Source organism: Pteronotus mesoamericanus, unplaced genomic scaffold (assembly GCF_021234165.1).
Source record: "Pteronotus mesoamericanus isolate MK-2021 breed Mesoamerican mustached bat unplaced genomic scaffold, CSHL_Meso_final contig_101, whole genome shotgun sequence".
Taxonomy (NCBI): domain Eukaryota; kingdom Metazoa; phylum Chordata; class Mammalia; order Chiroptera; family Mormoopidae; genus Pteronotus; species Pteronotus mesoamericanus.
This window is the reverse complement of record NW_026555001.1, coordinates 25008383-25079434: the sequence shown is the minus strand read 5'-3', so window position 1 is coordinate 25079434 and position 71052 is coordinate 25008383. Positions and strand designations below refer to the sequence as shown.

The following is a 71052-nucleotide window of genomic DNA, read 5'->3' as shown; positions in this document are numbered from 1 at the left end:
CAGAGGACGGTGTAACAAAGGGATTGAGAGATGGACGTCAGAGTCAGGCAGTCCCGCATGTTGACGTGCTCGGAATCATTACGGATTCCTGTTGTTTTCTATTTCCTCAACCGTCAAAAGAAGAGTCTGGAGCAGACTCGAAGGCCCTGGCGAGCCCAAAATTCTGTGGTCGATAATATGCAGGTTCTATGTTGTCCTGATGTCCCCCCTGCCCACCTTCAGGACCCCCTCTGTTCATCAGCAATCCATGTCACCGTCGATCCTGTCCCGAGTCCCATCCCTGGGCCCACTCACTCCTCTCAGCCCACTTCTCGGCTGACACTGTGCATCTCAGAGGCCTGGGCGCAGGGGAGCTGTGAGAGGCATCACAGTGAACATGCTACTCTCGGTAGAAAGAATTGCATCTTGGGAAGGTGTTTATTCCGTTGGTCAAGAGGAGAAAAACTATCTCCTTGGATGATACGAAGTAAAATACTGAACCGCGTTCTCAGGCATAAGGTGGGAGCCGACCGGGGGCCGTGGGCACAGCAGTGCCGCGCACCTCAGGAGTCGTCCGAGTTCCCTGGTGAACGAATTGGAAGATTCGGGGCAACAGAGATAACGAATGCACGCAGATGCCCCTGCAGTCCTGCGCATATGGCAGCTTTGCTCCAGACACTTTGTGTTCTTTTGCTCTAAAGTCTTCCTAATATTTCAGAGTCATGCTGTAATTTTTTTTCATCGAAAGAAATTACGGGTGCTCAAAATTATATCAATAATTATATGCTGCTCAGAAGAGAATGATCATGTGTTCCAAGTTGCTAGCAGGACCTCCAGGAACAGTCAGGAAAGCAATTCCTTTGTGCCAAATAATTGGAGCGTTTTAGCAGAAGAGCTAGGAGGACAGGCTGTGAGGTCTCCCCGACCTGAGGAATGGGGTGGGTCTCTGTCATCCGTTCGCCGAAGGTTAAGTCTGCAAAGCCTCATTTTTTTAATTTGTGAATTATAAATAATAGTATATTGTTAATATTATGTATAATTGTAATGACTGAATGAGAAATGCATTTTTACGTATCTTGTCAAGTATGCCACAAAAAGATGGTGCATAAGAAAATAGCCACAAAATGAAAGACAAAAGCCCTCAGTTGGGACTCCCTGAAGATTCCATCGGTGGGAAATCAGTTAGTGCTGAAAAACGGTAACTTTTGTCTCCCCACGTCCGAGGGCAGGCTGCCTCTCTCCCCCTGGGCTCTGGAACTGGCCGTGGGACTGGCTGTGGCCCTGACGTGTTTGCTGATGGCACATAAGGTTTGAGACGTGGTTGCCGAGTTGGTCTTGCCTCCTGCTGCTCCTGCCATTGCCGTGGGCAAACCGACCAGCCGGGCCTGCCGCCTCCAGGGTGTGGAGGAGGGAAACTCCTCAGAGTCCAGGCACCGTGAGGTGATCCTGGGCAACTCTTAGAAGTGTGTACGCTCAGCAGAAAACTCAGACCCTCAGGGACCGCAGAGCCACGTGAGTGTTTGTTTTGGGGCGCTGAGTTCTGAAGTGGCTTGTTAGGCAGTCCTTCTGCGACATGAACTAATCTGTCTGCTTTCCAGGTAGGACGGCCATCTTGCGCAGTGTACCTAGCACAGGTCTGGTTCACACCTGTTGTTCAGTGTCTTATCTGCTTTATGTTTTCCTAGACTTTCCTAATTTTTTAAAACAAAACAGTATAATTCTTGGTTGCACTGACAGGAGCTAAGACAGGCCTGGGAGCCCTTCACATTGCGCTTGAAGCTGCGGCCAGGATCTGTCGACCCGAGTTGAAACGCCCTCCCTCAGGGGACACTCCATTAAATCTGGAAGAGGACTAAAAACACTCCCCCTCGTCGCCTCTCTCACACAGGGTATAACGAAGACTTCTCTTTCCACAACAATTGCAGGGGACTTGCAAATAAAACAACGTGTCCAGGCACTGGCAGCCTGGGACAGCTAACCCCTCCCAGTATTGATGTCCTTTTTAAATGACCTTTAAAAATCACTACTCACATTTACTTATGAGAACCTCTCTATTAAGTAGGAAAAAAAAAATCATAAATCTGGTTAAAAATGAAATGCTCTCTTATTGTCACAAACCAAAGTTTCTAAAAACCTTACTTTATGGCTCTATCATTGCCTAGGTGCCAGCTGCCAGCTTACTAGAAAGCTTCAAAATATTACAAGTGGCAACTGTCATTGCAAAGGTCACAGATTCTCCCAAGTTGCAGCTAAAATGAAGATGATTCGAAGATCAAAACTCCATCGTGCGTCCAGTCCTCAGGGCCTGATCTCCTCGATGCAGCCTGAGCTCATGGGTGAAATGCCTCGCCGCTCTCACATGGCCCTGACCCTTTTCCTTTTAGATGACACTTCCATATACGTCACTTCTTTGGGTTTATAAAGTCACGGGTGAGGACCACCAGTCAAGGTTACAATTCTCCCTATGTTTTATAGGAAAAAAAAGAGACACATTGCCCCTTTCTCAAGTTTTAAGTTGCTTCTTTTAACCTGAAAACAATATAATGGGAAAGTTGGCATAAAAATTAAATCCCTTCTCTATCCAAGGCTGTGGGGGTTGCAGGGAATCATGCAGACTTATTCAACGAAAAGGAAATTTACAGTAAGGGTCACCTTTCCAACATAGGAGGACAAGCAGCGTCAAGCAGCCTTGTAGGAACTGAGATGGAAAGTAAGCCTGTCCCCACTCTCTGCAGCTGATCCCCGTGAATGGCTTATTTCTGCTTCACTCCATCTCTCGTCTGGCTCAACTGATTCCTCAGGGCCCACCCTGGCAGGCAACCCTCACTCCCCACACACAGCTTCCCGGCTCTGGGCACACCAACATCACCTATGAGGCTTCAGAGTCTCATAAAAAGACGGAAAACCTGAGCGATTCAAGCCTTCCCACAACTTGGTCTCCTTGGGTCTGAGTGTTGTCCCTCATCTCTTCAGCTGAGAAGGGGGCATGGGAAGTTCTAGAAAAATGCTGGAAAATTAAATATCTAATTAACCCCTTTTAAGATTTTCTATGTGCCAGTTGCTCAGCTAAATATGCCATACGAATTTTTTTTTATTTTTCTAGTTAACAACACTATGTATAGATAGTTTTTTCTTATTCTTATTATTTTCAAATGAAGAAACTGATTCTGAGTTGATATCACAGGTTAAGAAGCTGCACAACCATTCTTTTAGTTCTGGGCATTTGATTCCAAAACTGCTTTCATTTACTGTGCCATACTGCAACCTAGAATATCTAAGTAGAATATTTCAGCTTTAAGAAATTATTTTGAGATGTTTATGGAGTTCAACATTTGAGACTAAAGTTTTCTGTATCCTTAAATGCCTAAGAATTGTTGAAAAAAGGGAGGTGGAAATAAAAGGAAGATAACAATGTGATACACACACTAATTAAAACAGTATGGCATTGTGGCAAGATGCAAGGTAATAATATGAAGACTACAGAAATTGATCCATTCTAGATATAAGTATCTAGTATATGATAAAGCTAATAATCTAAATCCTCAGGGAAAGAATAAACTACTCACAAGATGAAATGAAGACAGTAGCTATCCAGATAGAGTCATACTCCACAACACGCAAAAATTTAAATTTTCAATTCCAGAAGCATTAAAGCTATACGTTATTTATTTAATACATATTTATGAAATACCACTACTACCTAATGTTACACAGGGTAGCATTGACTCATGTCCAAAATGGTTCTTATGTCAGTTTTGTCATTTCAACAAATGATTCTCCTTGACTCCAGTTTTCTCATTCAACAAACATTGACTACGCATTTTCTCTGGGTCATGTATTAAGATTGCAAGTAAAAAGCAGAGTCTCTGCCCTTAATTACCAGTTCTGTTATTCTTCACCATTTCCCATAGCTCCCCACCAATTCTGGTCTAAAAAGAGCTTTTGGTATTCATTGACGGCCAAAACTTGGCTATACTCTGAGCATACTGAAGAAGAAAAAGAAGAGAGAGAGAAGAAGAAGAAAGGAGAAAAGAGAGGAAAGAAGAAAGGAAGGAAATAAGAAAGAAAGAGAGGGAAGGGACCACTAATTAGTTCCAGGATTTAGAAAAAGTATATTCTAGTTGGAAAGCTACACAGGCAAACAAATTCTTCCAATATAATATGAGAGATTCCCCCCAAATGATGTAATGCCTGCCTGCTAGGGGTTCACAGAGGAAGGGCATTTAGCTGAGGGTGGGGATTCCAGGGAAATGTCTTCAAGGTCATGATGCTGGAGCTTGGCTCTGAAGGCCAGTAAAAGTCACGCTGTGCAATAGAGAATGTGTGCATATCAATAAGTAAATATTGGACTGCTTGAATACGTAATGAGTGACTGATTCAATGGCTGACTAAGTAAGAGGATGGAGGAATCAAAAACGTCTAACATGGTTTCTCACCTCTAGACTTTTAAGCACCTGTTGGAGAAAAGAGCCAGAAACACAGGAAGCTCAATCATTCCTCCCGAACAAACCTGAAAACTGTTCTGTCAGACCACTTCTGGCTGCAAGTAACAAAGTGCATAGCTAACACCCTGCCTGAGGAATGTGTTTGTAAGTGACTCTCTAAGCCGTGAATTCCTGAGACAGGAGCTCGGTTATTCCCCAGTTCCCCGCACCCGGCCCCTGGACAACTTCCCTCCAGGTCCCCGGTACGAAGGAAGGAATGGCCTTCCTGGCATGCGTTTCCTTTCCTCCCAGTACTCTGCTCCACCACTGCTTCACTTCTGACACCAGAGGGGTGGACGTCCCCACCCACGGGGCAGTTCTGAGACACCAGCCATGTCTCTCCCTGTTTAGCTCAGTTCTGACACTGTCCACCTGGAGACAGTCAAAGCCCACAGGTTAAGGGCTCCGTCCCCCAGGACTGCTCCCTGCCTCTGACAATAATCCAAGATGAGGTTGTTTCCAGTGCTTCTGACCAATGGCTATCAGCTAGAGGTTCCCCTGATGCATCCTCAGGCTCGATTCACTTGCCAGATTGACTCAGAGCTCAGGAAACCAGTTTACTCACTCCGTTACTGGTTTATTGCGAAGGATATTGAAGAATACTGATGAACAGCCAGATGAGGCGAGGCAGGGGGCGAGGTCCAAAAGACTCCGGAGGGTAGGAGTTTCTGTTCTGGTAGAGTTTGGGAGCCCAGCCTCAACACACACGGGGCTGCTTCCTGGTTCGCCACCTTGCAACCTCTCTTGAATCCCATCCTTTGGGTTTTTATGGAAGTTTGTCACATAGCCACGATTGATTGAATCGTTGGTCATTGGTGACTGAACTCCATCTCCAGCCCCTCTTCCCTGGCTGCAGGTTAGCAGAGGCCTGAAAGTTCCAACCTTGTGGTCCAGGTTGATTCCCTGGGAACCGGCTGCCATCCTTAGGGCATTTACCAAAAGTCACCTCGTTAACATATACTCAGATACAACAAAAAGGGGTTTATCACAAAAGACAAAAGACACCCATTTCACCTCCATTGTTCTGGAGCTATTTCAGGAACTAAGGATAAAATGAAATATTCTAATAAAAGATGCTCCTATGACCCTTATATGTAGGAAATTACAAGAGTTTTAGAAGCTCTGTTCTGGGGACAGTGGAGAAAGACTAAAGGTATATTTCTTATTAGAAATCACAATCCCACATCTTGGCTTTCCCTTTATGGTCTCAAGATGCTGTTAAAGCTCATGCATCACAGCCTCACACAACAATTTCAAAGCAAGATGAGGCTTCCTCCCATGAAGTTCTCTTTTGCATCAGAGGGAAAGGAAAGCCTTTCCCAAAGTTTCCCCAAGTTACTTTCTTCAGTTCCATGGGTCAGGATTGTGTCTCATGGCCTCACTTAGTTGCAAGGAAGGCTGGGAAAAAAGTGTACCTGGCATTTCAACCTCTGTAGAGGGGACTGGGTTTGAGTCTCACGGAAGGAGGGAAGGCAATGGCTGCTGGCTGTGACAACACCAGCATCTGCACATGAGCTCTGTGATCGCAGAAGAGACGGGCCAGCATGCCCCGGGACGATACTCTGTATGCTGAGGTGACACATGTCCACGTCAGTTCCTAAATAGGAACAGTGAGGAATGAATCATAACTTAGATGTGTGCTGTAACTTTTACTATTTCATATGCTTTTAAGCACAGGCTTGTCTCCAGTAAAAAAAGAAGTGACTTAGTGCCTTTCTTTTAAATGTTGTCTGTATACGATGCAGGAAGTGTCTTTTCCTTTCCTTGGTCTTGTCCCTACATCAACTCTAAGGCAACCAGTGACCCCATTAGAAAGGCGGGACTGAGAAGACGTGAACGTTTTGTGTGTGCAGGGCTCTGGACTAGGAGCTTGATACACATTCTCTCCTTCAGCTCACACACTGACTCTACAAAGCAACCATTATAGAAATGCCAGGCACACCGCGTCAAGGATTTGTCTCAAGTCAGCGAGGTGAGAGACGGCCTGGCTGGGTGGGTGCCTGTCCTTGGCCCGTCTGACTCCAAAGGACAGTTAGGTGTCAGGAGGCGATCTCACGAGTATGTGAATATGCCGAACATTCTACTTTTGTCAGCGCTCCTGCTGGTAAAACTCTGCCCTGACGACAGGCAGAAGATGTCTCTTTTAAGTCCTCTCTCGCTCATTAGTTCATTACATCATTGAGCCTCACACTGTAGGGCCCGTTTCCACAGTCCAGGAAATTTACGCGGATTGCGCAATGACAGCCATAAATCATATTCGAAACAACGACAAGAACAAAAATACCAAGGGTTTGCCTGAGGTTTGCAGAACCTTTCATCTGAAAGATTACGTAATTTGTTTTGAACCTACACATTCATTATTCACTCCGCAGTTATTAACAGAGCAGCCAGCATGCATCATGCCTTGTACTCTCGTAGATGTTTATAAACGTTGATTTGTGATCAGCCTTGAATTCACAAATATTTCCTGATTCACTTCTATGTGGCAGACATTGTGATAGATTCTGACGGGTTGAAGAACTCAGCAAAAACTGGCCCTGCCCTCAGGAACTCTGTTGCTCGAGACTCATTCTTCAATCACGCTAGAAAAAAATAATGTGTTCCACGCGTGACCCGAAGTAGCAGCAGAGGAGCACGTGGAAAGTCACAGGCTACAGGCTAGTGCGTAGAGAGTTTGCTTTCGCCCCCTCCAGGTGCATTCTCGGCCCCCTTTGCCCTGTTCCTGGACAGGAAGCCAGTCCCTGTGGCCTGCTTATCTGGGCTCCCTGGTGCATGGTGTCCATTTGGGTTTTACCCATGAGAGGCCCCAGTGGGGAAATGAAGGGCACAGAGGGTAAGATACAGGTGAAGTTATTTCTTCCTGCTGCCACCTAAGTCTGCACTGTGGGTCTGGGAGAGACTGTGTCGTGCCCCCTCTCCTGAACTGCGGCACCCACTGGGTGGTCCCTTCCGGTGTTCTGGGTGGGTCTCCTCCAGAGCTGCATGGTCTCCATGGGCTCCAGTACCCCCATAACGCTGTTTCCCTTCTGGCTACGTGAGTGGTAATAGCTTCCTGCTTTCACTAGTCTTTGGGTATCCTATTCTCTCTTACTTGTTCCCCTAACCTGGCACCCACGAGGATAAGAAATTCCTTTATTCAAATCTCTTTTTTTGAACCATCTGTGGCAAATTCTGTTTCATACTGGGACCCTGGACCCTGGCTAATAAGGATACCAAAACTGGTGCCAATTTAAAAATCGCCTCACCTTTTTTATTTCGCAGGGACAGGAACCAGGCCCAGAGAGGGCTTCCCTGGCCTGCGGTCACTCAGCCCCTGGGAGGAATGAGCACAAGCTGACCCGCCTCTGTGGCCCATGCTCCTGAGACGCGCACCCCAGGCCACCTCCTGGAGAGGCCAGTCTCCTCTGAGGGGTCTGATCTTCCCCATGTTGGACAATGGCCCCCCTGCCAGCATCGAAGCCTGCGAGCCAGGGCCATGAATGAACTGAGTCATCCCCGCAGAGCTTCATTAATTTTAAGGCAATTTAAGATTTCTGAGTCATAGGTTTCAGTCATTTAGACGTTCCCAGCTGGTACTGTACTTGCCCACACACATTTTTCTTTAAAGATTGCATCTGTGTCTAGATGTGTGGTTCTGCCCACTCTTCATCCGTTTCTGAGGGAAACCAGCCCCGTGGAGGGATACGTGCAGGGCTGTGCCTTTTCCCCTCGCCGTGTGCGTTTCCGTCTTCACATGAGGGCTTAATGGGATTAACAGTCTGCAGCTTGATCCAGACTCTATCCACCAGAGACATGCACATTTCCACATTCTATATCCGACACGATATATGACCCAGCCTCCCACGGAAACTCAGTTATACCATATGGTGACTCCACGGGCTGAATAATATTTAGCAACTCGATGAACAAGGGCTGAATCATATCTTAACCATCTTGGCCAAATATTGTTTTATATAGCAAGAGCATTAGTAATATATATGTTTTATTTTTTACACCAGTGCTTCCTGTTACACCCACTGAAAATTAAGAGCTAGACCTCACTGGAAGCAGCCTGCACAGTAAAAGAGTGCCTGCTCATTAGCGATCTTCAATTCAATATTGCAATGCACAGATAATACATTCAGAGTGTCTGCTTTTTCTTCTTCTCCAGAACAGCTGCTGGGGTTGAGCAATAGTCTCCCAGGGTAACGCAGCAGGGAATCCTGGGGCATTTCCCAGACACGGAAAACAAAGGATATGTATCCACGGGGAGGTCAGGGTTTGAGCTCTTTCCCTTCCACCAGGGAGAGACGTCCCAAACGCTCAGGATGTGGGGAAGGCTGTTAGCGAGCCTCCATGTGTGGGCCCCTGTGGCTGGGTGATCTTAAGGAAGTCACTTTCCTCTCTGAACCACACGGAGTTCAATTATTCAACATGGATAATAATGAATGACCTTTTTAACGGTGACACGGCGGGAGTTAGTTCAGTCCTTGATGATGAGCAGGCGCTGTTGAAGCCTTATGTGTGCCACCAGGAGTAAGACACCATCCATGCTTTCAACGAGCAAGTTGAAACTAGAAACATGCAGAGATCATTTCAATAAAATTTGGCTTGGCTAAGATAGAACTATGCACTGTGTATCAAGAGTTCCTGAAAAAGCGGGTGCCCAAGATGAATCTTGGCAAGAATTACGGAGGCGAGAGGGTATTCCAACAGTTAAGAGCTTGAGTATCAGTTATGAGAGAATATAATGCATTGCACAGGGTGGCAGGAAATGAGGCCATGTTTATAACTACTAAGAAATATTAGTTATCACTACAACATCAGTGTTTTTAGAAAATCAAGAAAGGGATTTCTAGGAGAGCCCTCTCCCAGCAACTCACCTCTCCCAATGCCCGTGGCATTTATTGAGCCCATCTACGTGGGAAAATCTTTGCTGTAACATGTCGAACTCATAGAACGAGGGGAAAGGAGCCATCGTCCTGTATGTAGATGCTCTCTGGCATGCAAATCCCTGAAGAGAGGAAGCCTCTATCTTCATTCTCAGGGAAACACACATTGCCACTTTCCAAGTCCTGGTGAAGTTCCACGTGGCACCTGGGCTACCGGTGTTTGTAAAATGAATGAACAAACACACTCCTCATTTGAATACTGAGTATCAGAGATGGAAGGGTCTTGAGTACCATTTGACCTAAAAGTCCTTATTTTGCAGGTGAGACAATTGAGGTCCAGTGAGAGATAGTAGCTTGCGCACAGGCACCTGATAAATCAGGGGCCGAGCAACAGTAGGTATGAGCTGCCCTGAATGGCAACCAAGGCCCTTCCAAGAACTGAATAAATCCTAAAGCTGTGGACAAATGCGATCATTGTTTTCTTAATAGATTTGCATCCTCTCCGCAGGCACAGGTACCCACTGCTGTGACCAGTGCAGGAGAAGATGTGGTCCCTGCCCTTAGCAGGCCCCCCGCCGTGGACACCACGGCCCTTTTGGCCATGGTCAGGGGAGTCAGGAAGAATGCATCATAAAAATCGCTGTCGGATGACGCTGTGCCCGTCAGAAAGGGAGACCTTCCGCTCGCCAGGTATGTCAGGAGGAGCTGAGCTTCATTTTACCTATGTTTATTAATATCATCTTACTATAGAAATGTGTTTGCTCCTTTGGGTAATACTTCCTAGAGGAATGTGCCTAGAAGACTGACTAAGACAACCAGAGCGTATTGCTCCAGCTTTCTGTTACTGAGTACAACACAGACCTGATCCTTAATGGTAGAAACCACCTCCACTTTGTTCTGTCAGGATTGTGTGGGACGGGCATTTGGACAGATGGCATAATGGAGTCACTCGGTGGTGTTCTGTTGGCTGTTGGCCTGGTCTGGAGGGATTGAGACAGCTTCATTCTCACGCCTGGAGCCTTGTGAAGGTTTGTTTGGAAGGCTTGGCAGCACCAGACCTCTCTCTCTTTCCGTGTAGTCTCAAGGCCTTTCTGTCTGGTTTTTCCATCAAGGTAGTTGACTGGACTAATTGCATGGCAGCTGAGGACTCCAAAAGACCAAGTCAGAAGCTTCCAGTCCTCTCAAAGGCAAGGCCTAGAAGTGGCCATGTGTCATAGCGATTGGTCCAAAAAGTCTCAGACCGGTCCATGTTCAAGGGGAGGGGAACAGACAACCATCTGTTAATGGGAGGAGTGTCAAAAATTTGTGGCCATTTTAAACCTGGGCACATATACCCCTCTACTTTGTTCACTTCATGTGTGCACGAAAATCTTGGTGCTTCATGGCCCAAGTAAAAATGTGATAGAAAAGAGAAAGAAAAATCTCAGCTAAGAAAACAGGGCAGTGTAGGAGAGGCTTCTGTCTTTCTACAGTGAGTCTGCGTGATCCACTGTACTCTGCCCAGTGCCTAACATGGTGCTTGAAGCATAGCAGCTGATCCATCAGCAGAACTGAGCTAATTGACAGGCAGTTGTTACTATATTTGTGGTTATGGGAGTGAATTTCTCACACTAAACCTCTCAGGAAAGGTGCCAGGGGAATCTTATTGCAAAACTAGCAGTTTATTGGGTTGACAAAGAGAACATTCAATTAAGAAGATTTTTCAGAGCACAATGGAATCATTTCAGCTGCGAAATGTGGACTTAAAAATAATCACATCCAGGAGGCCCTTGAAGACTGGATGACAAAACGCAGCTCGGTCATGCAAGCACAGACCGAGGGTCCTGGGCGGGCACGGGGGCGCACAGGCACGGTCGGATATGGGCCAGTCCCTGGCCCCTCTGCCCCATGCCAGAGTCCAGGCTCTTTCCACAGTACCAGGTTTCTAAGAGAAGGCCACTCTCGTAGATTGATTTATCCAGGAAACAATGATAACAACCACTGTGCGCTCGTCACCATCCTAGCATCGTGTGTACGGAGAGAAATACAACACGGCCCTAGGTCTCATGGGCCTCCATGTCTTCAGATGGGGGAGTTCTCTGCCCAGTTTTAGAGTTCAGGAAAATGTCTGGGTGTCTTGAGGTAGATCAAGATGTTGAGTGCAGAGAGGCTGAGATAACTCATTGCCTCGCCATATGATACCATGCCAAGCAGACTCCTTGAAAAGTATCAGAGGGATATTGACTTTCTCAGCAGAGGTCAACAGCTTTTCACTTCTGTCTCTTTCTGTTATCATAATAATCTCCACCCCAAGATTCTGATAAGCCAAGGCAGACCACCTCTGAAATGGCTCCCAGTGGTGGCCGTCTCCTGGAATTCACGCCCTGTGTAGTCCTCCCCTCTTGTGTTTGGGAGGGCCTGGTGGCTTGCTTCTAATGAGTAAAGTATGGCCAAGCGGTGTGGAATGTCACTTCCAGGAATAGGCTATAAAAGACTGACTTGCCTCTGGCTTGTCCTGTCTCTCTGACTCTTCTCATGTTTGCTCTAATGACACAAGATGCCATGCTGTAGGCTGACCCAGGGCGAGGCCCATGTGCCTAGAAACGGAGGGAGGCCTCCAGCCAACATCCAGAAAGGAAATGAGAACCTTAGTCCAAGAACAGTCAAGGAACTGAGTCCTGCCAATGACTGTATGAATGATCTTAGGAGTAGAAGCTTGAGTGGGAGGGGGAGGAGACATTTGTTATGCAGCACTAGATAACTAATACAAGTATATTAGAAAAGAAGAGCCCTGGCTGGTGTGGCTCTGTGGATTGAGTGTCAGCCTGCGAACCAAAGAGTCACCAGTTTGATTCCCAGTCAGGGTACCTGCCTGGGTTGTGGTCCAGGTCCTTGGTAGGGGACATGCACAGTGATGTTTCTCTCTCCCCAACAGTTACTTGATGCACATCTTGTGTTTTTCAACTCAATTATAAATTCTGAGGGCAGAGATACAGTCTTTGTATGCTCTGCAGTGTTTGTTGTAACAAAATCCTGAGCATGGTACTGTCTATTATGGACTGAATTGCATCCCCCCCAAATTCCAAATTCATACATTGAAGCCTCAGCTCCAGTGTGGCTGTATTTGAAGTGGGAGCCTATAAGGAGGTAGTTAAGGTTAAATGAGGCCATGAGGGTGGGGCCCTACTCCAACAGGACTGGCGCCCTTATAAGAAGAGGAGACGTCAGGAGCGTCCAAATGCTGAGAAAAGACCACACAAGGACGCAGTGAGAAGGTCGCCATCTGCAAGGCAAAGCGAAAGGCCTCAGGAGAAAGCATACACCTTGATCCCAGCCTCCAAAACTGTGAGGCAACACATTTCTGTCATTTATGCCACCTAGTCTGTGGTATTGCATTAGGGCTACCCACGCAGACTCAGACACTGTCTTTTAACCAGGACTCAGCCGAGGAGGCCGAGTAGGTTCATGATGGCGTAAAAATGTCAGAGGTGGGGGCTCGGGGGCATCCGAGTCTGAGTGCTTCCTCCGCCTGTTCTAGTCAGCACAGCAACTCGCTGCTGCTGCGGCTCGCTTTTTCTCCCCTCTAGATGGGGTTCATCTTGCCTGTGTTTCCTGTGATCATGAAGACGATGAGGGAGATAGTGTTTGCAAAATGTTTCTCACAAGCTAAATGCAGGAAAGATAATTAAATATTTCCTCCCTTCCTCTGGGGAAAGAAAAGGGCCAGGCCAGCCATGGGAGCCCAAGGCAAAAGGAAACATCAGAAATAGTGAATTAATGGCCTCAACGTTTCTGAGCACTGGGATCCAACTGGAATGGTATAAAATTTCATATTGTCCTGAGTGATAGCAATGATACTTAGATATATTTTTAATTGTGTCACGGGAAAATAATTATGAAATCAGTTATTTGTTCACATGTTTGTATTTTATTAACCACAGAGCATGTATGCATATTTGAAAGTGAATTGCAAGGATACAGATGAGATATATTCTTTTTTCCATCTCTACTTTGTCTGCTGAGTAGATTGCCCTGCATACAACTGAGTCCCCATGCCCTCTCTGTGGGCTCCGCTCTAAGCCCACCTGGGGATCCAGGGCTCACATGTTGGAAACCATTATTCTGTACCTCTCACCTTCGTGTTCACACATGCTTTTCTGGCTTGCAACTGTTATTGTTGTGATCAAATGAAATTCTATGCAGGGAGCCCCAATGCATGCATGACCCCCGAGTTGTTTCAAATTTAGAATGATGTTTGGACACCAAAGGAGTTCGAGAAGAAAGAGAGAGGAGAGAAAAGGGGACTAAGAATGAGGACTGGGGCAAAGGGAAGGCGTGGGAGGAAGAAGAGCTGTACCGTAAAATGAACTCAGGATTTGCTGCGAGAAGCACCGTGCCTGGCCTCTTGAGCCAGTCATCCAACCCCCTCGAGACACACTTTCTGCTACTGAGGCTAATAATGGGACCTCTTCTACAGAGCTCGTGTGAGGGTTAAATGGGACAAAATACATAACGGTGCTTTGTAAACTGGCAAGCCTGGTGCACACATTAGTTCTTATAAACCTTAATCTGAGCAGTCAGGGCCGTCCAAGGCCACATTCCTAATTGGCCGAATTGGGGCCCAAATAGAAGGAAAACTCAATGCATCATTGTTCAGATGTTGGTCTACTGGTGACCAGCTCATTTTTCCCATCCTGAAAGTTGGATTTTAGAAGCTGGAAGGAGATGTAAACGATCATTCAACGTAGCTTAGCCCCTTTGTAGGGAAGGCATCATTATTTCCCTTCCACAGAGCGTTCGAGTTCAGTGCCATTCGTGCTCCGAATGTGTGTGAAACGGGGGTGTGTGGGATCTGGACCAGGGCTGTCTTCTCCCTGGAAATCTTTCCCTGTGCCAGGTATGGAAACACACACTAGATTTACCACAACACCTTTCAAACCGAATCTATTTTTACAGTAACATGTCGATTTGTAGCATTTCCTGGAATAGCTGGTTCTTTCTTTACCTGTTTTCGCGTCTTTCTGTTAGCTGCTCAGCAATACGTGACAGGACGGTAGGTAACCTACAGCACCCAGAAAATCCCATACACTGGGGTTGCACCCTCCTCTATGGGGAAGAGCACCAACACAATTTCCCCTGTATTCACCTCGCGGTGAGCCAGCACTCCACGGCTCTGTTCCTGTGCGAGAAGTTGAGACACAAGACCAGGGCCTGGGAGAAAAGGGTCCCTCCACGCCAATTCCTTCTGTATTTATGCACTGAACTTCTCCCAGGGGACCATTTATCCGAGAAGAAACACATATCCCCTACCTAGCCACAGTAAAACAAACAAACAAACAAACAAATGATCAAGTACCTTTAAATAGGCAGTGCTAGGAATCACCTTGTAAATAAACAGCTGTCCGAATGTGTGCTGTTTAAAAAATGAGAAAAGAAATCACAGTTACGGGAGGATCCCAATCAGGTGTCAGCTGAGCCGGGAAAACTGGAGTCCGCAGGGCGGTGGGCAGCCACCGGGCGCGGAACCAGGAGACGGAGGGACGACGCTGCGGGGCAGTTCTTGAACTGCAGCCTGACGTGCCTGTGCTTCAGGTTCCGCGCCCGGCCAAGACAGCTACATCCTGCACAACTCCAGGGGTTCCATTCACAGCGGCGTCAGAGAGAATGGAATGTTCTGGAGTCATGCTGTCCACACGGCCTGGGCAGTAGCATAAGGTGGCATTCTCTACAGTTTGTCTGAGAAGTTTGTCACAGAGTTTTGGGCCTAGGTATGGTTTCCTGTAAGAGGCGTTTAGGAAAAATGAATGCCATCGCCTATGGTACAGATCAGCCTTAGGTGAGATAGCCATCTGAGAAGCTGTTCTCAAACACCCTTCATTTGATCAACAGGCGGTGTTTAGCTCCGGGCTTCACGTGGACAGGCACCTACGGCATGTTTGCTAAACTAATGAACTAAAGAGCCATGAAGTGAACGAAGGAGCAGCTAAATACATTTCAAGATAGAGAGTGATCTGGAGAGCACACACAGCAGGCAAATGGATTTGACTGTCCTACAGAGGGCACTGGTTTAAATGTTTCCCTGTAATTTATAATCTTTGTTTTAATTAGCACATATTTTATCATAGCTACATATTGTATTTAACTATTCCTACAGCTGTATGTTTAACAATTCCCACACATTTTATTGATACTGTAGCATTTTACCTATTAGTCTTGTCGCATGTTGGATTGCTTTCTGAGGATGTATTCCAATAATAATAACAAGTATTTATTTATAACGTGGAAGACAGGTTGCTAGTTGCTTTACACACATCAGCCATAATTTTTATGTGTTAGGTAAAATTTAGGTTATCAGTCCACTTTATAATTATAGGTATTCTAAGTTCAGCTAAGTTCTTATAGCTAAAAAGTGAACGAATGAAGATCGCAACCCGGATCTTCCTACTAGATGTTTTATTTTTTTAAACCTGAGAAGTAATGTCAATACGCATGAATATTGAGATATTGAGGCACTTGGTGTAAATTATCTAATTGATCTTGCACAGTAGTAGCTTCCAAAGGTCATGAATTTGGTCTTGGAGAATGGGCAGGCCAGTGGCCACTGTATAATTTCATCAGAAGTGATAAATACACTATCAGTCGTGCATTGTACCAGTTACACATCCCTCTGAGTTTACAATTTTCTTGTTCTCTCCAGGCTACTCTCTCTCCCTATTTCTTGGAAGCTCAATGGTTTTTTTATTCTGTATGACTTTCCTGCGTGACCTTTCTAAAACCTCAGTCCAACCATGTTGCTTCCCGATTCAACATCAGCCTTGACTGTTTCTGCTCCACTGCTAAAATCGTGGTCTTTAGCTGATCTGTTGGCCCCTCCCCATTCTAATCCCGATACACTTGGCCAGCCACATGCCTGGCCACTGCTCCCAAACTGCCGGTACTGGAGCCATGGTGAGTTACTAGCTGCTTCGCTTCTGCACATTCTTTCTCTCTGCCTGAAATGCCAGCGACAATCTCTTATTTATCTTATGTTATGACTCATAGAATTTTTTCAAGATCCACATAGACAAATATATTTTTTTTAAGTCATTGTATCTCTATACCCAGCGTCTGGTGCATACCCAGTAGGTTCCAATGGATATTTGGATTAATTCAAGATTAAAAAAAAATAACATCTTCTGGGGAAACTCCCTGAAGTCCAAGAGAAGTTGTTTCTTTCTGCTTTCCTGATGCCTTGAAATTCTAATTGCCACATTGTTACACAATGAGATTAAGTATTTGTTTTTCTCTGGGGCTAGCCTCTGAGCTCTTGGGTGGCGGAAACTAAATCTTACTCATACTCTGGTCCTTAACACCCAGCACCGAGCCCGGCTTATAGTAAACCATAGATTTCCTGGAATTGAAAATATAATTCTAAAGCAATCATATGAGCTGAGCGGGGGTGGAGGTGTGTGTTATACTTTTTATTTTACAGTTGAAGAAAAGGAGACACAAGGAAGGGAAAACACGTGTTGACTCAACTGGAAGTCAGGGACACAGTCAGGGCTGGAAGCAGGTCTCCCAGCCCCGGTAATAAAGCCCTGTTGGTGGCCATTGAAGAGAGAAGGCCTGGGTCTTCCTGATCCATCAACAGAAGCTGCCTTAGGGCCGGCCCTTGAGACAGGCAGGAGACCACAAGAGTCTTCCTGGAACAAGACTGGATTAAGGGACCCTGCTCAGCAGTCACAGTGACAGCCTAGGAGGACAGATGACCTAGTCCTAGGCAGGTTGCTCAGGAGGAGGAGGAGATGTGCCAGGAGGCAGGGTGACCGTTTGACCTCTTCCAACTCTGGGTCCTGCTGCGTCCTCTTTGGCACACTTCCCAGGGACCTCTTATCGCCAGAGTAACTTGGTTGTGCGTAATTATAAGTTGTAAATATGCAGGACTGGGCATAATTATAAATAGCTCTCCTTTTTAGTCAAAAGGGTCCTACTATGGACAATAAATAGATGATGTGGCCCCCCCCCTCCCCTCTCCCTCTAGAAAATATGCATACATGCATAGAAAAGCTCAGAGGCCTGGAGAGCCTTCCAAACCGCACCCCCCTTCCCAGTCCCTTGACTATTATTTTTGTTTTGGATTAGCGGGTCCCCCAATCAGACTGCTGCTCCGGTACCAGGACACACACACTAGAGTAAGGCCTGGAGTTTCAAACCTCTGCCGGAGCCGGGCCCCCTATCCGGTGTGCCCAAACCACACAAATGGAACCTCCCCAGGAAGTTGAGAATATTTGGGGGATAGGGGAGAGCACGAAACAGCAGGCCTACCTGACTCTCAATTCTGAATGCATTTGAGGCCCCCGTGTCGCCGGGGGGTGCCCTAAGAGAGGAGGACCCTGAAGCCAGGAGCGCCTGCAGCAGCCAGGCGTGGGTGCGGGGTGCCTGTGTCACTTGGGGCACTGAGGAGGAAAAGGAATTAATGATTAAATTTGGTCTGAGTCAAAGGGTGCCTTCAGCCAGCCGGCCTGCTGAAAATACTCAAGGGCCTGGGGCACAGTGGCAGGAGGAGGGTAAGACCAACTAAAATTAAGACATCAATTTCTTTTTAAATGGGCGGGAGGATGTTGGGGAAAAAAAAATAATGGAACTAATCTGCAACCCCATGCGGCATCCCATCCAAATGCTTTCTTCGCCGACAGAGAAAGCTCCTGGCTCCCTCCAACCTCTGAGCAGCGGTGGCCTGATGCTCCGAGGATGCCTGGCTTTCTGGGGGAGAGCGCCGGGAAGACGAACTAGGTATGAAGCACATTAGGAACTGCTGGAGCTGCTAGGGAGGTACCGGTGGGTCGTTTCCGCGCCGCCCAGACCCTGCGTCCCCGCGGCCTGTGACCTCACTCCTCAGCTCTGGGCCGCGGAAGGATATTGCACTTTGTTTACCGAGCCGGGGCCGAGCTCGGGAGCAGCGAGGCCAGGGCCCGCGCCCCGACCGGGAGCTGCAATGGCAGTGGCAGCCGCCCGCGCCGCCGGCGGGCGCGGGGAGCCGGCCGGCGACTGGCAGCCGCGAAGCTGATTGATGGGAGCCCGGCTCAATGAGGGGGCCCGGCCGGGGGAGGGGCGGGGCCGGCTCGGGGCTGAGCCAGTGGCGGGGGCCGAGGGGGGGCGGAGGCTCCGTGGAAATGTGTCGGTGACATTGAATGGGGAGACCCGGCGCGAGCGAGGCGCGCGCGCGCACACACGCGCACACCCGGCCCGGCTCGCTCAGAGAACCCCGGCCACGTAAGTAACTATTAATACCGCCTCGCCAGGAGATGCGGGCGTGCTGAGCTCGGGGATTGGCCTCGGGCAGCGTCGGCCATCCCCTTCAATTTTAAACACACGTTCCTCTCACCTCCGAGGGGGAAGGAAACAAATAAAAGAAGAGGAAGAAAAGCCGTCAGTTTCCTCCAAAAGCCACCCGGCCAGGCAATTGGGTTTAGGGTAGGGGGAGACGGAGTGGTTGCAAATTCTTCCAAGGCAAGAGCCAGTTACCCAGCGGGAAAGGAACGCCGCGGGTTGGCAGGGCTGGGGGCGCATCCCCTTCCAGCGCCCGGAGGATCCCCGGAAGCTCCGGCCGGGAGAAATCGGAGACCATTGATCTACCCTGGTGCCTTTCCGCACTTCTCTCCCCCCTCCCCCCCTTTTTTTTCGGAGGACGACCTGGAGCGCCAAGGAGCGGCGACAGCATGAGCCTGTGCTGACCTCCGGCCGGCCGGCCAAGCCCTGGGCTTTGTCGCGGTACCTGCGCCTGGCCCGCGCCGCCACTCTGCGCCCAGCTTTTGCAATCTTTTGTTGGCAGCGCTGACCGCTCTAAGTTAAATGCTCTCTTGCTATTTTTTTTTTTTTTTTTTTGGTCTGTTTGTTTAATTTTGGGAGAGCTCTTGCGATCTTGGAAAAGCCTCAGACGCCATCTACAGTTAAATCGTAGATAACTACCCTCTCCGGCACCCCCTCCTTCCACGCCCCCCACCCTTTCCACCAAAAAAGGGGGTGCAGCGCGGATTCCGTCTGCCGAGCGGCGCGAGCCGGTAGACCCGCGCTGATTTCCTTTTTCTTTTTGTTGGGTCCCTAACGCGTGGAGAGCCCGCCGCCACCGCGCGCTCGCCGAAGATTGCACCAACTAGAGCAGGGCTCCGCCGCCCCGTCTGCGAGTCGGAAGCCTGCCTGGGGATCGCTCCGGGGGACCCGGCGCTGCGGCTCCCACTGCAGCCACCCGGCTCCGCGTCTAGATCCACGCTGGAAAGAGAGGGAGAGAGAGAAACTAAAAGTGCGGAGATTCTGCACATCGCTGGCCGCTTTGGGGTAACAAAAGGACCCGAGCCACTGCCGACCGAGTGCCCGCGGGAGCCGGGCTCGGAGCAGACCAGGTGCCCGGCGGCGCCCATCTGGGGCTTCTAACTCTCGGCGGAGCCCTCTTCCCGTCCCTTTTAAAACCCGTGGCACGGAGGCGCCTGCCGCCGCGCTCGCCAGCGACTCATCCCTCCAGCGGGTTTTTTTGTTTGTCGAGTGCGATCCCCACACTCATGAACATACACAGGTCTACCCCCATCACAATAGCGAGATATGGGAGATCGCGGAACAAAACCCAGGATTTCGAAGAGTTGTCGTCTATAAGGTCCGCGGAGCCCAGCCAGAGTTTCAGCCCGAACCTTGGCTCCCCGAGCCCGCCCGAGACTCCGAACTTGTCGCATTGCGTTTCTTGCATCGGGAAATACTTATTGTTGGAACCTCTGGAGGGAGACCACGTTTTCCGTGCGGTGCATCTGCACAGCGGAGAGGAGCTGGTGTGCAAGGTAAAGAGCCCGGGGTTTTGTTTTGCTTTTTGTGTTTTAAAAAGATTCCCCAGCCGTTTGGAGGGGGCGGGAGGTCGCCAAGCGGCTGGTGTCCGAGGAAGGGAGGTGTTGCCGAATCCTAACCGGTGGCCTTGTTAAATGGGTTTATTTATTTATTTGTTCCTGTGCCACTAGTTGTTGCGAAGTTTTTAGAGCGTTGCAGACAATGGGGCGGGCTGCGGCGGGGGCGTTTTGGGGAGAGCCCAGGACGCGGAGGGCGGCGGGACCTCGCGAGGGCCACGGACACGCGTTGCTCCCCGAGGCTTGCGGAGCGTCTCCGCGCGACGCCGGTCCTGCAGCCCAGGGGGTTTCTCCCGGTGTCTAGCCCCCTCCCCTTCTCAGCAGGAACAGGGGATCCCCCACTAATTTCAAGGCATTGATGAAGATTCCTTTCGCAGCCATTGTTCTTAGCAGCGTGCAGGTGTTAAACCTTTGTTCCGAAGGTGCCCTTTAAAAAGAGACACAAAGGTGTCCCCTCTGGCAGAGCCCAGGGGCCCAGCGCGGGGAAGGAGTTTACAAAGAGCTTTCTTCTGCCTGGAGCCTTAAAAGGAGGGTTGTGGGTGGAAATCAAAGCCGCTTGCACACCTTTGGGCGTAGGAAATAGTGACTCCTTCCAGCCGTTCTCTCTTGTGTCGGTTCCTTCCCATCCTCAGACATCCGCGCTTGGACACCCCTCGGCCCGACCCCCAGCCCCCCGCCCCAACACACACCTTTGCTTGTAAGGCTTGGAGCCTCAGGAATACCTGTGCTAATATAGGGGTGAACACTGCCGTTTCCTTTCCGTCTTGGACCCGGAACAGGGACTGGTTGTGTTTGTGTGTTGGTGTGTCTTTGTAGGCACACACAGGGCTCCAGACAAGGGGATGAGCACGAGAATAGTTGCAAAAAAAGAAAAAAAGAAAAAAAGAAAAAAAGAAAAAAAAAAGACATTAGAGCGCACAGCTACCCAGGAATTGGACAGAGATCAAGAATTCATTGCCACTTCATTTTAGATTTGCTCACTGTTGTTTTTCACCCCGGGTGGGGGTGGGCGGGAAGGGGGTCCTGGGGTGGGGACCCCTGCTGTCTTTGAAATGGCCACTCTGCACAGCTGTGCTGCCCGTAATGCTGGCCACTTTTCCCATTAACCACAGCCTGCCTTGTGGACTGTGTTTCAGAGGGGACTGGAGCGTTTCATTGTGAAACATGGGTTTTGTGGAGGTCTCCAGGCAGTTTTGCAATTCTTCAGATCAGACCTCAGGGGAAAATGAGAAACTCTTAAATATTGTTCTGGGCTTGTGCTGAGCATTGGGTATTTTGCATCTTCTCCAAGTTATTGATACCCAGAGCAACTGTGCCTGGTTAACCAAAATTCAGTAGGCTATTCAGAGCTGGATTGAATTCTCAGAAGACCTACAACGTTGCACAATAGGGTAGTCATCCTTTGAAATGAATGAGTTCCACAGAGCTGCCACTCTGCTAGGAAATATGCACAATCACCCAGCAGTGAATGTTCTCACTCCTTTTGCTCAACTTCGGTTCAGCATTTTCATATTTTTCAAAGGCTGGAGACGCTTTTAACTGAGGAGGCTCTGCCACCAAATTCTGCAGGCGCATCTTGCTGTTATTTCTTTGTTTAAAAGCAGAGGTGACCCCGGCCCCCGCTCTTTCTTTCTCCCTTCAGGTTGTGCGTGACATATTTCACTTGGGGCTGACCTTACAGTGTCATTGGCAGACTTGCTCTCTGGCCTGAAACTGTACTTAATCTGCTGGTTTCGTTATTGCAAAGATTGAATCAGCAGCCCCGCACCAATTACTGTGTGGCTGCAAGTGGATTTAAGTGCCGTATCATTGTTCTGCCTGACAGAGGTCATCCCTTTAAGACACGGTGGCTTGTTTTCCTGCCTTTTTTTTTTTTTTTTTAAGCAGAGGTGATGTTAATGACTTCTCATGCAAGCGTAGTTGACTGTATGCTAGGAAGCTCCAAGTGGTTTTATAACGTTGTTTCTATGAACTACCCTCAGATGTATACTGTAAGCTCTCAGCTTACAGTGAAACCTATACATTGATCAAGTTCCATTTGATGTCTTGGAATATAAAGATCTTGTCTCCTAGCTCTGTGTTGACCCAAGGAAAAGGTCTTTGCAAAAACAGATCAAATGGAAAGATGTCAGTTTAGAGAACCGTACAGAGAGTTCTATAGGATGCTAATTGTGCGTGTGTGGGGGGTGGGATTTGAGGGTCATGTACCCAAAATAATCAAGCCTGTTTATTGTCTCCATGCCTACTTGAAGCAAAGGGAGGGGGCCTTCAGGGGTCTTTAGCTTATGTTCTCATGGAAATGCTAGTAGCTGCTGTGCAGGTTGACATATTACTATCTTGGCAGAATGGGCGCCCCCCCCCCCTTGTTTTTGCAAATGCCATTAAAGATGGCCCAGTCTTACTGCTTTATCCGAACTGTCACGTTATATCATTATATAACGAAGTCTCCAAATTAAACATTCAAAAGCAGCAGGCAACCAGGCTTATGGCTTGATTTTGCACTTGGAGGTGATGGTTTAAATACCAATCCAAGCCTGTAAATGTCTGTAACAGCTACTAATAAAAGTTTGGTGCCTCCTCGTTTGGGAGAACGTTAGCACTGGCTTTATTTTTCATGCTCTGTCCACCATCTTGGAATTTGGTCTCTTTACAAAGGGTGTATGGCTACCTATTGACGCTGCCATGAGGATGTCTGATTTTCTTTTTTAAAGTCTGTGTCCATTTGGTTTTTCAGCAGTGGGGCAGGATACTAGGCTAAAGGTGCTGAGCAAGAATCACTTTTTATTCTTTTAAAAATGCACTTGAGGCAGGAAGTATATTATAAACAATCATAGCTCCACCTGCCCAGGGCCGCAGAGCCTGCAGCCTGGCGCTTCGAAGCGCACCGTGGGCCTTATGATATATTCACGCCGGGCGCTTGCATTAGCCTCTGCTCGGCGTACGTCACTCTCTGTGAAATTTCTGAGGCTGGCCTGGGTCTCTGCTGCCTGCAGTCTGGGTGTCACGGTTCGCTCAAGCATTTCAGATGCTTAATTGAACGGACCTCTGAGGTCGCTGCTTGGAGGTCATCCTTTGACAGGCTCGGGGTGTGATTTGTAGTCTCTGGAGATGCTGAGGGACTCATTCTTAAATTCGAGGGCTTTCCTGAGATGCCTCGTTCCGGTTCATTCACAATGTTTCTTGGCTTCCTCGCCCAGGTTTAGCACAGGCGCTTCTGAGGTTCTTGCTCACCCTGTCTGATTCACAGATTTTATTTTGTGAAGCGAAGAGTGACTTAACTCATCAATTCTTAAATAGCAGCCTGTATCCCAGGGTGGGTTTTGGAAGACGTGTGCTTTCCCCTTGAAACAAATTCAGTAGTGAGCATGCATTTGAGAACGGGCATGGTCAGCCAAGAGCTTTTGTCAGATTCTCACGTGGGCTCTGGACCCCGAAAGGGTCAGCGGAGTTCTAAATCAACGTCTTCAGTCCACGAAGAGGAGGGAGGCCCCGTGACCCAAAATGCTTTTTATCTACCTCATCCAGATTAGCGGTGGCCCAGCCAGGATTAGAGCCTCAAATGTGGGGATGTCTAGGCCAGCATTTTCCCACCGTACTCTGCAGAGTGCTGGTCAAGGAAAGTATGTTTTAACTAATGAGAAGAAATGCAAGAAACCCAGTGATGGCGAACTGATAAGATTGTGTGTTGTTAGAGCTGCGTGGCCCTAGCTGCTCTCCAGCAGAGCGCCCCCAGCCTGCTCTGAGCCCTGTAAGGCACAGAGTAGATTCAGGAGCGCACATTCGTAGGCAGATAGTAAAACCGCATTCCAAACCCAGGAATTTGTAGTCCTGATTTCGTGGTCTACGAATGAATGAAAGTTTTTTTTTTTTTTAACCTCAAAAATTCTCTGTAGGCTAATACCTCTTTAGGTCTGTTTCAAAAAGAAGTGGAGGGTGGATTTTCTTTTTAAATAACAACCCCACAATGAGGTGGCGTTTCACAGGCTCTCTTTGATTCATAGGAAGTCGTTGCATAACTGGTTCATTGAGCTTGAATCTTGGAGGGAATAGAGGAAGACGCATGTCTGCCTTTCTGTTAACTGGGCCCGCGTCCTATTCCCAGCTCTGCCACCGGGGGCTTGATTGGACTTGTTTTCTGAGCCTCAGTTTCCCCATCTGTAAAATGAAGGTATTGAATTAGATCACCATTAGGGGAAAACCTATATATTTGATATTTTAATAGATTAGTATTTGACCTATTAATTGCTAATATGATGGTATGCTATGTGATATGATTGTGTAGCACAAAGTATGTTGTCTGTAATTGTTATAGTTGTATAGTGTTCATGTACATTTTTCTTTTTTCTTTTTTCTTTTTTTGAATGTAAGGTGTTGTCTATGCAGCTTGGGATGGGTCACATTCAGATTTTTTAAAATTGTTCTATAAATGGGCAGTTGGGATAGAGAAATAATAAAACTTGCCATTTGTGTCAAGTTTTATTATTACTGCATCTTGCGAAACACTTTTACCTTCATTTTCTGAGATTACCCTTCCAAACACTGTGAGGCAAGTATCACCTGCCCATTGTACACGTGAGGACGTGGAGGCTCAGAGATGTCAAGTGATTTCTTCAGGGCCACACAGCTGGTAGGACACAGACCCAGCGTGGCCTCGGTTCAAGGTCAGCACACCGCTTGCCCCTTGAAAAGCCTGTCCCCTTGGGAGGTGTTCGCACCGCGGGACCTGGCTTGCTAAGAGGCACCTCTGACTCTCGGTCTTGCTCTTACTCCCACCCTAGGTATTTGATATCAGCTGCTACCAGGAGTCCCTGGCCCCGTGCTTCTGCCTCTCCGCTCACAGCAACATCAACCAAATCACCGAAATTATCCTGGGGGAGACCAAAGCCTATGTGTTCTTTGAGCGAAGTTATGGGGACATGCATTCGTTTGTCCGCACCTGCAAGAAGCTGAGGGAGGAGGAGGCGGCCAGACTGTTCTACCAGATTGCCTCGGCCGTGGCCCACTGCCACGACGGCGGGCTGGTGCTGCGCGACCTCAAGCTGCGGAAGTTCATCTTTAAGGACGAGGAAAGGTGAGTCTCGCTCCCGGCCAGCCCCCCCGAGCCGCAGCCGGCTGCTCTGCGCAGCTACCTGGGGCAGGGGGACTGCAGGCTCTTCTCCAGGGGTGGGGACAGAAGTGTGGAAGAACAAAGTGGGGACGTGTTACAAGGTTTGACGCACCCGTGGAAAATAAGTCACCGCTACTCAAAAGGTGTTATCAGATGCTCAGAGGACAGGTGCAGGGTATTCTGTGACCTGGTACATACTTTTGTTTTGGGGTTGTGAACTCTGAAGGTGGCTGCAAGGCTGGGTGGCATTTTCAACGTGAATGAGGCAAGATTTTCAACATCCTCCCTTGAGAACTCTCAGTGCCTGGCATCAGTCACTTAAAAATTCATTCATTCATTCATTCATTCACTCATTTATCCACTTATTCAACAGGTATATCCTAAATAAATATATACAAAGTATCAGTCACAGTTCTCAGTGCTATGTGTAACAAGATGCATTAACTAGGCGGCTGGCATATAAATGCCCCAAATAAAGTTACGTAGTCAGGGAGATGGGAGAGGGCGTGGCAGTGTCAGTTCTAACTGGGGTTCAGAGAGCCAAGAAAATCATTATAACAGAGACGATCTTGGAGCCAACACTTGAAAGGTGAGCCTGTAATAGGCCACGTGGGAAGGAGCAGCATTGCAGGTGAGGAGACCGCCGCCTGGGCGTATCCGTGGCACCGTGGAGCTCTCGGTTCTTTTAGGAGACGGCTGGCTGGGCAGGGTGCCGTGCATCCGGGTCCCATTTCTCCTCTTTCCGTTTCCTCATTACATTCTCGTTAGCAGACCCCGCCGGGCCCTGCTGTCCCCCCAGCTGACTTTGATTGTAGAAACTCTTTCCAGTAATGTTTTTTCTTTTTAATAACGTGCTTTTTTAGAGGGGTGGAGGCCACTGATTTATATTCATTGCTGACTCCTCCAAGGATCGCCCCCAAGGGAGGACCCATGTGATGTCTTGGAATTCTCACGACTGCTGTGGGCATCATGGTCTCCTGGTCCTGGGAAAGTGGTCCGCGACGTGGACGTCCATTGACACAAAGCTGTTACGGGCCCTCTGGACACAGGTCTCATACGTCCCATGCATTTGCCCACTCAGCTCACATGTCTGGAATGCCTTTTGCGTGTCTGCACAGATCTTGGTATCAAACCTCGCTGCCTTCTACCCCAGTGGCCTGGGATATTTTTAGGCTATTCCTCATAGGAGTCTGATGGCATCCAAATGAGAGAGGTCCAGTGGTGTGTGCACTGGTTTTTCCTTCCTTGTGATTTGAGCTAATTGGGAAGTAAAGGCCTGGGAAGCATTTGGGGATTAATGAAGGTAAAGGGCCTGTGGTTGCTTAACCCAAATGGAATAATTCCACGGGCTTTTATAATCCAGCTGAGCGCACAACACACAGGCAGCGCATGGGCTTCCTGGAGCCGCAGAGGTAGGTTATTGTTCCACGTTTTCACCCATAAAAATGGTATCAGAAGCGTCCATGGTGGCTCTCATCCCGGCCTTTGATAGCCGGTGGCTTTTAGGGTTCACTAAAGCTTTTAGTGGCTTCAGCACAAGCTGAAGGGGAGGGAGCAGCTCTGCGGTCTGCAGTGGAGGGCGGCACCTGTCGTTTCTCTTCCTCAGCTGAGGTCTGCAGACCCGGGCACTTTTCCTGGTTTTGCTGTTAATGTCCTCTGTGGCGTTAGGTGGCTCCCTTCCCCTGTCCTCAAGTTCATTCTCCTTTTATTGCTCTGGCTCCCAGGCCTTTCTGAATTCTAGCATTCAGGTATGTGCCTCTTTGAACATTCTCATTTGGGAGGTTAGATATCTGACCCCCGCAGGATCCTGACAAAGTGCCCTTTCTGCCCGCCTGTGTTCCGCCTTGCCTGGAGATGTCTCCATTAGCCATACTTACAAATATAAGAGGTAATGTTTGGTGCCGTCTCTGAGGTCCTTCTCTAAGGCGATCGTGTGTCACTGACTTCTGCCTGCCCACTGGAGAGGTGAGTAGTGTGTGTCCTTTCTGTTGAGAGGAGGGCTCTGCAGGGCAGCACGGTGGAGTCTCAAGGTCACCGTCAGGAAAGAGCAGAGGGATTAGGGACCACAGGTGCCCTCTCACTGGGCTCCCCGTTTTCAAGCGTCACCTTTGACCCCCTTCCTTGAGGGAGGAATTTCAGGCATCAGCAAGTGTGAGGGGCGGCTTGTCCAGCGTTGGCACACCATGGTACCTGGGAAGCGCGTCAGGGTAGGGTGGACGTCGCCAGGTCACAGACCGTAGGAGCAGGCGTGGACTCCAGGACTCCCGCGGACCCAGGGAGCTGCGGGAAGCAAGTGGTGGCCGAGGCGGAGCCGCGGTAGGGCTTCCCCCAGGCCTGGCCTGGCCTTTACGGCAGAGTGTGGAAGAGGGCGAAGGGACCCGTGGTGGAAAAGCCAAAACCCGTGACATCCCAGGGCCTCGGGAAGGCCCACCAAGATGCAGGAAGCTTCTAAAGGGAGGACTGTGGGTTGCTGGTGTTCACTTTGGAGCTAAGGTCTGACTTTTGCAAAAGAGCATGGCCCTTTTGAGACAGAATTAGAAAAAAGTATCCTGTGTGACTGTCAAAGCTAAATCAGGTAGGAAGCTGACTGGCATCTGTCCTGGCTTGTCTAAGAGCACCTGGCTCCCTGCAGCCTTGCTGTCCGCAGGGACCACCGGAGAGGAGGACAGTCCCCCATCTGACTGGCCATGCAGGATTCCGTGACCTTGCTCAAGGTCACACGCCTGGAAATCCTGTGATTTCACTCCAGAGCCCCGCAGCAGGCTCCGTGGTCCCAGTGGACGTGCTGTTCTGGCCGTGACAAGTGTCTGCCCGGGCAGGTCTGAGAAGGTCGCTTCCATTTTCAAGGACATACTAAATGTTCTCATCAGTAGCTCCTAAGACTCATTTTTTTTTTTTAACCCAACTGTCAGATTTTTGTAAAAGGGGAGTAATACCTAGTAGTCTTTTTTTTCTTCTTGTTTTGGTTTTTAACTTCTTGATTTCAGGGTATGGGTCTCTGGTTTGTCACTCAGCACCCGTGTCCCTCAGCGGACACCGAGTGTCAATGCTGAGTCTTCGTTGGGCTGCACGGTGGCCTGAAGGGCACAGGAGTCAGGCAGGAGCCCTCCCCTTCTACCCTCACCCATGGGGCCTGATCAGCAGGCATTTCAACAGGACTGAGGCCTCCTCCTCTCCTGGCGGGGGATGCGGGGAGACCGTGGGCTGGATCGGAAAGACGGCCGAAGGTGAGATGATGGCGCCTGCCCGTTTCGTGAACCTGTGCGCCTTGGTCCCTGGGCGGGGGCGCCTGGAAGAGACTTGGAAGGGCTGCTTTGTTAATCTTCAAATCGCCGTGCACCTTGAGCGCATCCGTCTTCTCAAAGACAGGCTTCTTATGTCTTGATGTCCGTGGAAGGCCCTGCTGGGACGGGCTGAGCCCCCCGGCTGGGCAGGAGACCTGCCTGTGGGTGGACTCCCGTGGGCAGACGTTCTGCTCTGGACCATGGGTAACTCTGAGTCCCTGGTCACCCGGGAAACATCCTGAGCGGCACTGTCAGCACCGTCCAGTTCCCTACAAGGCACTTTGCAAGACGTTGCGCACAGCCGACACCCTGCGTGACGTTAGGCCTGCGGCCTCCGGGTTGGATTAGCAGCCCCTCGGAGTCTTCCCTGCTTCTTCTGTTTTGTTTTGATTTGGGTTCCAGATGCCGAGTCTGGCTCTGCCGCGTATTAGCTACCTGATCTTGGATGAGCTATTTCATGCTTCCAAGCTGTAGTTTCCCCCAAGCGGAATGAACAGTCGCATCCCTGTGCGGTGGTGGTGTGTGTTAAGTGAGGTGATGGCGGTGACTCACGGGGCAGGGCAGGCACTCGCTGATGGACAGCTGGCCCTGGAGTCACGGTGACACCGAGCCGTCACGCACGGGCAGTTCCCAGCGGGCTGTGGGATCCCTAGGAACACGGTCCTTCTCTCTGGCAGCCATTTCCGCAGAGTGGAGCTCTCGTGATGTAAGGGTTCAGATTGAAGCCACATCCTCTTCTCTCTTTTGTTTAATTATAGTCACCGAATCAGTGCTGAGAGGGCCACCGATGGGTCAAGCGCGTGTGCAAGGGAAGCTGGACGCAGGCCCGCCAGGGGTGAAGGGTCGCACCCACCCCCTGCACTTCCTGCCCTGCTGCTCCCCTGCTGCCCCCGTGTTTCAGCAGAGCCCAACACCCACCCCCCTTCTTTTGTTTTCAGTTTGAGGAAGTTAAACCGCTACCCTGATTGAATGTGCCCCGGGCACGCCCTTGGCATCCACAGTTCCTGTAGTAAAACCGGGGTGGGAGGGGCCCCCTGTGGGTTGGCCCTGAGTTGGAGGGAGGGCAGTGCCCAAATCCGCCTGCCCCTGTGCTCCCGCCCCGCCCCCTTCTGTAGCTTCAGTGATCAGCGTGGTCAGCCGAGCTTACGGCCGGCCGCGTCTCAGCCACAGCCTCTGAGAGGGGCCTGTGCTGGGGCCGAGGCTGGCTGCTCCTGCGGGTACCGGTCTCTGCTCTTGCACTGAGCCTTGCCAAGTTACCCCGTGTTTCTGCTCTGATGGCCTCCCCTGGGAGGTGGAGAGAGCGAGAGGACTTCCCCCGCAGGACTGAGTGAACCAGGACAGTGGACCATGGGCTTGGCTCCTCTTCGGCGCCTGCTGTCCCCAGCCTCCCCCGCCTGCGTGGCCCTCTGGGTGACACAGGTGCCAGTGTGCTGACTCAGGGTGTGAAGAGTCCCTTCGGCTGGTGCAGCCTTTGGCCGCAGGCAGGGCCACTACAGTCCCCATTTTGCCAGCTGGATTTCTCTTCTCCTCTGGGACAAGGCTCCCTGCCCCCCCCCACCCCAGCTGAGGCTCAGTGTCGACAATTCCTTGCGCAGAAATACCCCATGTGAATGGGGAAACATGCCTCTGTGCGTGTCTCTTCTTTGGTTAGGAGATCTTTATCCATTGACGTCACAGGTTTCATTTCCTCTGCTTTGTGGAAGCTGATGGGTGCTTGCTTCTGCAGGAGGGAGTGGGTCCCTTATAGGAAGCCGAGGGCCAACTGCCCAGTCCCCAGACCTGCACCTCCCCAACCAGGAGTGGGCAGGGTGTTCCCTCCCTCCCCCACCTGGGTCAGGGTTCTATTTCTCAGTTGTTAGTGTCTCTCCTGCTTCTTTCTTTAGATCTTCAGGTTGTTCGGTCACTGTTGAAGCTGTAATATCCAACAAAGTACAGAGGGCAGGCATGGGAGCCCTAGAGACCAGACAGACTCTGCTTTCTTTCATTACTAGTGAGTTACATTATTTTAAGTTGTAAGGTCACTGCACTTTAGGAAAACGCCTTATCTTTCTTGTTTGAAGGAGACAGAGCTCCTAGAATTCCCTTCTTTATGTTGCCCACTTCTATGTACTTCAAGCACTGCCGAGCCTCCGGGGAGGTTCACCTCCCACCCTTCTTCCCAGGCGGGTAAGGGGTCCCCTCCACAGCACCCACCCTCTGTCCATGTCTGCAGGAGGCTTTCCTGTCCTCCTGCTGGGCCTGACTTGTGCTCGCTGCTCCAGGCACGCGACGGGCATTGAATCAATGAGAACCTCCTTTATGGCCCTGGCTGGTGTGGCTTAGTGGATTGAGTGCCGGCCTGCGAACCAAAAGGTCACTGGTTTGAGTCCCAGCCAGGGCACAAGCCTGGGTCGTGGGCCAGGTCCCCTGTTAGGGTCGTGCAAGAGGCAACTGATTGATCTCTTGAACATTGATGTTTCTCTTCCTGTCCTTCTCCCTCCCTTCCCCTCTCTCTAAAAATAAATTAATAAAATATTTTTTACAAAACAGATAATCTCCTTCCTGGAGTAGGAGTGGCTCAGGTTGGATTCCAGTGACAGATGAGAGGGGCAGGGAGAAGTACTGCTCATTGGTGTCAAGGCCATGGCCTAGAGTGGGAGCCTGAAAGATGAACACTTATGAACCTGCCATGTAGACACCTTCTCAAAGAGAACTACCTTCACAGTCCCACATCCAATGAGAAACTAACCCAGCGTTTCCATTGAGATTTAACGAGTTATGCAAAGGTGACTTTTACTTAAGACACTGCTGTCCGTGTCTATGGGGGGGGGGGTGTGGTTTCACTTACAAAGGGCTTCTCTAGTCACCATTGGAGAGGGGCGCTTCCTCAGGGTTCTGTGCTTAGAAATAGGCTAAACAGTGCTTAGTCTTCAGCAGCATTTCTGGCGGGGCCGCTTACTGTTTGTGCTCCGTAAGTTAGCTGATGGGCTAAACTGGGGTCCTGGGCGAACATAGCCGGGGGCACAGCAGGGAGATGTTTGATTCCTTTGGACGCTGGCTTCCCCCTCCACCATGAGTTGGAGATGATGACCTTTGAGTACCCAGCAGGGGGCCTGGTACCCCACGGGGGCTTAGAATGAGAGATGCTGTGACTGCTCTCGGTTGTCATCTGATGGCGTTGGGCCTTGTAACCCAACAGTCTGGAGAATCATTTTTTTTGTTCAACAATTATTTATTGCGCATCTGTTATGTGCCAGGCATGTTCTAGGTGCTGGAGATGCTGTGGTGACAAGTGAGACAGAAACCCTGCCCTCATGGGACCTGCGTTTTAATGAAATAACACCTGGAGTCCACCATGTTCCAGGCCGTGTTTTAACCACAACACTTAAATGAATGGATTTAATCCTAACTAACTACTATGTTTACATTAACTTAAAGCCAATAAGTAAGGGAGTGTTGTTATCACTATTGTGTGGATGAGGAAACTGAGACTTGGGGCTTGGTGCTAACCAGTGCTAGACCTGAGGTTTGAACCCAGGACACCTGATTCCTTGGGAGACCACGTCGGCTCCAGGAAACAGATACCATGTTGGCTCCTTGTGGCCAAGCCCTAGGAATAAGTTTCTCAAGCAATTAAGCAGCAAGTACACACCAGGCGGACCTTACCGGCTGGATTGGAAATGAAACTCAGCACCTGATTTTCTGGGGCACTCAACGGCAGACGCAGCCCGGCCCACTCGCTCACCAGCCCCGCGGGCAGCCCTGCCGTGACCTGTTCCCTTTCCTGGAGTGGGCTTTGTTTCCTCCACAGATACGTGAGATGAGGTTCTTTGGTCTTTCTATACCCCAATGCCTAGGACAGGACTTCGTGTTGTAAGTACTTAATGAACATGTGACAGTTGTCCGCATGGGTGTACGGATAGCCCTGTGTGCTCCGGAGGCATAAGTATTATAAGAAAAAGCCCCTAGCTATTTTGATGGTCGGGCAAGGGATGGAAACTCATTTTAAATGCCCTTTGACCAGCACTCTTGGGAGTTTCTCTAAACCGTGGAAGAGAGGCCAGCCTGTTTGAAATGTCCTCGGACTCCAGACAGGGCAACCCTCTAGCAGCATCTTGCCCTGATGCCCTGAACTCTGAACACCTGGGGACATCTTAGCTATGGGAGTGACGTGGCCTTGGGAACTTTGACTCAGCACCTACTATGCACTGCTGACGTTGCTAGCTGTCAGGCCTGCCGGACTCGGCACCAGGGAGCCCTTGCCTAGTGGGAGGCACGGTGTCGAGGTTGTTTTTAATCCCATTTGCAGAGGAAGGCGGTGCACCAGAGCGCTCTCTGGGGGCAGGAAGAGAGTGTTCCAACAGCGGACTAGGGTCAAGAGAATGATTGCATCAGGGCAGAGATGGGCTCCTTCATGGGTTTGTCTGAGTGATGTAGGAAGGAAGGGAAGGGGATCCAGAAAGTTCGAGCCAAGAGACCCGAACGTGCTGTGTGTAGGGAGGGACGTGCTGGGAGAGGGCGCTGTGGGGAGACAGATGAGGCTGAAGGGACTGGCCTGAGCCCTGCCCCCGCTGCCAATGGGGCATGGAAGGCACGTTCTGGACCCTCAGCAGCTGGGCCCTTGGCTGGCCAGCATTCGCAGTTAGATTGTGTGCAGAAGGTTTTCTGAGAAGCCATCGACTGATGGATTGATTTGGGGTCGGGGATCCTCCAGGAGCCAGGTCTAAATACAGGGAAGTGGGAGGCCGCTGGCGTGTTGATGAGGAGTCCAGAGCTGCTCTGTCTTTTCGGGATTCCCCATCTGTTCCTATGGAGACGGCAGGCAGCATGCGTGGTGTCTTCCAGAAGGGAAGGTGTTGGACGTGCGTGGCTTCCCCGCACTCCCCGTGCCGCTGCTGTGCTGCCAGCAGAAAACACAGGCCCCTGTGCGGAGGCTGGGCCGCAGGTGCCCTGGACGCACCTGGGTGCAGGAGGTAGAATGCCCCGGGTTGTGCGTACGGTGCTGAGAAGGGGCACGGACCGCCCTGCGCGGCTGACCAGCCCCCTCCCGGGACCCCTCCCGCAGACGCTGCCCTCCTTGCCCTGAAGTGTTTCCCTTTTTGGTTTGCCGGCTGCTCTCTGCTCCTTTGGGAGCAGCTTGGCCTTCGAGTTGGGCCCGTTCACGGATCTACAGGACCTGGTGAGTTGGTGGCTCTCAGAGGCGACTGCTGGAAAAATTTATGTGCTTAGGAAACGGAATGAAAGGAGCGAAGATGTACTGGGCAGAGTTTAGCAGCGCCTAGAGTCCCAGTGGTGGCTGCCAGGGCGGCACGGTGCTGGGATGGTCCTTCTCTGGCTGCCCCGGCAGCAGCCCCAGGTGGGCCCTTGCTTGCACCAGCACTGGCAGCCGAGGGTAGCTTTGCAGTAGCAGGGCAGAGCAAAGCCAGGCCTGGCCGCAGCTGATCTTTCTCACTTGACCCTTCCCCGGCTTGGACCCACCCTGTGGAATGGCCTTCAGTGACTTCTCTGGATTCCACTGACCTCAGGCCACCGGACTTCCCATCCTGGCCAGGCCCACTTTGTCTGGCTGAACTCCCAGCCCGGCCCCACCCTGGCCCACCCTGGCCTGATCTCTTCCTGCCCAGAGCCCAGGCGGCGTGTAAAAGTTTGAAAGCCAAACCTGATGTGCTTTTATAGGCCGTTTGTGATGCTTTGGAAGGAGCACTCAATTTGGAGGCCAGACACTTGGGTTTGAATCTGAGCTCTGCTGTTCGCTTGCCAGGTGGCCTTGGACAAGTCACAACTGTGTTCTGTACCTCGGGTTCTTCATCTAGTAAATGGGCAGGTCCAGCTGTATCCACCTTGTGAGCTACAGCAACTAGATCGTGTGTGTGATGGTTTTTATATGTGGCCTAGGGCAGAATCAGCCTGGGCCATATCTGTCTCCCTGTCCTCAGGGTTGTTCCTTTCAAGTTTCTCTGTTTTCGACTCTGAGTAAGTCTGATGTTGTTGCCAGGATGAAACTGGGAGAGGATACCAGTGTTAGACTCCTGGTGTGGATTCAGAGCTCAGTGTTTTCACTTACCCTAATATATAGGACCCAGAACATTGCATTCTTATTTTGTAAGGCTTCCTCAGCTTCCTTATTTTGTAGGAAGTTTGCACACGTATTATTTGCCTTCCAGTTTTGTTTGGCAAGATAGAGATGTACACTGAAAAAATTTCCAGCCTTTAGCTATTCATGGTTGCTGTTGTTACTACAATTAAATTATCATTATTATAAGGATGTCAGAGAGCCAGTGTTGCTACTCTTACCGCTTAGAGATTAAACTTAAAGTCAGGAATTTTAAAGCTGGGAGAACCCTTTTCCTTCTAGGTAGCCATGTGTTCCCATTTTACAGGAGGGAACTGGGGCTTAGAGAACCTGTGGTCACGCTGCTGGTTCCACTTGGTTCCCTCCGGGCAGCCGTCCAAGCCTCTGCAGAGAGTGGGCAGGGTGTCAGGCTCGCAAGACCGATGCCGCTGCTCCCCAGAGGCAGGGAGTGGCCTCTCACCTGGCTCGGGATCCAGTGACACAAGGCCTGGCAGTGGGCGGGGCCAGCACCAAGCGCCAGGCTGCCCATGTGAGCCTTGTTCCTTCTTTCAGAGGCCAAAAGCAAAGCAGGTGGCAGGGCGGCAGGCGGGATGCAGTGTGTCGGCCAAATCCATCCTGCTGGGGGCTCGTGGCTCCTTCTTCCAAGAAGCTGCAGGAGATAATCGCTACCAATTACAGCTTTTTGGTCACAGACATCTTCAGCATCCCTTCCCCTTGTCACTTTTGGGAATCTCTGCTCTTCATGTACCACCACCTCCTCGAAGCCCATCCTGAAGACCTCTGTCAGGGCTGAATAAAGTGAGCGGGAGTGACCTGGGCCCGTGTTGCGGGGGAGGAACATTCCAGGCAGGGAAAAACAAGTGCAGGAGCCCAGGAAGGAAGCTGGGCACAGGATCCCCAGCCACTTCCATCTGCCTGAGGCTTGTCCATCCGTCACCCCCTCCAGGCTCCGGCGCTGAAGGGGGGGCCTTATCTTACTAGTAAACTCAGTCAAAGCGGCCACTGTCTGTAGCTGGTTTGCAGACCCCTGGGTAGATTCTCTAAAGGACTGCAAGCACTGTTCATTCAATCCTCACAAAACCTGAGAAGATGGGTGTGACGGGTCACGCCTGTGCCCCCAGCTCCTGGTTTAAACGCCCCAGGGATGATTGGGACATTTGAATGGCTAGGGCCATCAACGCTCTTGTTGACTTTTATGAAAATCAGTTTCTTTGCCTGAAAGTTTCTAATCCTCCGACTGTTCAGGGACATCAGCTGTGGGAAGCAGGTTCGTTCATTTCCTCCTATTCGGACCCGCGCAGGTGCTCCACCGGTCCCTCCCTACACCCGGAGGGAGGAGAGGGCGCGGCCCCCATTCCCAGCAGGGGAGCCAAGCCCCAGAGATCTTCCTTGTGTAACAAGTCCACGGGGACTGGACTGGAACTCCAGCCCGACCCCAGGTCCCTGACTTGTGCGCCCCGGCCGGTCCTTGTTTCAGACGTAATCCAGGCCGCCTGCCTCAGCCCTTGCCTGGGAGTGATGTAAACAAGTTCAGGATGTTCTGAGAAACAGGCAAGGTCAGATCGCCTGCGACGCTGTTTCCAGGCAGATAATTTCCGACCCTCGACTTCGTTCTGAGTTAGTACTTCGAGGAGCTGGACTTCATAAAACCTTTTATGCCAAAGAGATACTACCAAAAATTCATTTTCAAAAACCAACAAAGGACATGGGGTCTACTGTATTTACAATCTGCAGTTCGTCCTCAAAGCCAATTGATTTTTCCCTGAATATACTTATATGGATAACAATAGTTATGCATTCTAAAACGTTAAAAAAATTCAGACATAAAATCATAGCATCTATTCAAACAACCTTGCCCTTATAATAAGGCTTCTCATTTCCTTCTTCCACCCCCCGCCCCCGCCTGGGGGGTGTGCATCCCTGCTGTGAGGGAGCAGGCTCCTGCCCCGCCCCCTCCCCCACCCCCACCCCCACGCCTGTCCTGACCTCAGGTGTGACTCCGCCCTCAGGGGCTCACCGCCCCCCAGGGAGCAGTGAGTGCTCAGCCCCCACCTGGACTTACCGGGCGGACAGGCTTACCCACCCTCTCAGCCTTGCGCTCAGGTGCCATGGGAAGGAATGGTCACCTCTGTTTGGAAGTTGCTTTTACGAACTTTAACAAGAAGAGGCAGGTACCTAGCACACGTTCAGCCTCATAGAGGATGTCTGGTCTTTGGTGCTTGGTCATTTTCACGTTGAGCCGGCCTGGCTCTGTGGCTGCCCTGCCCCCACTCTAGCCTGCACCATCCAACAAGCAGATGGGGCCTGCGAGCCCAGCCTCGGAGGGAAAGGGGACGACGTGGCAGATGGGTGAGCTGAGGAGCAGCGGACACAGCACATGGGGTGGCTTTTTACGCCACTCTGATTCCGTAGGTATTTGCATAGCTGCCGAGTCCTGTCTTGAGGTGGAGGAGGAGAGGTGAGCTCCGTGAGGGGGTTAATTGCTAGGACAGGGCCTTTCACCATTTTCTAGGGCCCTTTTCTATGATCTGGGACCGATTCAGGAGGGCTGAGGAGGCAGTGTGGTCTCGGCGCCCTGGAGGTGTGGGGCGGGGGCAGGGGGTGAGGGAGAGAGCCTGAACCAAGCGATGTGCCTGGGTGGGGGTAAGAATGAGAGGGCTTTGCACTTGGCTTAGTGCGAGGAGCTGGGGGTGGGGGGTAGGAGGAGAGAGGCAAAGCGGGGGAGCGGGGACGGAAGGAAACTGCTTGGGACGACGGGTGCATGATGCAGTGCGCAGGTGATGTTTGGTTGAGCTGCGCACTTGAAACCTGTATGGTTGTATAAACCAATGTCACCCCAATAAATTCAACTAAAAAAGGAGCTTGTGGTGCTGATGTCTGTCCCCTGAAAGGGCTGACTCAGGTCTCCCTCCACCCTCACTGGAAGGTGTCTGAGGCCGAACTGACAACACCTGCCCTCCATGGGTCCTCCACGTGACCTCCGCTTAACCTGGCCCAGCAGGCAGAGCTGGGCCCTGTCTTCTTTAACGCTGGGCACACCGAAGCTCCTAGGGCTTAATTGTGTGCCTGTCCCTTTCACTTGTGGATTGAGTATCTGCTGTGTGCCAGGTATTCGTTCAGGTGCTGAAGGTATGGCAGTCAACACGGGTGGTATTCTCCGCACACAGGTGACCTCGGCCCCCTGCCCGTCGACTCCTGTAGGGGAGGAATGAGGCCACTGGTCACCCCGAGATCACAGCCAGAGTCACACATTGAATAAACATGCAAAAGTATAGGAAAGTGAACGCTGAGTGTTCCGGTGGTAGCGAGGGAGGTGGGAGCAGTGGAGGGGGGTGCTACTTTCTTTAGGATGCTTAGGCAAGGCCTCTTTAATCAAGTTCATTTGAGCAGAGACGTGGGAAAAAAGTGAGCTGCACACTTGTCTGGGGAAGAGGACTGGGGGCAGGGACCAGGGGAGAACCTACCTGCGCAGAGGCCCCGGGAGGGACCGAGGTCAGTTAGTGATCTGAGGGACAGAGAAGGGGCTGGGATGGACAGGGAATGTGGCTGAAGATGTGGTTGAGATGCCTGCAGGCCACCCTGTAGCCTCGGCGAAGACGTTGGCCCCACTTCAACGAGTTTTGGCAGAGGAACCAGACTTGGTCCTCTGGTTCCAGTTTAGTGCTCATTCCGCTGGACTGTCCCTTGTCACACAGATGGATGGGCTTACTATTAGCACTGCTGTTATTTCCACTGCGATAATTATTCCCACGGCTACCCTGCTGCCAGACCGAATGTGGGGATGCGGTGCCCGCCCACCGAGGGTCTCTGATTCCCCTCCAGTCCTGGGGCATGCAGTGAGGCTGGGGTGGGTCAGCGCCGCCACCACCTGGGATGAGAAAAAGCAAAAGGTAGAGGGGGATGGGGGTTTCCTCGGTGCAAGTCCAGGGAGTGCGCCTAGACTCTTCCTGTCTTTTCAGACCGTTAGCCGTCGGGGGGCAAGATCATATACGCTATAGATCACAGCAGGGCCTGGGTGAGAAATATAAAAGAGTGGCTGCTCTCTATTACAGACTTCCAGAATGTTCATTCTGGCACAGATTGTAAGACTGTCTTGATAAGATAGGTGCACAGCAATGAAAATACACTTAAAATGGTTAAAATGGGAAATTTTATCTTATGTGTATTTTACCACAATTTAAAAAAATAACCCTAAAATTAAAAACAAAGAAAGACTACCTTGCCCAACTCTCTTCGTTAAGGACGAGAAACAGAGAGGTTAAGTGACTCGTCCACAGCAACACAGCAGGTGAGAGAGTTCTGGCTTCAGTCCGCCCTCCTGGCTCCATTGACCTCCAGCGCCTTGTCCATTGACCATTCCGTGTCTTGCTCACTGGCAGAAATGAGGACAGGGAAGTTGTCACTCCTGCCTTGCAAATAGGAGATCTTAAAATCAACTAAGGATTTTTTTTTTTTACCTTTTCTATGGAGAGCTCCCAGCAAATTTCCCTGGATTAATTTCAGCCGCACCTCCCTTCTGAGGCTCTCCAAGTAGCTGTGCTGATTGACCTAAAAGGCTAAGACCCTCAGTAGGAGGAAAGGAGGGAAATAGCTATGAATGGACATGAGTCGCAAGCTCCAATTTAGGATTAAAGCATTATGGTGGTTTTTCCAAACACTTTGCTATTCTCCGCTCCTCTGAGCCTCATGACACCTGGGGCGACAGGGTAGATACTTTGCAGTGCACTTTTGAGATGAAGGAACCAACGCATGTGGCTGATATGGACCTTGTAGGACCTTGTTGGTGCTACTTATGAGGTTCTAACCCCTAACTCCCATCCCTCCTGCCTGCCCTATGTCACCTTCGTGGCAAGCCTTAATTAGTGTGATGGAATGGGATTAACCAGGTTTCTGGGGCTTGAGAACCACTGGATCTCTGCACTGGAGGCAGCATTCTGGCCAGGAGAGTCGGAGAAGGATTTCGGTTTTAGGCACTGAAAGGTAGTAATTCCAAGTTTTCTCCTTAAAGAATGGCAAGACAAAGAAGCAGGGGTGCTCAGGAGGCTGCTGGGCTAGGCAGGGAGCAGTGGGCTCGGAGCTCAGGGTGCCCAGTGGAGGGCAGCCCTTCGTCCTGGCGCAAGTCCCTGCAGGTCCTGGTCCTCAACTTCATTCACTGGAAATTAGGTCTAGTTAATGAGAAGAATTCAGCTCCTTTCCAAAAGTATTTACTGAGCACTTCTTTTATTTTATACCTAATGGTGATATCAAGGCCTACTGTATAAAGCTACGTTTCAGGGACTTGGAGTTTAATGAGATTTCTCCACCTCTGTTCTTACCCAGGGCACCCAGGAGAGTCCTACATTCCCGTCAGCCAGCACTGTGGTCCTCAAATGATGGGGGGAAGATTGGGGACAGGGTGACAAGTTTGAGAAGGATCTTGGGCTTGTGTTGTTATTCAGACAGGCACCCATGCACACAAGTGCGCACATGGTTGACCTAGGAAGACGTAAGGCCTTCAGGTCTTTTTCTCGGTTTCCCAGCTAAAAGGCTTTAGGCAAGTTACTCAAACCCGGAGTCTCAATGTTCTTATCTGTAAAATAGGATAGTAACATTTTCCTTGTCTGACAAAAGCATTGTTGTGAGTCCAGAATGCACTTGAGTAATGTGAAAGGTCCTTGCAGACTATATGTCACATAAGCCAGAAGTTTACCGGAAGTGGTGGGCAGAACTTCCGTCAGCTTTCTAGTTGGTTGGATCTGAGTTCCAATCTCGTGAATCCCAATCATCTCTCAGGTGGGACTCTGAGAAACTTCCTTAATCTCTTGTTCCCTCAGCACTAAGATGGGGCGATAAAGTTATTCGTAGTTTATTTACTTGCTGAAGGTTAGAGTCTCCTAATAGATTGTAAGCTTCCTGCAAAGTCCTTGTCAGTCTTGTTCACTCCCATGTCCCCAGCTCTGGAAGAGCATCTGGTACCTAGAAGGTGCTCAGTAAGTGATGCTTAGCTGCTTGAATGAAGGAGAGTCACGGGCAACCCAGCAAGAGCTATGATACAACGATGGGGTCCTAACATTTCTGAGCACCCTTAGGAGCTCATCTGTTGCTCCCTTTCTTGCAGGACTCGGGTCAAGCTGGAAAGCCTGGAAGATGCCTACATCCTGCGGGGCGATGATGACTCCCTCTCCGACAAGCACGGCTGCCCGGCTTACGTGAGCCCGGAGATCTTGAACACCAGTGGCAGCTACTCAGGCAAAGCCGCCGACGTGTGGAGCCTAGGGGTGATGCTGTACACCATGTTGGTAGGGCGGTACCCTTTCCATGACATTGAGCCCAGTTCCCTCTTCAGCAAGATCCGGCGTGGCCAGTTCAACATTCCAGAGACTCTGTCGCCCAAGGCCAAGTGCCTCATCCGAAGCATCCTGCGGCGGGAGCCCTCTGAGCGGCTGACCTCACAGGAAATTCTGGACCATCCTTGGTTTTCTACAGATTTTAGCGTCTCGAATCCAGGATATGGTGCTAAGGAGGCATCTGACCAGCTGGTGCCAGATGTCAACATGGAAGAGAACTTGGACCCTTTCTTTAACTGAGCTCACGCCCCAAAGAGACGGAGCTGGTACCAGGAGCGACAGAGGGCAGCAGAAAGGAGTTCTTCCAGGGAACACATGTCACCTGGCTCGGTAGCAAGAAAGACACTGACACTCACAGGTTTCTTGGTTCAGAGAAGGAAAATCTTACAGGAGCTGGCGGAACATGTAGCAGGAGGGCAAGTGGTGTGGGGACGGGGCTCAGGCTCTGGGGTCAGGTTGGGGGCAGAGCCCCTGGAGCTCCTCCTCCCTGATGTGGCCCCAGAGACCACCCCCGTCAGTTAGGCTCCGCCCACCCCACTTTTCATTTTGTTCAAAAATAGCTGCAGATCCTGACAGAATCAAAACTCTGCCTCAAACACACATCTTGGCATCGCACTGTTAGCATTCAACTTCTTGTCATGATTCAGGGAAGGTACAATTGGCCAAGGGTTTTGTTTTGTTTTGTTTCGTTTTTCCTTTTTAAACAAGCCAACCGCCTATCTGATAATTAATTTTCACTTAAAAAAAAAATTCGGTGCACACAGACTGACACGAAACCTGGGTGCTAAACTAAAAGAAAATAGAAGTCCAGTTTGTGTCTCTTAATCACTCTCTTCATCTCACTTCTTCTAAATAAACTATTCAGTATCCCAGTCAGGAAATGAGATGTTAATTCTTTGCTCCCTGAAGGGGGGAAAGAAAATCTGTCCTTTAATAAGCTATTCTGTTTTTTGTGAATTGGTTTGTGGCAGGAAGCTATTAGAAGTCAAACTTCCAGATGCATTACTGCTGTCATAATTTAAAGAACAAAAAAAAAAAGGAAGAGAGGAAAAGAGACATCGGACTCCTTAATTGTTTTTTCTTTTGAATGAGGAGGGTGGCAGACAGGCATCCTTTTGGCTGAGGTGGAAGCAGAGCGGTGGTATGAGGTGGTGGGAAACTTTTGGAGTCTGAAGCTTTTGCAACCCTTGGCTCTCAACTAAACATTTTTGTCTTTGCTTTATTGGAGACTAGTGTAACAAAGCAGGTTGTCCCACATGTATCAAATACAGGGCAGCTATTTCGTTTTCTTTATGAAGAATGATCCTTTTGTCTTGGAAGGCCCTCTGGTTTGGACAAAAACCTTCGGTAGAGACAAGCGGGAAAGAAAATAAGCTGAAAGCTAGGGTGATATAAATAAAAACAGCTCTCTATCCCAATACGCACCTTTGTATCTTCAAGAACTCTTCTATTTATTAAGGAAAATGTCACATTGTGATGTATTAAGCCAGTATTTCAATTACGGGTTGACTTGGGATGACATGTTACATGCTGTTGTTAACATTTATATATATATTTTTTTCTTGTTTTGAGTATTTCTGTCCCTGAAATAACCTTTTCTTTGGCTTTTCTAGATAGCTTTATTTGATTTTGAGTGGCTCATTTTTTTTTTTCGGGTTTTTTTTTTTTTTTTTTTTTAATGGCTTTTCTCTTGCTGTATGATGCAGAACTCTTTCGGCGTAAATATTTGTGTTCCCAGTACCTCAGTTGTTTGGGTTTTGCTGCCTGTATGCGTTTTGTGAAATGGTCCTGTCTTTGGGTAGGTAACACGTGGACTCTAGTATGTAAATGTTACTTGAATCTGTGCTCCATTATAGTACGTGGCATGTATGTGCGGACCTGGATGCTTTATGGCCGCCCAGCAGGAGCCCGGCCTTCCCCTTCCCACGAGGGCGGCTTCACCTTCCTGTCAGGAGACAAGGCGGCCATGGATTCTCCCTTGAATCTGCTCTGAGAATGGAAGATGGGACGGAGAGAGGTGTTCCACACCCCGAAGATGGTTCTGTGTCGAGGAGGACCTGTTTTTCTTCCCCCTCCCCTATTTTTTAAGAACCCTGGAGGAGGAAAGATTGGTGATGTGCATGGTGGGGATCTATGGCCTCTGGTGCTTTGTCCTGTATTTGGTTTAATGTTTTTTGTCCTAATCTCTTCAATCAATAAAATCGTGCGTATTTAACTAAAATGCCAGGGTCCGGCGAATGATGACTTTCTGCAAGCGTGGCTTGTGGCCATTGCACACCAGCCAGAAACTCACGTTCTCTGAGGTCTTTCTTCAGAGGTGTCCGACCTTTGGGCGTCTCAGGGCCTCACTGGAAGAAGAGGAGTTGTCTTGGGCCACACATTAAATACATTGTGACACGTAATCACAGAAAAATCTCATGAAGTTTTAAGTAAATTTAGGATTTCGTGTTGAGCCGCAGGCTGCACGCCCCTGTCATGGTGAACCATGGCTGCCGTTTATAGAAGGCAAAAGCTGCCTTCTGTCAACTGGGCACAGGCTGGCCTAAAGTTAGATGTGATATCTCACTGATTTGTAGCATTTCGGTGACTTAATCGTCAACACCGCCTTTGGAGGTGCAAATTATGTTCCTATCACAGACTAGGAAATAAGCCCAGAAAGATACAGAATTTCGCTCATGATAAACCACCTGTAGGGGATCGAGTCGGGCGTGGACTCCAAGCCTGTTGACTCCTGGAGCCTGTCCCACTCTCTGTGATTTGGGCCCAGAGGTTCTCAGGGCAAGTATCGTAGCAGCTCGGGAGCAGCCAGTGTTCCCTCGGACCCTGTCACCCAGGCTCTGACATGGTTCCCCAGGAAAACCTGCGTAGACCTCGAACCTGGTGGGGAGCTTCCCAGGAGGAGATCACCCCACTCCCAGGAGCCCTCTTCTCAGTCTGATCCACAGAACCTCAGCCAGGTGGGTGCCGTCGGCAACCCCATACCCTGTGCTCCTCCTGTAACAGAAGTGATGGCAGCCCGGGGGGCCAATTCCATCCTGAAATGTTAAGGCAGCATCTCCTGTGTCATTTCAGTGCGGGCTGGGGAGACAGACCCAGACAGGGACAGAGGCAGTGGGTGGGCAGAGTGGAGGGGCGGGGCAGGCACACACATTCCCGGAGGCCCAGAGGATGGGCACCTGCCTGTCTGAGTCTGTCGGGGGGCGTCCTGGAAGAGGTGGCAACCGAACTGGAGTCCAGAAAGAACAGGCGTCGGGAATGAAGGGAGAAGAACAGCAGTGCCACTCTAAGCAGAGAGATGAGCGTGGGAGAAGTGCACAGAGACCTGCCCGGCTGGGTGCCCTCGCTGCAGAGCTGTGGGTAAACTCATCTACTGTCCTTGCACAGACAAGTTGGTGCACAAGGACACGGCTGAAGCGGAGGCTTCCTAGCCAGTGGGACCAGCCCTCTAAATCCATTAAATGCTTATCATCTCATGATGTCACCTCTGCGTCCCCCGTGCCACCGACCCTGCGCTGGGCACCGGGGAGGTCTTCAATAAACACCTGTTAATGGAGGTATCCCTTGTGCCGGGGACTCGGTGCTGCTGAATTTCCTTCCAACACCAGGTCTCTAGGAGGCACATCATGAGAAAACAGCCTTCGCAGGGTTTGAGGCCCACCAGGGGCTTTGTTAGGGCACGGACAGGCTGATCCAATTTCTTTGCTCTTTCACTGCCTGTGATTAAGCAGGAGCAGGCCTGCGGCCTAATGAGTGGCTGTTTGAATTGTGTTCTGTCAAAGCTTTGCATGTGGGGCTCCTGGGAGAGGGAGTTGTGGGCACACGCTCCCAGCCTCTTTATAATGAGCTTCCACCTTAGTGGGGACCCGGGACCAGCAAGCTCCTTCCTCCTTAATGTCTCAAGGCTTGGCCAGCCAGAAACGTTTTATTCTCTAATTGCTTTGGGGATAAGTACGTCACCCCCTTATTACTTAATCTGGACCTGGCTCAGGACAAGGGACCTGGGCCACTGGGAGAAAGGCAGGGGTTGGGGAAGTGGTTGGCCTGGGCTCCGACTCCTTGGTCTCATATTGGTGGCACCTGAGCAAACCACTTTTATAAGGACCAAGACTGTCGAGAGGATGAGCTGAGTTAGGGTGTGTCAAGAGCTTAGACCTGCGCCAGGCTGGACTGGTGACTGCTACTATGATCAACCAAGGGCACAATAGGGCAGAGTTCCTTTGACTGGGGAATGGCACTGGAGTTGAGAATTGATCAAGTGCATTCAAGGAGAGTGACAGGGACCCACCAAGACCCCTCCCCTGCCTCATCCCAAGCAGGTTCCCTCTTACAGTGTTACATGTATAGTACTAATGTGGATTTATGGAAAGAAAGACAAAGGCTCTGCTGCTAGATATGTTTGACGCCGTTGGTCAAGTCTAACTCTTGATAAAGAGTTGGCAAAGCAACTTGGACAAAGCAACCAAGGTCCCGAGAAATCAAGGGCATCGGGAACCACCCAGAGAGGAGGTAATGGACTCCGAGTGGAGGCCAAGGTGTGCGGGAGCTTTGTAAGTGGGGGTCCCTACACACACATCAGGGGTTTTGTTGTGCACCCAACTCCTCTCACTACAATCCTAGGCCTCTTCCATGGAGGCCAGTCTATTCTCTTTGGAGTCTAGCTTGGTGGCCAGTCTTTAATGGGTGTCAGATGATAACGTGCAATAATTACAAATTATATATCAATATATTAAATGTCTGATGAAAGCGCTTAGTCATTGTGCTTTTTAGAGGCTCTTACTTATACAAGTTGGATGGTTGTCTAGTGTCCCGACAGCAGGCAAGGGTCCTGCAACTCAACTTTGGAGACTGAGTCCCTCTCTAAGCCCATGGACGACCCTTGTCGGGTCTGTGCTATTTCTGTGCATTCCAGTCCCTGGGGTGAATATACATGCTGCCACTGTGGGAAAGCTAACTTTAGGGAAATCTAAAGGTGATTGCTCCTTTAACAAAGTTAGGTTTTAAAATCTCTTAGGTTCAACCTAACCTGGCTAAGAGATGATGGGAGGAAGGATATAGGGACCAGCATCTCCCATTTAATCAATCAATTATTATTATTACCATCCAGCATTTCAAGACAGATAGCAAATGTTGCAAATGAGTGAAGTGAGCCTCTAAGAGACTACCTTAATTGAAGGAGGCCATCCAGTTAGTTAACACAAACTCCTGTGTTTGAACCTGGCTTCACAATCCCTACAGCTGTTCCACGCTGGCAAAGGGAATGGCTTTCAGCACAGAGACCTAAATGCTGAACCCTGGAGGCTGTGACCATGGCCCCTTCTCCCCTCTCCCACCCATCCTGTGAATGTTTTCGGCAGCTCCCTGAGGAGTTCTCTAGGAAATCGTTACAGTACCTACTGATGTGGGTTAGGTAGCTGGGTTGTGCAGCTACTTCACACTAGTTATTGACTTAGCATCCAAAAGGGGAGCCTGCAGTCTTACAGCATCTTCCCCTCCAGGAGTGATAGTTCTAAGCAGGAGAGGAGGGCCATGTCTTTAGACTTTGAGGCATCAGGGTTCTAAGGATCCCAAATCTCTGAAAGAATCCACCAAGAGGCATCAGGGACCCAGGTTTTCCCAACCAGGACATTGACTTCTTCATAACAGACCTGGCTGTGTTACACATTCAGTTGACTTCGATGCTCTACATGAAGAATTAAATCCTGAGTTCAAACTTCACCGTTTTGTGTTCTGCCACTAAACCAGAAAATAGCATCTCAGTCAGATACCAAAGAGGCCCTCTGGCCTTTGCTCTCAGTTTTCAGTTGCATGTTAACCACCCTCAACCTCTCATTGCCCCTCTGTACTGCAATGCAACCCCATCCTCCGTGTACCCATTGTTGGCTCATGCTTTCCAAATTCTAGATTCCAAAATCTAGACTAGGGTCTATCTCTTCACCAGACAGTGACCTCAAGCTGTCTACTGGAAGCTTTAGCAATCATGCCGCCACTTTGTACCTCCTGGTATGGAGTCCTCAGTGTGGCTGGCAGGTGCGTGCCCCAGCCCCCACCCTCATCTCCCCTCCTGCTTTCTTGGACTACCCCACTCCGGGTATTACTGTGTCAGTTGCGTCTTCACCGAGCAGAAGCTAAGTTGGAACACGAATGTAGGAGATCTATCGAGGAGAAATCCCTCTGAAAGGAAGTGGGAGGAAGCAGGGCTGGGCAGCCTGCCCATAGCCGTGTGGCCCTCAGAGCCTAGGCCTTGGTACCACCCTCTTGCCTAGACGGTGGCTGGGCCATCTGGGGAAGAGCGAGACCTCAGCTCCAAAGCCGAGCTGGACGTGAATGAGATAACAGCTGCGAGCTGCCAACCAGCTTGATCCACACCATTTGTGAGGTCAAGCAAGCCGATAACTCTTAGGAAAACAAAAATTCCGCTCTGAGGATTTGGTTTCTCAATTTCAGTACGTCCTGACCACTGAGGCATGGCTCAGGCTCTGCCGGAGCGTGCTAGCTGGTGGGAGAGACGTGAGTTGAAGGCACTTCATTTTCAGTGCCAATGGGATTCCCAGCTCTCTGATCGCTCCTGGTTAAAAAGAAATCAATTCTGACTTCAAAGGGAAGTACACATCCTCCCTGGAACACCCCGGCCCATGGGAAGGAGAAACAATGGGGTGACATCCTAAGGCTGGCTTTTCCTTTTCTGGGAAGGAAGCGGAGATCTCTGGGGCCTGGCGGGGGAATGGAGCCCCCCACCCCCTCTGGCTGGGGAGGCCAAGGCCTGGGGCCCAGAGGAAGCTGGAAAGGTGGCCAGAAGGACCTGGAAGGGAGGGGTCTGGAAGGGATGCACAAGGAGGAGACCCGCCCGCCTCCTGAGTAGTGCGGATATTTATCTTCAGCGGTCAGCAACGCTGTTCCCCTGCGCCCTGGGAAGCAGGGACAGGGACAGGGAGGGGTTTGCCCTGCCAGGCCAGCTCTCGGACACACTGATTAACATCTTTTCCCAAAAACATGGAACCAGGGCCAGGGCAAGATGTCAGAGGTCTTCTGACATCCAGTCAATTGCTCACCTAGCTGAACCAGACTCGGAGCATGAAAAAGAGTTTTAAGATACAAGCTCCTTAGTAATTATAAAAATGGACACATATCTTAACTCTTCTCTGTGACTTACAGTGCACAGGTGCCATCTTTAAAGACATGCTACTTAAGCCTCACCTGGTGAGGTCCCCATGGATGTGGATTAGGACATTGAAGGAGAGGGAAGGAAAGATACTTAGTAGCTGTTCTTACAACATGGCCCTTCAAGGCACAGTTCTGGTGTTACCTCTTCCAGAAAGCTCTGCTTGAACGGCCACCCCACAGGGGCTGTGCTCCGCCTCTGGACTGTGGTCTCCTTGAGGGCAGGATCCAGGCTGATTTCTCTCTTGATTCCGGTGACCCACAGGGGTCTGGCACAGAGTCAGGGTTCATCCAATGTGTGTTGGATGAATGAAAATGGACCAGCAACATTCTCAGGGGCCCACCAGAGAACTGGGTCTCTCTCGGATCTCAGAACCCAGGAGTCAGGGAGGAACCTTGCAGCTGAGGTGATTACACTAAGGCAGAGGTGACCGGTGGGGAGGAAAAGCGAAGAACAACTGGTGAGCCGGAGCAAGCATCCTTTCTTAAAATCACTACAATTTCCTTCATTACATAGAGGAGACTTTGTCATTTTTTAACACAGTGAATCTAGCTGACAGCTGGGTGGTGCAGAGTTGTAAAGACTAAGAACAGCCACGAGCTGATAGACTGTCTCAACTCTTTCTACTCTTTCAAGGATTGGAATCTAGAAGAAAAAGGCTATTTGGAGGCACCATCGTATATTTATTCTTGATCCCTCACATAGGGTCTGGAAAGTGACAGCCATCAGCAGGTGTGACATCTGTCCAGAAAGTATACAGCCATGTATTGTGAAAAAGAGAAACATTTATTGAAGAAGACACAAGATACGAGAAACGTTGTACATGGGACAATGACACCTCAGGCCCCTTCAGAGTAGGCACCTTGGGTTCTCCCAGTAGCCATCCCCTGCCCCGTCGTATATCCCCGAATCTCATCGATGATCTGAAATCTCTTCCCTTTCAAAGGTGACTTTAGTTTAGGGAAAAGCCAGAAGTCACAGGGCACCAAATCTGGGCTGTAGTGGGGCTGAGTCACCTGGGTGATTTGGTGTTTCACCAAAAAACTGCACGAGATGTGATGCGTGAACGGGTGCGTTGTTGTGATGAAGCTGCCAATCACCAGCCTCCCACAGCTGCGGCCTCTGAGTCATCCGAACAGTTTCCGCAGGGGAATGTTCAAGCTTAACACAGAATTTGATGCAGATTCGTTGCTCTTCTTGCTCAGTCATTTTGAATGCCACACAGTACGCATGCTCACTCAGTGGTGTCTACTGCCCTCAGTGACCAGTACAGTGAGGTTGTCATTGTTCACGCATGCACATTCCAGGTCATTCTCCTTGGCTGCCAGGTTACATTGATGTTGCACAAACCATTCTTGTTACACTAACAACGTTGGACTTTTACCAGACAGGCCTCTATTTGCAGGCAGACTGAACACTAGGCTTAACAGACGGTCGTTTCTTCCCAAAGCCAATGCAGTTTGATGCCTTTTTGCCAGAAATGTTATTCTGGAAAGTAATGCAGAATTTGTCTCAATGTGAGGAAGTTTTTTTCACATGAGTTTTACAATGTTCACCAGGGTCAGTGTGAGATTTACTGAGATGCTGTTCAGCCTGGGGTAAATCTGAGGCCACTCCCGGGGGAGGAACCTCTGCAAGGGCAGCTGGGGTTCCCGGGGAAGAGCGTGGCCATCTCTATAGCCCACCCATCGAGCCTGATTTTCTGATATTTTCCCCAAGAGTTTAACTTCAGCTTATTGTCATAATGAGGGGACTTCCGTTAAACTTTATTTTCTGTAGTTCATATTTTTTTTAATATGCATACGTCCCATTTTCTAAGTATAAACTTGCTACGTTATTGAACATACTTTTTCAAGCCTCACACCTATTATCCACCCCAAATGAGATTCTGACTCTCACCTGTGGGAAACACCTCGGTGAGTCTTAACCCAGCACTGACCGGAGCAGACCACTGGCCTCCGTGACCAGTGTGGGGTCCCGGGGAGATTTCGGTGGCCCTTGACAGTCAAAGAGCAGCGTCATGCATGAGAAATGAGAGAAGCATGACTCAGATTTCAAACGCTGCTACTCTCTCAACATATGAATTCGGGCAAATCCCTTAGACTCTGAACTCAAGCTTGATTGACAAAATTGGAGTATTGACAACTGTTTTGCTGATTTCTGAAATGCCCTGTTGCAAAAGCTGGCCTGGGGGGAATGGCAGGTAGAAACTGCAGACGTCACTGCCGCGGGCGGGGGGGGGCCGGCTGAGGAGGAGGAGCAGCCTGGCCTTGCTCTGCAGTTGGTGATGCTTCGTCACATGTTGTCCCCAGGGTGGAATCCAAGGCACCCACCTTCCCACTAGCTTACAGGTGCCTTTCCCAGGGAGAAGGGCTCGGAAGTTGCATGTTTGATATAAGACAGAGTTTGGCCCTGGCTCGTGTGGCTCAGTGGATTGAGCACCAGCCTGAGACCCAAAGGGTTGCTGGTTCAATTCCCAGTCAGGGCACATGACTGGGTTGTGGGCCAGGTCCTCAGTAGAAAGTGTGTGAGAGGCAACCACACAGTGATGTTTCTCTCCCTCTCTTTCTCCCTCCCTTCCCCTCTCTAAAAATAAGTAAATAAACCTTTAAAAAAAATAAGACAGTTTGTCGTTCTGACCCACAAAAGCTATTGACTCAATTTCCCTGTGGCCTATTTAGTTCCCATGACAGAGACATACCAACAAAATTCACCTCCACATGATTCTGCTGCTGTAGCGAGGCCCAGGTTAGCAAAATTGTCACTCGTATTAGTAATATGACAGCTAAGTCATCCCATAGAAATCTTACACTATTTATAAATTGTATTTATAAGTTGTCTTAGGTCACTCTACTTCTTCATTGATACAATAATTATGTACAATGTTAAGGATAGAAACCAAAGGACAAAGGGGGAAAGGAGGAAAGGGAAAATAGCTTAGAACTGAACACAAATTCAGTTCCACCCTCCCTCTCTATCTTTATTTCCTCCATCCCTCTTTCCCTTTATCCCTCCTTCCTTCCTTTGGGTATTTATTCCATCGCACATTAAATCAGCAAATATTCCTGATAACATTTTCTGCATCGTGAATTGCTCCGGAAATACAGACATAATGGACACATTATTCCTGTCCATAATGACCTCAGGGTACAATGAGGGAAGCTGACAGGAAACTGGACCATCACAAATCTATGTGGTTTCTGTAATACAAGTAAGCTTCAGGAGTTACAGGTCCACTCGATCCAGCTTTGGGGGAGGTGAAGAGGGACTCACTGGAAAATAATATAGTGAGATTGAATCCTGAAGGAGTAAAACTTTGTGAGGCCCAGTGGTGGATGAGTATTCTTAGGTAGAGTGACCAGAAGGCCCATTGGTCTGAACTGATGGTATGTTTTCAGCTGCCACTGCCTAAAGCTAAACACAACTGGTTATGGAATGTGCTGTGTCTGAGTAAACGAAATGTATTAATTAATTAGCAAAAACACACTTTTCCTGTCTGAAACCTCTAAAAATATTTTTTCTCTGGTATTGTAAGTTGTATTCAGAGATGTGATAAGCAATGTTTTCAGGATCAATTTTGTCACAGACATAGATGCAAAATGTTCCTGATTGCATTGTCTAGTCCCTTTAATATCCCCAAAAGTATGTGTTTGGCATTGAAATGGGTAGCACAACCTTCCAGAAAATATAAAGCTAAAGGAAGGGAGATAGTTCTATGGGCACTGAGGCTGTCTAGAAAGACTCTGGGAAGATGTCTCAGATTTGAGTCATGATTGATTTCCTAGGATTAAAATTTCTGCCAGCAAGATTATGAATGACTCTTGGTACTGGGTTTGAGAGCTGGGCCCCAGTCTCTAGTTTTGGGGTTGCTTGTCCAGGGGGACAGCTCAGTTTGGGCTGAATCAATGCAGCAATGTTTGGGACAAATTCCAACCCATGCCATCAGCTCAGGTAGTTCGGTAGAGCTTTGTCCACTTGGGCCATTTGTCCTTCTGGATTCCAGCTCTCACACAATGGCCTGCTCTCACCTAGACTCTCAGTTTATGTTGCCTGTATTGTATCAGTTGAAGAAAATAATTTCATTTTCTTCAAAAAGCTTATTTTCTCACATTTACTAAAGAAAACCATAGCTTCGCCTGCTAGAGTCACAATAGGGGTTGAAAACATAGGAACAGAGTAAGGTGCTGTTGGTTTGAAATCTGGTTCTGCCTCTCTGAAGTGCAAAGATATTGTCTAAGTTTCTTCACATCTCTGTGTTTCAGTTTCTTCATCTGTACTTTGGGGATGATTATTACCTGCCTCGTATGTCTATTGTGATATTTGCACAGGATTGTAGATTTAAGTGATGCAATAAGATCTTGCTATTATTATCAGGTATCCAGTTTTGGGCTCTCTATGTTAATTTCCTTCCTATGACTCCTAGGAACCTTTGGGACAAGCATGTGCTTAGAGGAGAGAGAAAGACACATAACTACCAACTGGCCACAGATGAGTCCATGGTCTCCCTGGGAGGCCTTTGCAAGGGAGTCTGAACATTCTGTGTAGCCAGTAGACCTTCCTGCAGCACTGTGCAGAGGGTGTTCTGGGCAGCATGGGACCAGGGCCAGGACTGGGGGTGACCTCAGGTGTCCCTGTGGATAGCAGTTAAATCACTCAGGAGAGATCCTATGGAAAACAAGAGTAGGAATGCCAGGAGGTGTTGCAATATTATTTTAGAAGATTCATCTGCTTAGTATTATAGTTCCCCTCACTTAACCCTCGGAGGTTTTGGACTCTGTTCTGGTGTGAAAATTTTTTTCTGTTTAGAAAGAGTTCCGCTCATTGCTCATTGCTTTAGCAGACTGCACATGGGGAGAGCTTGTTTATCCTGCTAAGTGAGTCATCGATATCCTGCTCTAGGCTAAGCCACGGAATGGTAGATCGGGACGGGTCCCGGGGCCTCTGGCTCTGCATCCTCATTCTACCAGTCAGGGAAAGGAGGCCCAAAGAGGGCAGGGGTTCACATGGAGTCACAGCACAAGGGACCAGGGCCTCAAAAACAGGTCTCCTGACTCCGAGTCTTGTGTATAATTGTGTAAATGCAACAGATGTCTACAAAGTTTTGGAGGGATTAGGCAGAAAGGAAACCATGTTAGAAATGATAGATGTCATGTTCTCATTTGACATTTCAGCAGCTATGGGAGAAATTCATACTTAAGAAGGGGAGTACGACAGTCGGGAAGGAGACACAAATAGAAAATAACTCCATCATCCATTCTGCATAAAAATGTTTGTGCGCTTACTCCCTAGGCACCCTGCGTGCAAAGCCCTCAGATGTGAAAGGGAACAGGACAGGTACGGACCCTGCCCTCACTGAGTTCATGGTCTAGGGAGCTCTCGGGTCTATACATCTCAGATGGTTCTGAAATTTGCTTACCTGAAGCACTGGGGTCTCACAGAGATGCCTCAAGGTCTACTGTGAAGCTGCAAAGGAGACCAAGCTGGGTCCCAAATCTCTCCCCACCCATCCCTATGCCGACTACAGGGGTGCCATGTTGTCTCTTTCTATACTGGGACTTCACGTAAGATTGCAGTTGAAGACAAGATTTCTTTGATTAATTCACTAAGTTGATTCATGTTGCCTTCTTCCATTGTTCAGAAAAATCTTCATCTGTAAGTGTGAAAATTCAACTCGCATGACCTGGACGACAGAAATAATAGAGTTGATTGGAAACCTTCGGTTACATCTAGTTTTAGGCTCAGCCAAGTCAAGGAACTCAAGCTTCAACAGGGCTGCGCCACTCTGTTTGGCTCCAGATAAGCTTAGATCCAAGAACTGAAGTAAAAACATCAGCAGTAGCTTTCTCCCTTCCTTTCTCTTTTCTTCCTTTCTTTTTTCCTTCCTCCCTCCCTCTCTCTCTCTCTTTTTTCTTTCTTTATTTCTTTTCCTTTCTTTCCTTTCTTTCTTATCTCTGTTTCACTTCATCAGTCACAATCTACCTCCAAATAGCAGGGATATGACTGTTGGCAGCCCCAGATTTATAACTTCCAGCAGAAAGGAACATTTCCTCTCTCCATATGTATATAGCCGTCCAGGGAATAATGATTCGTTCTGCTTGGATCTCTTGCTTATCTGTGAACAAACCAGTGGAGCCAGGGGCACAGGGGCACTTGTGCTGGTTACTCAGTGCTCAGGTGCCAGCTCCTGTGGAGGGAACTGGGCACTATGATAGACAGTCCCACCGGCATCAAAGATAATGGTTTGATTGAAAGGAAGGATGAGAATGTGCAGGTGGGAAGACCAAAGCTATGGTATCACAGTCTACTATATCCTTGCTTTCTCTTTAAATTGACATAACAAATTTCTATCACTTGATAATACTTATTTTTTTATATTGATTTCATTGCAACAACGATTCTTGACAGCCCAAAATAATGCATAGGAAAGATAAAATTCAAACCCTTCATGTCAAATGAACAAGGCAAAATGGTGTGATCACCACATCATTCTTAGATGCACCAGCTGGGAGAAGACAGGTACATTGACAACAGCATTTTAGCTTTGACTTCCTAGCACTCCATTCAAACAAGGGAAGAGTGGTCCCATGATTCTCATGGTCTCATACTAGAGTTTAGTTGCTAAGGGGCAACAGACTTTTTTCTCACAACGAGGTTTGAGTTTAGTTTGTCATGGACGCTTTTGTCTATGCCGCATTTGTGTAGGTTTTTGTTCTTTGTTTTTGAGTATTTATAACCAGTAAATAATTCTGCCTCTCAATTGCTGCAACCCTGGATGGTTCTTTTCTAAGCCTTTTGTCAAAAGTGAATAGGGACAGCACCTCTTACACAGATGTTCTTCAAAAAGAGCAGCGTGCTGTGAAGAGAGCCGGAGACTGCTGAGGAAGGGTGGCCACGCTGAGGGCGAAACGGTCCGTTTAGGTGTTCTGGAGCCACAGGAAGAACCAGCTACAGCCACCTTCTCTTCAAAGGGGAACCGTCTGTTTTCTGTCTCAATAAAGAATACAGGAGCCATGAGAGTTCATTGTAAATAAGGGCAGTTTCACAGAGAAAGTCACTACAAAGGGGTCATCTCCAGAAAATTTTGACATCGGTGATAATACTGGGTGCATTTTACTGCATGGTCATCCTAGGAACCAGAAACACAAACACAAAAGCAACCCGTTCACTTTTTCGGTGAGAGAATGCATGCAAAGCTACCATAGCCAGGCAGGCCCTGGCGCACCGACTACGTAATAATCCTGAGAGCCAGGCAATCTGGGTTCTGTTTCTGGCCTGGCCCTTATTTGTGATGTGTCCCTGTCAAAATCCCTTCTTATTTAAACTTTGTTTTCAAAATCGACAAAATACAAGTCCTGGTTTATGTGATTACTAAGATTCCCTCTGGCCTTAAATGTCCATGTCTAAATCATATTTTTAATAATACAGATTCTAGAAAGCTATGCCTACCTGTTTTATTATTAAGTGACAATATTGTTTTCCACGTGGGGCTTTTGGAAGTTGGTCTTGTGAATTGGCAAGAAATCCCCGATTTCCAAAACACTCTTGTTTTTCTGTTTTTCTTAACAAAACTGACATTTTGCTGAGGAAGATTCTGAATGTCTCTTGCTCTTAATGATCAGCCCTCCTTCTCAAGATACGCACACATAACATTCATTTTTCTTAAAAATCGTTTTTCTCTGTAGCTTCTCCTTATGATGTACACCTGGGCCTGCCTGTCACCAGGGAGCTGCTCCCCACCCCTCAGCCTGGTAAGGCGACATCCCAAAGCGCCTTCCCTGACTGTTGGGAAGGGCTAGCGGTTCTGGCACAAGAACAAGACGTACCCCTTGGAAAGCTGGTTTTCCTACCTGCACACGGGTGCACGTGTTGAAAATGGAGAGGAAAGGCTTCATCTAAAAAGACTGAGATTCTCCTCCCAGTTCTGCCAATAAACTAACTCAATGTGTAAGATTCGCTGAGCCCGATGGGCCACCTCGTGGTTTACAGTGCACGTCCTCACATATTATTGCCCACGGCCTTCACAACCAGCCCTGCAAATGGGCAACGCTCCCTGTGTGTCCTAGACGAGGATGTGCAGGCCGAAGTGGCCTCACTGAAGCGCCAAGGCAGCTCTTGGGGAGGAAGGAGGGGAACGGGGGCCGAGTCCAGCTCTCGCCGACCTGCTGCAAGAGCACAGGCTCACATTTTCAATCCCTGGGACTCAGGCTCCTCGTGGGCAAACCAGGAACCGTAACCCCAGTCCACCTAATTCACAGGAAGGAGTGTGTTCCGAGAACACAAATGCCATTCATTTTCTACTGACCAGACTCCAAGTCTATTTCAATAGCTCAGAAACATGGTCAAATATCAAAGGCCTGAATTTAGCAACTCCAAAAGCCCAAACAAGCCAAGTACCACACAGGCTCTGCCTTCTCCTCGGAACAAGGTGGTATTAAGGATGCAGCCCAGGGCTGACCTAGGACTCTCTCCTGTGGGGCCTGAGGGCAGAGGAATGAACCGTACGTTTGCGAGATTGGTGTGGTTTGAGACTCCATTTGCGAAAAGAAGTTCCTGACGACGTAGGAGAAACATTTTTGTGGATAGAAAAAGTGGAGAAGAAATAGGAAAAAAGCTCATGCATTTGAAAATCTTACAAAAATAACAAATGAATAAGTTATTGAAAACCACTGGAACATGTTTTTTCTCAGTGTAACTCTTGAGTTCTCTTCCTGCAGCTATTACTCTTAGTCATCTTCATTTTTTTTTTTTAAGGTATTTATTTGGAGTCTGTTGCTTCTGGCTTTTCCCAAGACAGCATCTGAGCACCGCCTGCCCCCTAAGCCTTCAGCCTGGGCCTGTGGTGCCTCTCAGACCGCCCCCCCCCCACCCCTCCCAGAACCACCCAGCCCCACTCCTCCAGCCCCCTACGGGGAAGCTTGTGAGAAGCCCTAGTCTCAGATCACCATCAACGGACCCTCAGGCCTGCCCATCGACAATCCCCAGATTTCATCCTCTGGTCCAGAGCACTTGACAGCTTACATTGGTTTGTCCCTGTAGTTTACAGAGAGTTGCCAGAGTTAACAAATAATGGTACAGATACCCAGTGAAGTTGCGGTTTCAGATAAATGAATAATTTTTAGTATAACTAGGTCCTGTAGATACTGGGGATGTTACTCGTGTGAACGAAGCCGGGTGGGAATCGCTCTTCCATTCCACAGCAGAGGAAACTGCGCCCCCCGACGGGGAAGGGTATTGTCTGTAATCACACAGTGAGGCGGAGGTATTGGCAGAATCTGAACCAGGGTGGGCTGACCTCAAAGCCTAGGCTTTTCCATAGCCCTGTGCGACATCTGTTAAAATAACAGTGTATCTACAGTACTTGACGGTTTTCAAAACACTTTCAGGTGCATGATCTTAATTAATCATCACAGGAACCCTTTGAGTTAGGCTCCACATTTCATTTGTTTGAAGACACTTTTTTTTTCTTTTTTAACACTTGAACCTCTCTGATTTCAGGATGTATTTTACTGTCAGTAGAGTGTTGGTCGAACTGGCCATTGTTTTGTTTTTTTTTCCCCCCTCAGAAGAGCCAAAAATAATGGCATCTTGGATTCCAGTCAATGAAACGTGATTATGTACTTTCGGCAGCTGAAGAAAGAGCCTCAGGCAGCTCTGGTCTCTCGAACAAGGCGGCAGACACTATAATTAAACCTGTCTTCCTGACCTTCCACTCCCCTCACGTTGAGAGGAAATGACACAAACTTTGTCCCCAAGACACACAATGGAGCAAGGGTGGGTTCAGCGATCTCTGCCAGAGGTCAGGCTTCTCGAGGAAGGTGGAGTTATGGGCTCCCTTTCCCTAGGTGTCTACATGTGCCTAGAACTTAAAGGCTGGGCAGTTCAATGACGGGCCCAGCAAAGAATGGCTTCCCTTCTTTGGTCTGAATCTTCCAGAGGAAAGGCACAGAAGAAAACTACAGCCAGCTGCCATGTCCAACGAGTGACAGATTCAAAGAAGTGGGAGACAGAAGCGCGCCTCGGGAGAGCCGCCCTGTGCCTGGCTTGCCAGCTGGAGGGCGCTCCCCAAGACGCGCGGGCGGCCTGCCCGGAGTGGTCCTGGCCCCAACGCGGCGTGACTCAGGGAGCATTCTGCCACCACTTCCTCCCGGAGCCTCGCGCGGCAGTCTAGACTGAGCTGGAGCCGATCATTCTTGGTACCGGGCCCACGTTTCCCAGCTTGCATTCACAGAACCTCATTCCAAGTGTTGTATTCCTGGACTCCAAACAGCTAATATCAGGAGGGAGTCTTCATTAGGGAAGAGAAACACATTTTGCATAAAAAAAAGAGGAGGAGGAGGAGGAGAAAAATCCTGCACTGATTGCAAGCAGACAGGTCTGAGATGGAATTGATTTACACTTTCAGAGCTTAAGAAGCAAAAGACATCTGCCAGAAGATGATCATTTCAGAAGAGATGACTTGAAGGTTCTAGAATCGAAGACATTCAACATGGTCTTTCTTTGAAAGAAAAAGAGCCTAAAACTGGAAGTTCGTACTGATCTAATGTACAACATGGTGAGTGTAGTTCACGATACTGTATTATATACTTGAAAGCAGCGAAGAGAGTAGATCTTAAAAGTCCTCGCCCCTCACAGAAAATGGTAATTATGTGACCAATGGATGTGTTAACCAACCCTGTTGTGGTAGCCATTTCCCAATATGTACATATATCAGATCATCATGTTGTGTGCCTTAAACTTACATCGTGCTCCCTGTCAATAATACCTCCACAAGGCTGGGGTAGGAGAAGAGCTTATTCCAGATCAGAAGCCCATCTGCAGATCGTCCTCCATGTCAGCAACAGGCAGAGGCGGTACGCTTGCCTGGGCTCTCAGGAACGAACCACACCACCTAAGCCTCCCCTCGGGCCTCCTGGTCAGTGTTAATGTTCTTGCTTTAGAGACAAAGGAACAGAGGCTCAAAGACCTCGGTGACCTCACTCAAGTTGACAGACTGTTTACGGTAGAGTTGGCAGCTGCGCCCAGATCTCGTGACTCCCAGGACTGTTCTGTTTACTCCTCGCACCCATCACGATGAGCACGTCAGGAAGGAAGAGCGAGAAATCAAGTTTGGTTGGGGAACTTCGGAGAACGTTAGGGAGGGCTAGGTAGAGTGAAGCAAGAGTGGCAGAGACTAGAAGGGGCTTAAGAATTTGCCCTGTGTCCTGTGACTACTGGGCTGATGGTGTGTTCAGAATGCACATGGACAGGAGAGGGAGAGGTCGACCTCAGGAAAGCCACCTCCCAGACTGTGAGAGGCTTAACGTCAGGACAGAAAGGCTCAGTTAGACTGGGGAGGAGGGCCTGGGATAAAAGATGTCTGATAGTGAATTAGAGGGTTGGGAAGAGGATTCTTGCCATGATTCCTCCACGAGTCTTGATGCAGAAAAGGTGTTTTCTTGTTTGGTTAACAGCATCCTACTTCCTCCAGTGTAGCCAAAGTTGCACAAAATGGTATAATGGAAAAAGAGTAATTTTTAGAATCATACACCACTGGGTCGGGTCCAGACAACCCCGCTTAATGATTTTTGGAGACAAGTCATCCAGGCTTTGGGACCATTGCTTTCTACATCTGTAAAGCAGAGGTGACGGTCCCTCTCTCAGGTGGCTTCCCGGGTCAGGTACACATCGCTGGTCAGCTCACTCTCTCCTTGGGCTCCTGAATTGGGCGCTTGTTCTGTTACGGCCCCTCGCTCCTCAGTGTCTTCACCTGTGTCCCCTTTTTGGCTCTTGGCTCCTTGGCGTCAGTGTCTGGCAAAGAACAGACTCTCAAAGCGGAATGTGGGGGCAGAGGACGCAGAAACAATGGGAAAGAAAGGATTTAGTTTAGCAAACTTTAGAAATCTATGCACCCCCGTTTTTACTCTAAGACCGTCGATCTCTCTCCCCTCCCAACCTCCAAGCCTAGGTCACAGTCCCTGCCTCCACCCGACACACAGGTGAAGCCTAAAGGGAAAGACATCAGGATAAACCGGAAAGTGTCTTTTCACAGGGGAGTAACGAGTTTACAATAATTAAACACTGGTGGTTTTCAGTTGACAAAGGTCTTTTACATTCATTGTCATCTCTCTGGAGTCTAGCAACAACCCTGTATGATAAGGTGAGAGAAGAGCTCATTTTCATGGTACTGATCAGGAAACTGAGGCCACTCATCCAGGCCACACAGTGACTAGTGACAAAATCAGAACCGGAAGCCAAGCTGTCTGACTCACTGTCTCTGTGCCTCTCTGTGCTTCAGAGATGATGCCAAGCTAATAAGTCTAAAAATAATGATGGTGGAGTAGTGTCCCCAACACCTTGGCTGTGAGTAGGTCCCCCTGGTGGGGACGGGAGTGCCACAGAGCCCCCATTCCCTGCATACTTGTCAGACAGGATCCGAGGAGAGCGGTCTTGCAGCCCCGACTTGGGAGTTGAATCACTGTGAGCCCCACTGTTGGACGGAAGAGAATGGCGTGGGTGGTCGCATCCCAGACAGAAGACACTCGGCCAGATGGAGATGCGCCTGCAAACTTGGACGGGGCTCTGGTTGTTGCTGGATCCCTAGTGTTGCTCTCTTTTGATTAAATAGATGGCAGAGGAGGCAGCAGCCAGGAGGTGCCCACTGCTCACAGAATCCCTGGACCCCTCAAGCAAGGACGTGTCCAAGGGTGATCAGCACCCAGAGCAGCCAGGGAAAGAGTCTGGGACACCAGGAAGTACAGACGCAACCAGTTCTTGGTAAGGAAGTTGGGCAGTAACTCCAGCATGGCAGAGATGCTATTTATACAACACCCATCTGCTGAACATTCTGGGTGCTTCCCTCCAGACACACCACTCAAATACAGCAAGTTCTCATGCTGAAGCTAAGGGCTCACTCCGCCATGGCTGCACCGCCGGCCAGTGTCCTGCCTGAAAGGACCCCCCTTGAATGGAGGACTATTTGGAATGACTCTTTTCCCTGTATAATCATGATAATAATCAGGACAGCTACAATACTGTGTACTCTGTGCTAATCATTTCTAATTGTTACCGAATCCTGCTCCGTAGGTATCACCATACTCATATATATATGTGAGCCAACGAGGATTCGCCAAGGTTAAGTAATTTACTCAAGGTCACACAGTTCTGACTAGTGGAGCTGCAACACTATCGCCTATGCTGGGGTCACTCAGTCAGTGGGTGACCAAGTAGAGTTGTAACCAGATGACCTCAAAGCCCAGCCAGGCTCTGTTTCCCACCCTGACCTCCCATGTCCTGCCCCCCGACACACACAGACTTGCCACCTACTTCCTCTTCCTCACCCCAAGTCCCCAGAGGACGAGAGCCTCTGAGAGTCATTGCCAGAGGGAGGCAGCAAGACTGTTGCTCTCGTTGGCCCAGCACGGAGGTCTTGGATGGCTTCAGTCCTCTGGAATTTGCAGGCAAATGTTCCGCTTTTGCCTTTGGCAGATCTGAATGCATTTTTCATCTTCGCAAAGCCCGACTGGGACACTGAGAACTGGGGGCTCCTCTTCCTGACACCTCCACTTCATCCGCTCCCTCTGCCTGAGCACACCAGGCAGTGCCAGCGGCGCGGGCGTCCCCAGCAGGACCGCGAGCCCTGGCCTGTCACTGCTCCTTCGCCCTGCAGGGCATCCCCTGGGAGCCTGGTCAGGGTCAGGAGAAGATCGAGGAAGCCATCTGTTTGGGTTTGCCCCCAATTCTGTCTGGGATGGAACAAAAAGAGCCAGAAACAGGATCTCAGAACCCCGTTGAGTCCATTTATAGACATGAATGAAAAGAGAAAATTATGGATCTATAAATCTAACCAAATTTGGAAAAAGTCCCAGGAAAATAAGCACTAAGTGCTTATAAATTACTTTAATCTGATGAGAAGGAAGGAGAGGAGGGACCAGGGGAGGGAGGAGGAAAAAATGCATAAAGGAAGCCAGCATCACCGAGCATCCTTTGTGGCTTGCCCCATGTTGGGTGCTCTGAGACCAGGATGGAAGACAGACTTTGTTTGTAGTTCAGATTCATCAGTAAATGATGTGCGACTTTTGGCAAGTCATTTCTCTCTTTGGGCTTTGGTTTTCCATTCCAAAGAGTGTTGGGGCAGATGGTCCCTCAGCTCCTGTCCAGGCCTGTGCCTTTGGAGATGTAGAGTCTTTACAGGCCAGCAAATGTTTCCTTCTGCAATGACTGTGAGTCAGCAAAAGCAGGATCCATACCTCGTCATTTCATGCTAAGGCAGCTGCAGCCCTGTGGGCTCAGGAGCTCAGTGCTGGAGCAGCCAGGGGGATGCTTCCTGTCCTCTCATTGTAGCATGGTGTTCTTTCTTCTTACGCAGGACAAGAACCTGGCCACCAGCCTGGGAAACACACTGACCACATCATTAGTAGATCTGAGCCATCAGTAAGGATATGAGGGAACTAAGTAGGTGAGAGGAGATCAGGTAGGAGAAGAGGTAGCGAGGAAGCCAAAGGAGATAGGACATGTGAGGTGACAGAAGCAGATAGTCACCCAGGTGTGCCCGTGGGACAGATCTCAGAGGACAAATCTCTCACCAGCACCAGTTTGCTTAATTTAGGGGGATCGCTAAGTGCAATGGACTAAGATAATAAGGACAGGCACTCCTTGGATTACGATGGGGTTACCTCTTGATAAATCCTGGGCAAGTTGAAAACATCTTAAGTGAAAAATGCATTCAATACGCCTAACCTCCCGAACACCACAGCTTAGCCTAGCTCACCTTCAGTGTGCTCAGAACACTTACATCAGCTCACAGTTGGACAAAATCATCTTGCTGCTGTGGCCCAGCATCATGAGAGAGTATCTTATGGCATAGCAGTAGCCCAGGGGAAAAAAAAAAAGCAACATTTGAAGTACGGCTTCTACTGAATGTGTATCACTTACACCGTCATAAAATGGAAAAAAAAAATTGTAAATCAAACCATGCTAAGTCAGGGGTCATCTGTGCTGTCAAAGGATTTGGATTCTGGTCCTGGATCTATGACTGACACATGGACGTGTCCTTTATTCTCCTCCTCTATCCAATGAGGGACATGCAGGGCCTTTTCAGTGACCCTCTTACACAACAGTGTCTTGCTCCATTACTGGGGTGCTCTGCAGGATGCCTAGGACCACTTCCTACAAACTGCCCACTCTGCCATGTTGACTTTCACACATCTTAGCTTTCTCCGAGGACCCGAGTCATTTTCACCACAGGGTACCCCTCTTAGAGATGTCTGGTTTCAGCGGAGTGTCCCCTCCTCTAGAGTGACAGGGAGCTACACTAAGCTTCCCTGCTTGCCCACCTCACCCCACCCCACCGACTCTTCTCTGCCGTATCTGAGTTCTCTTGTCCACTGTTTGGAGAAGATCCATGGAGTGTGTTGCCAAGGGGACTTCTGGATCAACTGGGAATTGAACTAGATGTTTTCTGAGATTTCCTCTAGTTTTGACATAGATAGATCTAAGTCTTTTCCAGAACCAGGAGACAGAGCAGGGCATTACTTCTAGGAAACCAAGATCTTTAGAATATTGAAAAATATATATGTGGGTAGGCCTTATTTTATTTTATTTATTTTTTGTAAAACTAGGTAATGTGTTGTGAAGGACACTAGTTGGGGAGCTTCAGAAGGCAAGAAAGCAAGCAGAAATGTAGACAAGAGGAGGGAAAGAAGGAAGGAAGGAAGGGAGGGAGAGTAGAGAAGGACGAAAAGGTAGGGAAGGAAGGAGAGAGGAGAGGGAGGAAGGAAGGGGTTGAAGGAAGAAGGAAATGAAAGAAGGAAAAAAAGAAATGAAAGAAAGTAGGGAAGAAGAGCAGCATATAAAGAAGAATATAGGGAGAGCGTAAATAAAAGATATAAAGAGGAGAAAAGGGAAAGAAAAAGGAGGAAAGAAAGAGAAAAAGGAAGAGAGAAGAGAAGAACGAAAGGAATGGAAACCAGAGAGACCAACATGCCACTGGAGAATAGGTTTCCAGGCTGGGATTCTGCCCACCCCTCACGCAGGCACCCGCCCCCTGGGTAACTTCCTTTGCAAGAGAATGTCCGTAGCTGCAGGCCTGGTCTTCGGCACACACTCGCTGCTGTTTCTGGGGGATGCTGCAAGTGGACTGCTCCTCCCTGTTCTCTTGCCAGTGTTGTGCCCAGAGAAACAGGCTGCTGGAGTGCACTGTGTGGTTGATGGCTTGCTGACCTCCTGGAGAGCCTGGGGGCTTGTCTGTGCATTTGAACTTCTCAGCAAAGTGGGAGAGAGCACGAGAGTGAGCCCTTCAGCTATAGACTCCCCATCGTTATAAGGAGCCTAAGTAAAGTGGTGGAATGGTAGGTACAGTAGAGACAGTTATTAGAAGGGAGATAGCAGAGCCCTATGCAAAGTTCTTGCAGAACCACGTTTATTGGTTTTGCTAATCCACCACTTCTGACATAAATGAATCCTGAGCTTTGGGATCAGACAACCTCAGATGTAAACCCTACTTTATTACTTTATCTTGAGCAAATAATTTAATCTTTCAGAGCCTCAGTCTTCTTACCTGTTCAATGGGCATAAGCACTTGTGGAACTTGCAAGAATTAGAGACGTGCTGATTGCTTCCTGCTGTGCTGAGCAAGCCCTTCGAGCATCTGAATCCATGTCTTTCTTCATTATTTCCACCTGAGTAGGTGCACCAAATCATATCAATTACTAGAAAACAATTATTTATTTTAAAAAGCTAAAGATCTTATGTGGCCAATGTATTTGGTGACCAAGGAGGCCCCACCCCGCACGTCCATCCACTTGCTGAGAGGCAGGTGGTATCTCAGTGTCGTGTGTTTTCTACCAACTGTCCGGTTAAGCCTACTGACTTAGCTACAGTGACAGCTTTACCTTCATTTTGCATGTCACTCACTCTAGTACCTCGGGCGTTGTCCGCGACAGCCTACCCACAATGCTTTTTCCCATCAAGTCAAACTCCCATAATTTGCTTTCTTAATGCACAGTTTCTTACTCTCTCTGGCACGATTTTGGTTTCCTCTCTTGAAAGTTTGAAAATTATTTTTGTGTTCTTCCATTTCCTGCTTTTCCTTACCGATTTCTCTAAAGAGAGTCAGCTGTTTATACCATCTGGTCAGAGTCTCAAGAATGAGAGAAGCGATCTTAGTGCTGGGGAATTTCATGCTTCAGGTGTGCGGGCGGCAACTGACACTCAGGGGGCAGAACTCGCACACTGTGCCCCAGTGGGTGAGGCTGTTGTTTCACAAAGGTCTGGTGGTGCTGCTGCACAACCGCATGCACGTGTACACAGAATATACACAGCACACCAGGCCCGAGGAGCGCAGACCGCTAAGTCTACCTCTGCTGCCCTTTACAGTGAGACCTTAGAATACACGTAATCCAATGGAGCAGATCGTATTATTCCAATTTTGTAGATGAGACAACTGAGGCACAGAGTTGTTAACTCTGGCTCAGTACCACATTTCTACTGTATAGACCAGAAAGTATTCAAATGTAGCCTTTTTTGATCTCCCAAACCAGAGCTCAAAGTGCAGACTTCAAAGGGCGCCTATTGATGTATCTGTGCCGACATGGGTTTGACTCCCTGAGGCCATGCTGCCTGCTCCTCCTGGAATGTACCCAGCTCTGAGAAAGGAGAAATTTGGCCTGTCTGTTCCATTCATGGACTTCACTCTTAGGTATACTCCTCTCAGTTTTCATACACGTTCCTCAATCGACTTTATCTAGGGGCAGCTTTGTGCCAGACATAATAAGGCACTTGGGATGAAGATGCAGAAAGGATAAAAGTCTCTCACATCATGAATTTCCTGTAGTGAAAGTTTTGGAGAGGCAAAACAGAAGCAAACCATTCAATAGGTAATTTCAGATGAACGAGATGAAATTCAGTCATTTCCAAAGCCTGGAGTGAATAATCTGATTTTTGCTTTAGGCGATACCTCTGTGGCTTCTGTGGGGAGAGCAATTTGCAAGGGCAGAGGAGAAACCAGAAAGGTTGCTTCTGGTTCCTGCAACCGAACAGGCAAGAGAGGGCGGCAGCTGCAGAGATGTAGAAATCTGGAAGGCTTCCGGATGCTTCCGACAGAGAACACATTCTGATGACTGCGTGTGGCTGATGGCTGGCCCTTCTAACACTCTTAATGGATAATTTCTAAAAGTCAAATAGAATGAGTAACCAGAAGGTGGCCTGCAGGAGCTGAAAGGTGAGAGGGATTTGAGGAGGATAGTGAGAGACAACAGAGAGAGACCAGGGACCAGGAGAGACCTGAGCGTAAAGAGCAAGGAAAGAAGTGAGCGGTCAACAGTGTCAAATGACGTTGGTGATCCGGTAAAGAAGTCCAGACGGGAAAGAACAAGCTCAGTGGGGTATGAGAAATGGAGATTCAGTTATGGTGCTTGGTTCAGTGAATGTGTGGTCGAGGAGGAGAGGGAGAAAGTGAAGTCACAAGAGAGAAGGGCGACTGTGAGGGGGAAGGAAGTGACGTAGGGTAAGGAGAGAACGCAAAGCCAGGCCTCCACGCGGCACCTAAGGACCCAGCGGGATGTCAGAGCAAACTTCCCAAGGGGGTGGCGGAGACTCAGCTGCAGGGGAACACTTCTGTCCCACAGAGAAACACTTGCCTTCGGAGACGGTTTGACCCCTTCCCTCTCAGGAGCCTTCTCTCTCTGAGCTTTTGGCTCTTCTTCCTCTCTCTCCACATCCTCCAGCTTCATCAAACTCTATTGTTTAAACTGACTGCTCAGAGCCAGCATTAGAAAGGAAACCCTCCCTTAAATAAATTTTGCACTCAAGTGTTGGTGAAGGAAAACCTTCACACATTTCTTGGGGTATGTGCATTTTTAAAAAAGCAGCATAAGTAAACGCAACTGACATTCTAATAAGTTATGTGTTCTTCAGACAATGTGAAAGGTGCCGTGATAAGTCTGGGGTGGGGGGGCGGTAGGCTGGATTTGGGTGATTTATGACCAGAGAACAGGTAGGTATCTGGCTTAAAACCACCCCAGGGACATCTGCTTTGCTCAGCCATTCCTGAACGTGGGCTTGTTCACCTAGAATCTGCTTCTTGAGAGCCCTTCATTAGAAAATGTGAGTGTCTTTCACACTGGAAGAATCCCACTCAATATGCATTTTATCAAGAGCTCTAGATTTTTTTTTTTTTTTGCATTCTTGGTGGGGGGTGGGGGTGGTAGAAGATCCAAAAGCAATGCTGGGAGGCAGAACAAGAAAAACAGGAGGATTCAATTAGAAAGAAAGCCTCAGTATCATCCCCTGGGACCACCCTGCCTCATTCCTACAAGAGATTCCATCTTTGAAATGTCTTCTCTACAGAACTCCCACCCCCGCCCCCCCTTGAAATTTCACAGCTGTGATACAGAGGGACTTTGAAGGGCCGAAAGACAAGAGGGATTTTTCCTTCCTCCGTGGTCATACTTCACAACCAGTTCCCAAATGGTATTAATAAACATTTAAACTTCAAAAACTTGACATTTCTAACATCCTTTTCACTGGGGCTATGTTTCTGTCTTTGTCTTTACACAAACAATTCCTGGTGGCACACGTGGGACTAAAATGGGCTCCCATGCCCCTGGGATTAGAAGGCAGGTACGTGTGTTAAGTTTCTATATGTGCCCGGGAAGTATTGGCGTAGCCATTGTTATTCTGGGGAGAGTCCTCTAGGTGGCTGAGTTCGAAGACTGGAGAGTCCAAGATCGGTGCATGGGGTACAGGAGATGAAAGAGCAAGCATTTTTTTGGCAAAAGAGACAAAAGAGATGGGACAGGGATTCAATGGGTTTTGTCTTAAAACCTTAGCACCTTTCATTTGAATGCCAATATATAGCAGATTACCCGAGCGATTTTGAGCAAGTTATTTAACCATTCTGACTTAGTTTTCAGTTCTGTAAAATAAATGTTGCATTGGAAATCACACACACACACACACACACACACACAGTCACATGTCTAAGACAATAGCTGACAAATTGTAATAGAAGGGTCTCTATGTTGTTAGTACTTAAGGTTATTGTGGTTGACTAGTATAGATCCATAAGCTCATGGACTTGGCTGTACTTTTCCTGCTCTAAGTAAGTAGTTCTGTACTAGTAAGAGACTCAGAGTTCAAGGACACAGAGCCAGGTGAAGGAGCTTGAGGAACCGGAGACAATTTATTTTTCTAAAACTGAGTGTTAATCATTCCGTTATCCTGGTGAAGAACTTTCACTTGCCCCTGATCACCTTCAGAATAAAACCTTAGAGCCCACACTCATGGTCAGAGCTGGCTCTTGTTCAGCTCCAGCCTAATTTGATCCCACATTCCCTTGATATGCTGCTACCGGCCTTTCCAGGTAGCCCCCAGGTTCCCTTTCTCCCCTGGCTTTGCACATTCTGTTCTATCTGCCTGTATTGACCTACCTGCTCCAGGGACAGAAATTAACCCTTTAAAACTGAGCTCTGTGATTTGCGCTACAGTGAAGCCAACTTTGATGGGTTAAGAGCCCTTCCAAGTTCAAACTTCTTACTGCCCTTGGCCCCACTTTGATGGTTATTTTAGGGTTCTGAGCTTGCTAGACTGTGGACCTGTCAGCGGAGAGAAGTCGGTGTAGATCAGCTCCATGTGCCTTGACCTTAGTACCTAGCCTGGAAAATATTTGTAGAATCACTTGGTTTTCAGCCCATAGAATAATATTTCTCACAGTGTGGTCCTCAGACCACCTGCATCAGCATATCCTTGGGGAATCTGTTAAAACTGGGAGTTCTGAGCCCCAGTCCAGGCCTACAGCATCTCTTGAGTGGGACCCTAACGTCTGCATTGTTAACAAGCTTCCCAGGTAATTATAGTCACCCTGATGGCGAGAATCACTGCTACAGCACTTAGAAGTGGGGAAAGGCTGCTGGAGACAAACACTGGCAAGTTTGGAGAGACTGATGGAGGAGAGGGGGATTGGGCAGTGCGAGCCACTTTAATATAGAGCTTTCTAATTGGTAGCCATAATAGCGTAATAGATGGTCATAATAATGGCACCATGTCATCGAGAAAAGTTTATGGCCAGTAACCTCGCTTAGGAAGGAATAGTAGTATATAAATCATTTTAGGAAGATTTCCCACCAAAATGGAAAAGCTGACCATTTTTAAAAGCTGAAAAATAAAAGACATAAATTATTTGGAATATTAACTCGTACAAAAAAATTTATGGCTGAACTTTGTAGGGAATAACTAATATACAATATAGACACAATGTTCACATTAGGCAGTTCCTTTTTACCCTGGGAACCCTCACCAATTGGCCTCACCAACTGAACCAAACAGAGGAGGAATCTGGGAGAACCAAACATCCCATGGGTCAGTGTGTCTAGCTCACGTTAGATGGCTCTACAGGATGGAAACCATAGGGTTGTAGAGGCTGGCAGACCTGAGTTCAAATCTCACTCCAGCTCTTACTCACCTTGGGTTGCTGAGTGTCTCTTTCTGACCCTCTAAAATGGAAGGCAATATGCTAATTATGCAACTGGTATAATAACACATTTAAATGCCATGTATTTTACATATATTGTTATTTTTAAAAAAAACCCAAAATGGTTGTTATACCCTGGAAAAGAAAACTGAGACTTGAAGAAAGTCGGGATTTTTCCACAACGGCTCAGATAGCAAGTGCTGGAGTTGAACTTTGATTTCAAGTTGTTTGTGGTGATGGATGTAACACTTACCAGTGCTGGGGAGGATCTCAGGGAATTTAAACTCTTCTTTTCCCATAGTTCACAGGCTTCTAAAGAATAAAACAAAATGCAGGGAGCATCTCAGATCTCTTTCAAACCATGTTTCTGGCTTCACCACAGAACCAGCCAGCATCTCTCCCGGTTTCTCTCCATCTGGAAATCTTAAACAAGTCTGTCTCAGGGCGCAGGTGACTGACATGGTAGGAAGGGCCAGCTGCTGAAAGACTGACCCCAAAGGTGACCAGGATCAAAGTGGATGTGGGCTTTGTAGATCAAAGGCATTGCCTCCCCCATGGAGTGACCCAGAGAGGCAAAGTCAGGGCAGCCGCAGGCCCCGGCTGCTGGAACATCGCACTCCCCTCAGTTCATGTCCTAATTAGGCAGCCAAGTGCATCAGCAAAGGCTTCTGGGTGGTCCGAGTGGGACTCTCCGGTTGCTAACCATGGCTCAGCTCAGATGGGAGGTCCCCAGGCGTGCAGAGCGGTGGAGAGGCCCAGCCAGGGAGACAAAGCCCCCACCACTCAGACGACACAGTCGGCTCAGAGCCCTGTGCTCATTATTGGTTTGGAGGCTTCTGTTGTCTTCAGGAGCCTGTTTCAAAGGAACTGGTGGTTTCGGCCCTGGCTGGGTGGCTCATTTGGTTGGCGTGTCATCCTGTGCACTGAGAGGTTGTGGGTTTGATTCCCTGTCAGAGCACATACCCAGGTTGCAGGTTCAGTCTCTGGTTGCAGCACATATTAGAAGCAACCGATCTATATTTCCCTTCTCACATCGATGTTTCTCTCTCCCTGCCTCCCACCTCTCTCCCCTCCTCTCTTTCTAAACAATAAATATATCATATATCCTCATGTGAGGATTAAAAAAAAAAATAATAAAAGAGCTGCTGGTTTCATAAGTAGGGCTGAAAGACGAGGTGCTCTGAGTCCCAAAACTCCACGTCCTTTGAAGGTCTGTACTGTTAGAACCATTGGAGAAGGCCTCCCACGTTGATGCAGAGAAAACGCCCTGTCACTGAGTGCTTTCCACGTCAGTCAGATCCTCACACCTCCTTCTGGTGGGTCTGATTAACCCCACTTTGCAGAAATAACACTGAGGCTCAGAAAGATGAAAGGTCTTTGAGCAGAACACATCTCTTGGAAGTGGAGGTACTAGGGCTTAGATTGATCATTTGAATTTCAAACCCACATTAATTATCTGGTGCTACAACAGCATGTGACGATCAACCACAACCGCTCCATG

At 49.0% G+C, this 71052-nt stretch overlaps 1 protein-coding gene across 1 annotated transcript; it reads left to right on the top strand.

Moving 5' to 3' along the window:
- Positions 1 to 19267: 19267 nt before the first annotated feature.
- TRIB2 (tribbles pseudokinase 2) lies at positions 19268 to 42616 on the top strand. Its single transcript, XM_054569549.1, has 3 exons — positions 19268 to 20118; positions 24957 to 25249; positions 40719 to 42616. Exons 1-3 carry the CDS (start codon positions 19849 to 19851, stop codon positions 41185 to 41187), a joined length of 1032 nt encoding a protein of 343 aa, XP_054425524.1. The 5' UTR covers positions 19268 to 19848; the 3' UTR covers positions 41188 to 42616.
- Positions 42617 to 71052: the final 28436 nt, after the last annotated feature.

Bases quoted from the DNA above. Each gene is read 5' to 3' on its own strand.
- TRIB2 (XM_054569549.1), top strand. From the start codon at position 19,849: ATGAACATACACAGGTCTACCCCCATCACAATAGCGAGATATGGGAGA. The intron at 20,119-24,956 runs GTAAAGAGCCCG...CTCCCACCCTAG, and splicing joins GAGAGGAGCTGGTGTGCAAG to GTATTTGATATCAGCTGCTA. The intron at 25,250-40,718 runs GTGAGTCTCGCT...CCTTTCTTGCAG, and splicing joins ATCTTTAAGGACGAGGAAAG to GACTCGGGTCAAGCTGGAAA.